Below are 72089 nucleotides of genomic sequence, written 5' to 3'. Positions count from 1 at the left end.
GGGTAATGTTTATCCATAACCGGGTATCGAAGTGATAAGCTTCTTCAGGAAGCTTATTTCCAATAGAGTACTTAAATAGATAAACATATTTACGGTGGAGTCCCATATGGATAAGCTTCTTCAGGAAGCTTATTTACAACGGAGTACTAAATGAACATCCATAATATAATATATTTATAACACTCCCCCTTGGATGTTCATTAAAAGATAATGTGCCTCATTAAAACCTTACTAGGAAAAACCACGTGGAAAAAAAATCCTAGTGAAGGAAAAATAGTACACATATTTAGTAGTACGCATTGCTGGCTGCCTCATTAAAAACCTTATAAGGAAAACCCTGTGGGAAAAACCTTAGTAAGGGAAAAAGAGTACAACGCGCATTTTACTCCCCCTGAAGAAAACCTTATTTCAAATATTTGAGTCTCCGCATTCCAATCTTGTATACCATATTCTCAAAAATTGATGTTGGTAAAGACAATCTGTTGGATTGTCACTTGAACTAATTTGATGCACATCAATGTCACAATTTTCCTGAAGATCATGTATGTAGAATAATTCTGGTGAAATGTTCTTCGTTCTATCTCCTTTTATAAATCCTCCCTTTAATAGTGCTATGCATGAAACATTGTCTCCGTATAATATTGTGGGTCTTTTATCACATTCCAACCCACATGTTTCTCGAATGAATCACTGATCTCAATCATATGCACTCCCTGCTTGCCGGTTTGAAATCGAGCTTTATGGGTATCGGATAAATAACCTGCATCTGCATTACCAATACGATCTGCACCACTTTTGTTAGCATTAGCAAGATAAATAAGTGCACCATCTACACCGAGATAGAGTATTTCAGGACCAAGGAGCTCCTCATCCTCTTCTAGAGGTTGGAACGGATCCTTATTCACTTCAAGTGATTGAATATTCATTGGTGTACTTAATGGGTACACTTTGTCCATGTAAAAGTATTTTTAAGACCCTCTTGGAGCTCTTCCGGAGTTCCAATAAGATTTATGTCACCAACATAAACAGCAAGTGTAACAAATTTTGATGACATTTTCTTTATAAAAATACATGGACAAATAACATAATTTATGTAACTTTCTTTCAGCAAATATTTACTGAGGCGATTATACCACACGCGCACAGATTGCTTTAAACCGTACAAAGATCTTTATAATTTGATCGAGTACATTTCTCAAGACTTTGAATTATATGCTTCGGGCATTTTCAATCCTTCAAGGATCTTCATATAGATTTAGCCAAATAAGTCATATAGGTTAAGACTTGTATCTAAATGGTATGACATCTTCAAATGTTTGGACTGCTAGTCCGATCCTCACAATCTTTTACAATATTGTGCACTATATTGTATTAAATATATCGTTGACGATCATTTTGTGTCAGTTCCGAAGCGACATAACTTGTGGAGATCTCATCACTTTCTTTATTTTCAGGTACCTGAATTTTTTCGGGAGTTTCATGAAATGTTATGTCGTGGGCTCTTCTAGAGCTTATTTCCTCCTCATTATGAGCATTTTGATCATTAGCTCCTACTATTTTTCAAGGATTGTTACCTTTGGAACTGATTGTTCTACCACGCTTCATGCGTACAGTAAATTTTATCCTTCAGGGACTTTAATTTTAATAGGAGCATTTGCAGTTGAAATATGATATTTAATTTTGGATCAGCAAATGCTTCTGGCATTCGACTTGAATTATCTTCTAAGTGAGGATCATGATAATTCGATTCATATAGCATACTTTTCAACTGTTTATTCCATCCCCAAAATGTTAGAAAAACTAACATATATCCCCAATCATCTTTGGGAAATATATCTTTGTGTATTATGGTAGAGAAATTAATCATATACCACGCAACAAAAGATAGTAAAAATATTTGGTTTCTGATCCTAAACCAATTGTGAAGGGAGGACTTATCATATATTGTTGATCTGATGCATACAAGTGCTGCTATATGCAATTTAGAAAATCTTAGACCAACACATGAAGCTTTGTTCTCATAAGCAATGGTTTAGCCATTAATAGGAGGTATTCAATGCTAAACCAGCTTGGATATAAACCAGCATTATCAAGATGAACTGTCTTGATTTCATAATCTGAAAATTATGCTCTTAATCGAGAAAAGCAATTCCAAATGCCAAACTGCAGGTTGACAATAATTACACATGTAACCATCTCATATATGCACCTATAAGTGGTTCACATGATAGGTGAACGGGCCCATATTCACCTTTTATATATTTCAGAATCAGGGGTCTTAGTCCCAACTTTAGCTGGTATAATCAATTCATTATGAGAACAAGCAACACATGAGAATTCCTGAAGAATCTTCTAGTTCTTTAGTATATGCTTATCTGAATTCTCAAATAGCTCATTTAAAAATGGCAAATGAAAACTTCAAGTTTATCATGTCATGTGTTATCTCTTAGTAAACTTCTGGTTTACTATGGCATAAACTTTTGCTTTAGTAAACTTCTGGTTTACTGTGATACATGATATAGTACAAATTAAAGAATAAGGCAGGTAACTTCTCACATACATATTATTTTACCCCCTATGATTGTGGAAACATGAAGATTATCAATCTTCCAATCATTTGTAGTCTCAATATGATAGCCATTTGTATTAGTAAACTTCAGGTTTACTACAACATATGTTTTGACCATAATCATATAATATGAATGACATATTTGTATATAAGCTCTTCGAGAGCCTTCATTTATTATCCACAATCTAATATTTATCTGGCACTACTGGTGTCATGTATTCTTTAGGCAAACATTTAGCTCTTCAGGAGTTGTTGATACATTTTGTACTATCAAATATTGCTCAGACACTGCTGGTGTCATGAGAGAAAATCACAATCAAATAAACAATGTAAAACAATTGTTTAAGCACACGAAAACTCCTCTTCATAATATTTTTCCACTTCAGGAGGCAATTTCAATTGTGTTACTTCTTCAGGAGCAAATTTAAAATACGAAATATTGAGTATATATTCTCTCAATTATATTAACTCTTCTGGAGGTGAATTGTAATGTATTCACATCAAGAGCGCGTTCATATTTACCCGACTTATTAGTATTGTCACATTCACTTCAGGGAATGGATTAATATTATCAAAAGTTCTCATCCTTCAGGAAATCGAACATAATTATCTGAATGCGCATTAATCACATCAAATTGTGATGCCTCAACTTCTTTTAAAATATTTACTACTTCAGGAGCAAATCGAGGCGTGCATTTAATATAGAGAATATTTATGTAGCTTATCTTCAATTGTAACCATAGAAAGCCTAAATTATCACTTCTGGTGATCATAGGCATATACCACTTCTGGTAGTTAACAAAATATAATTACAATGAGATATATGAAATATAACCACTTCTTGTGGTTGTATATTTCTTGCAAACTCTGCTAGAGTTTAAGTTGATCTAATAATGTTATCCATATTCTTCAAAATGACATAAACAAGATATATTATAGTAAACATCATTATCAAATCATAATTTTTCTTTATGTACAACAATTACATAACCATACTATCTATTACAAATAACAAAAATTAAAATATTTACATTTCTACAGATTCACCACCGATTACATGACTTGTTTCTCCTTCTGGGAGTGGAAGGTAATCAGTTACATCCAAATGCATGAAGTCTAAATTATCTTTAGAAATAAAATTTGCTTCAACATTTTTCTCTGTCTTCTTTAGGGAGGCTTGATAAAGCTCAACCAGGTGCTTTGGCGTACGACAGGTACGTGACCAGTGCCCTTTTTCTCCACATCTATAGCATGCATTTTCTGCATTTGGTGCTTGCACCGCTTCATGCTTTTGTTCCTTCCTTTTCCACTGCTGGTGGTGAGGAGTGTTCTTTGGTGCATTATTATTACCATAATTAGAGTTTCTTTCTCGACCACGACCATGACCACGACTGGGGCCACGACCTTTTCCACGTTTAGCCTGGTGGAAGTTCGTCTCATTCACTTCAGGGAATGGACAAGAACCAATAGGTCGGCTTTCATGATTTTTCATTAATAGCCCATTATGTTGCTCTGCTATAAGAAGATGTGAGATAAGTTCAGAATACTTTTTAAATCCCATCTCTCGATATTGCTGCTGCAGGAGCATATTCGAGGCATGAAAAGTGGTGAAAGTTTTCTCCAACATATCATGATCAGTAATATTATCACCACATAACTTCAATTGGGAAATAATTCTGAACATAGCAGAATTATACTCACTGATAGATTTAAAATCTTGTAGCCTTAGATGAGTCCAATCATATCGTGCCTGTGGAAGAACGACCATCTTCAGGTGGTCATATCTATCTTTCAAATTATTCCACAGTATGACTGGATCTTTAACAGTAAGATATTCCATTTTCAGGCCCTCATCAAGGTGATGGCGTAGGAATATCATTGCTTTGGCACGGTCTTGGTTTGATGCCTGATTTTTGTCTTTGATGGTGTCTGCCAGACCCATCGCATCAAGATGAATTTCAGCATCAAGCACCCAAGACATGTAGCTTTTGCCCGATATATCCAGGGCTACAAATTCAAGTTTAGAAAGATTTGACATTATTTAGGAAAAGAAAGTTCTTACCTCAGATACTTTCAAAATATTTGCTCGAGATGGCAGAGTCTCGTGCTGATAACGTGTTATAAAATAAAGACTATAAAGTAAAGACAAGTATAGAGAGAAACTGATATATTATTCGAATTCAAACTGATGTACATAATGAACTGAAATCTCTTCTATTTATAGAAGAAAGGAAGTTGCTGTGTAAGCTGCTACTATACCAGATATGGATAATCGTCTACTGAGAGCAATGTTTATCCATAACGGAGTATTGAAAGGATAAGCTTATTATATCCGGTATAGATAATCTTCTACCCGAGGTAATGTTTATCCATAACTGGGTACTGAAAGGATAAGCTTATTATATCCGGTATGGATAATCTTCTACCGGGGAGAATATTTATCCATAACTGGGTACTGAAAGGATAAGCTTATTATTCCCGATATGGATAATCTTCTACCGGGAGTAATGTTTATCCATAACTGGGTACTGAAAGGATAAGCTTATTATACCCGGTATGGATAATCTTCTACCGGGGGTAATGTTTATCCATAACCGGGTATCGAAGTGATAAGCTTCTTCAGGAAGCTTATTTCCAATAGAGTACTTAAATAGATAAACATATTTACGGTGGAGTCCCATATGGATAAGCTTCTTCAGGAAGCTTATTTACAACGGATTACTAAATGAACATCCATAATATAATATATTTATAACACTGAATAATTAGTTGAATATATTGTCCTGCTCTAACACTAAAACAATATGGGCAGGCGCTGCTTCTTAGATTTAACTGTCTAAATTCTAAAACTAACAAGGGATAGACAACCATCTAACCTATAACAATAATTGCCATGAGGAAAGTGGTCTATATAACTGTACAGATCTGCAATACATAGATCAGTGAAAATTTCAATCTCAAATTGGGTAACATAGCATGTAAAACACACACAACATAAAATTTCTTGATTTGAGCTTTACTTTCCAAGTTTTCTCCTCAACTTCGAATGTTGGGTTTGTTGTTGCCATAACCTCAGCTCCATGTTATCAAGCCCTCTCTTGTATCAACAATGCTTCAAGCTCTTCTCTTTGACGCTCCAAATCCTGGGGATTGCGATTATTAATATGATTTCAGGAATGGTTGTTTGTAACAAATTATATGTGATACAAAAATAAATTGCAACCACAATATAAGTATGAAGAAACATAATTTTATTGATAAAATGATGCGGTTACAATTTTGTTTGTTTCCTTGATTCTTCCTCCGAATTGTTCTCTGTGCTTCGAGGGCTGGATCAGCATATTCTCGAATATAGGATGATACGGACCTCTCTGGATTATTTAATTTCCATGAAAGTCGATCAATGTATGAATATTCTTCTTGAAGTACTTGATTATCAAGAAGAACATCTATTGATCACGACATTATTTTATGCCTTGATCCATTTGTGAATATCTCGAGATTTATGAGATTTTTTTTAGACGCCTCTTCAAGGGAATATGTATCCTTTTATATAGGTGTGTGTTAGGGTTTAGGGTAGAGTAACCTCCAAAAAACCCTGATAGACTCCTAAGATATCAAGAGTCTTATAGTATCTTGAATTTAGAATTTGTCTTGATCCTTTAAAATTTCGATGTCTACAATGGCGAAAAGGAAATAAACAATTGGGCCAATGTCACCGCTAGGGTAATAGGAATGGATCAAGCAAGGGAGGAGCTAGAGTACTAGGTATAGGTTCGGACAAACAAATTAGCTTTTGCTTAGATCCTGTATTTGTATAGGAAATCCATTAAATATGCATTAATATGTAATTGTGAACCAGTAACTAAGATGAGTTATGATTCGGTGGCAAGTTCAGAACACATAAACTTCAAAACCTGGCTCCGCCTCTGGTCAAGAAACATTATAGTTACTACTTGCTCTAGTGATATCACACAGTAGGCAATGTTTGAAAAATTGGCTGGCTGCAAGTATATACCATTTTTCTTTTACTACAGAAAATCGCTGAACCAAATCCACTTTCATCCAGTTGTAAGCTTAATCTATACATGGTTACAACAACAAGGTTCATGACTAATCTGGCTCTCTCCCTATCTTTTCTCTATTAATATTGTTTCTAAATGATAACTGTTATGTTGTACTAGAATCTGCATTACTAATTTGTTTTAACTAAAGTAGGTGATGCAGAGTGAGTGATCCTAGGGTTTTAAGGGCTGAATATTTTGGAAGGTCGGATTTAGACTCTTTGGAGAAAATTAAGACGAGTGATAGCAGCAAAAAAACAGAGAACCAGAGAAGACGAAAATAAGAACAAATTTAGAGAGCAAGACCCATGCCAGGCCTGGAGAAGGATCAGATATCTGACTCTCACTCTGGTGTTCGGCTCAAGGTACGCTTCCAAACTGACAAGAGGGTTAAATACATGACTTCATGGATTACCTGCAGATCCTTAATGGCTTGCTCCCTGGAGATTTCTTTCGCCTGGCGAGCACGTTTGATAAAGCCAAAGCACAATATTCCCTAGAAGTAACATAAGTCGAGAAAAAACATAAGTAAAAGTCTAATGGATAATATGCTACCCCAAAAGGACTCAACGAGATGGACTCTAATAGCAGGTATGCAGCCAGAACATGCTTAGATATGATATAATTGAAGTTAAAATCAATGCTACAGAATGAAGATGCTCAAACAACAGGCTGTAATCTTTAACAGCACAATATATGTCATGGAGGCAAAGTAAACACACTTAAGATTTACTTGGACATGCAAATAAATGATGCTTAAGACCACTAGATGAATATTAGTTAGCATAGCTTCTGATAGCCTAACAGGTGCTCACTGCTTGCATTCTTGAAAGGAATTCTCCTGTCCGAAGCTAAAGACAATCTCCTAATGATATTGACATTTATCCGCCTCTATGGGAGGTGAGTGGGAATCAAAGAAGCAAGGCTGGGCATCATACCCTTGAGGTATTGTGTCATATCAATTATCAACTACAAGCTACAGCAGTATGGACCCTAGCAGACAAGTCATTGCCATGTAGCAGCCTGATGGTTTTGTGAACTTACTGATATAATGTAAATGGCACCACAGGTAAGAAGCAAGTAGCTAGCTATGTTCCGGACAAGAATGAGATCATTCCTATGCCCATAATCTTCAGGGTAAGCTCTGGTCATCACTGCAACACTAGAACAAACCCAGAAAGAGGAGAATGTGAGATCCGCCCCAAAAAACAACTATTCTGTTAAGCCTGATTTCAACAATTTCAGCAGGCCTAAAGTCTTACTTACAAGATCTGTAGCATGCCCCTTCCAGCTGAAAACTCCAACACCTACACAAGGTCATTGAAAGTTCATATCAGTACTATCTGTGCTCTTATTTATTGTGAAAGGTATTGGGTCAAAATGTGCAAGCAACTAGAAAGCATATTATAATAACAAAGTCACTGTCTGTTCAATAAAATAAGAATGTCACTGCATACCACATAGAAAGCATATAATGGAGCACCACATAGATGTTATCTATGCAGGAGGAGCCAGGAATCTATCAGTCACCTCTTCCTGCACTGGCCAGTAGCCATTGACAAATGGAGCATGTTCTATTGTATTTTTGGGTTAAATTGGGTCATGCCACAGAATTTGAGAGACGCGTACTTGAGTTGGAGTCTGGGGCAAGTTGATAAGTCTGTCAAAAAGATATGGATTATGATCCCTGCAATTATTTTTTGGTGTCTATGGAATGAGATAAACAAAAGATGTTTTGATGGCATCTCAACTCCAAACCACTCTCTTAAAGCCAAATGCTTAACCAATCTTTTTAGCTGGACAAAGTTGTCCCCAGTAGTTAGTACTGAACACTTTTTGGAGTTTATTAGCTCTCTTGTCCTAGATTGAGACATTGTATAGGGGCTAGCAACTCACTTTTGTTACTTTTATATATCTGCTTCTTGAAAATAGCTCCTTGTACTCTTGCATCTTCTTGATGCCTTTTAATACAACAATTTATTTCATCAAAAAAGAAACCATATAATTATTAGAATTTTGCACCTAAGAATATATGGAACCTTTCCAAGTTCGTTAAAATAATCAAGTGATATCTGGTTTATTAAATTTAATGTAAGACTATAAAGATGCCATAATACAAGTGACTGAATGCTTAATTGTGATGGAATAAGGCAAAGAATGACTTTGAGCATTAAAAGGACAGAAATTGAAAGGGGGGAAGGAACATCTCTTTTGCTACAGCAAGACAAACAATTGCATCTAAAGTAACTGCTAATTGCTGGTCAACCAAGGATATTTTGGTCATGGTTAGTACATCCTAGTACTGCTTATTTTCATGCCATGTTTCTCCTAAATATTAATACTGTTCATATATCTATCTAAATAAACAACAGGATTGGATTTCCAACATTATACAGCCCAAAAGGCCAAAGTGCATTCATCTTTAAACTTCCCAATCTCTAAACAATGTGTGGGGTTTACAATTCTTAGCTATCCTTTCTTGTGCTAGATAAACTACAAGTCTCCAACTGACATTCTTGCTTAATAAATCCCAGTCAAATCATAAACTCAACTTACCCCAAGAAAGGATTATCAATCTATTCTTGTTATAATTACAGGTCATACTATCAATGTAATCTTTGAGATCTCATATTGTCCTCTTGATCATTTGACTTCATGGTTAGGTTGAATCAAGCGAAACAGATTCGTATTCCTAGTCCCAAATTTAATTTCCAGAAAGGAAGCTCAATGATGCGGCAAGGAAGAGATAGTCTTATAATCTTATGTTTGCAGTTTACCAATGGGCTAACTATGTGTCAGGATGGGAAACTGGGCCTCTGTATAACTACGAGTCGAACGAGAATTAGATTATGGAAAATAGGATGATGCTTATGACCAGTTCAAGATCAAATCAAGAAAAACTTAATCCGGAAAAAGTTAATCTTTCTGATTACTTACAAAATAGTCCTAACAATAGAACATAGTTAGCAGATTTCTCTCAACCTTTGGAGAAAGAGAGCAAACTGAAAGTACTTATGTTCATTGTATAAGTTTTTCTTTTTCCTTTTTCTCTTTTCCTATGCAGTGGTACCATTGCTTATAGCATGTGCCATCCTCATGGTTGGGTGGCTCCCTACTATTACTTTTTGATGATTTATTTTCACAATTATGTCATAACTCTTTTGGTCACTCAGTTGTCTGTATTATTAGAAATGCAACAATTGATTTTAGCAAAGCTGCTTTGCAACATAATTACAGCTTCCTGCAGCATGTAGGATCATTTCTTGAATCATTACAGCTTTGATTTTGTGAATAAACATGAACAAATGCAAACACATACTAATAGCGGCACTGAAGTTGGAACAGTTCGAATTTACAATGTCCGATACGCAAACATATGTTTAATTGGTCATAATGTCAGCAAAAATCATAAGAAAAAGTAAGACATCACACAAACCTTCCAGAACTTGATGAAAAATCCCCACTCGGTCTCAGCAACAACCACAATAATCGCAATCACCACCGCATAACAGCGGAAAATTCCATCAAATACCTAGTGCATTTTCCAAAATTATCGCATTTACATAAATATTCACACAATACACAGATAGATTAGCACAAATACATGGGAGGAGGGCTTACGTCATAGCCATTCTTAAATGATCTTACGGCAGAGTAAACATTAACAGCAATGCAGAGAATAGCGGCTAACGCAGTAACAAAGCTGAATAATCTACAAGTCACTAGGAATGGGTCTGGTCCGGGTCGGACTCTAGTAGGTGAAATTGAACGACCGTCGCTAACCCTCTGCGTCGGTGAGCTCACTGTTCCTTCACCATCTCTCTCCATTTTTTTTCCAATTTCTCCAACTTCAAACTGCAAGTGTGTGGCCGATGATTTCAGGTGGGTTTTGAATCTTCTGCTTTCGAGGTTCTTCACCTGCTCGTCAAGATATTCGTTGTGACTGACACGTGTCTGTCCTGCATAAATGGAAACTGAAGTGTGAGTTAGCCTTGAGCGAGTTGTTTATTTTTTTTGTTTTGAGAAAGAATTTGTAGTACTTGTTTTAATTGCTTTTTGAATATAGTCGTCGGCTGTATTTTTGTTTTTCATTAAACAAAACACAGCTTTCCAATATGCAAACAACAATTAGAATTGCTCTTTTGTTCAAATATTATTTCATTTTTAGTAATAATGTTCAATACGATACTTGTAGCACAAATTGCAAAACCACGAATATACTAAAAAGGAAAAACATGAAGGTTTGGATTCATTTTGTACATGTGGCTATTATAAAAGCAGTACAATGACCATTGCTGGATATAACTGAACCTCACAATTCATAAATTAGATAATAATTAATCAAGGTGTTAGGCGTCTATCCATTATCAAGAACCTTGGTAGGCGTCGATTTTTTTTCTTTTATGATTTTATTATTTCTTTAATTTCTTGTGTGTATGAATGTCTTAATTATGTTTTTAGCAAGTTAGCATTTCAACTTAAACTAAATAGAGAATATTTAATGGAATTCATGTGATACCCAAAGCCGTAATCTTTTTAAAATGGACTATGACCGAAAAAATCAGGTGTTATGCGGAAGCTAGTAAAGTAAATATTGAACGACGATAAATTAGACAATAAAAGAGAAATATACCAAAAGAGACACAAACATTTAACGTGGTTCGATCAACTGACATACATTCACGGCGGAGATAAGCAATCCACTATATAAAAGAGAGTACACAATATCGAGAGAACAAACCTCACGAAGAGGCAAAACAAGTGACACACTAACAATTGTCCCTTAAAGTTCTCCCCATAAACACGACTCTCAAACCCCATATGGCTACATTGTGGATGTTACTGAATGACAAGAAAGGATTCTCAATTTATAGAAGTCTAAACCTTTTTCTATCAGAAAAGGGACTAGCCAAATATGGAAGAATTATATTTTCCTTCTAGGAAAAGAAAAACTCAATTATGGTAAATATGTTGTCATTTTATTCATGAGATAGTAAAACCAATTATGGTAAGAAAAACAATTCTCCCCCTTGGCCTGAATTTTCTGACAAAATAAACTTGATCCACCTTCTTCACATAGCATTCAACAGGGTCACATCTCCAAATCTCCACCACAAAGTCTGTCTCAACGTGCATAGCACACCGGTCAAATTTCTCAGACAAAAATTACGATTATCGTCAAATATGTTGCGGCTAGAACTGAGCCCGCCAAGATGAACCTGTCTTGAACATCGCTTTGATACTATTTGTTAGGACCGAAAAAACCAGGTGTCATGCGGAAGCTAGTAAAGCAAACCTTGAATGACGATAAATCAGACAATAAAAGAGAAATATACCAAAAGAGACACAAACATATAACGTGGTTCGGTCAACTGACCTACATCCACGGCGGAGATGAGCAATCCACTATATAAAAGAGAGTACACAATATCGAGAGAATAAACCTCACGAAGAGGCAAACACAAGTGATACACTAACACTTGTCCCGTAATGTTCTCCACCTAAATACGACTCTCAAACCCCATATGGCTACATTATGGATGTTACTAAATGAGAAGGAAAGATTCTCAATTTATAGAAGTCCAAACCTTTTTCTACCAGAAAAAGGACTAACCAAATATGGAAGAATTATATTTTTCTTCTGGAAAGAAAAACCTAATTATAATAAATATGTTGTCCTTTCATTCATGAGATAGGAAAATCAATTATGGTAAGAAAATTTGGACAAACACCTAACAATTTATGTATTAAAATCTTATAGCTGTAAGTTGGCATGAGTCAAAAAATTCAGAAGGATCATTTTTTTTAACTGACTTCGAGATTTCAAAATAAATTGGATTATGTAACTTAATACAATTAATCAAAATCAACTACTTTCGTCAGGTGCAACTGAAAAAATGTCATTATCATTTTAAAATGAATCAAATATGTCATGTTTAGGCCCCATTACACTAAGCGTTCAAGTATTGAAGGAACTAGCATGTTATTTACAAGTACAAGTGTATACAACATCTTCAATGCGTACTATAAATATATAAGTAAAAGTTATTGAAATTAAACAAAATAATAAAGTTTGAATCCAAAATTTCACAAGATGCATTGAGTGCAATAGTAAAGACCTAAAGTTAAACCGATAAAATTTAAATTTTAAATCCCCTCTATCTGGGAGCAAAAATAACTAGTCAACTATAACACCTAATCACTCATAAATAACTAAAGCAAGTTTTTGGAAATAAAAACCACTGAACCTATTACATAAATGATAAATGACGTTTAACGTAGTACTACTATGGAAGGAACACTTTTGGAGTGACCAGTTTCTTCCACTCCTCATGAGTTATGGACTGGTCATAAACCAAACTTAAAGGATTTATGACTTTGGGGTTGTGCTGCATATGTAAAGGATTTTTTTAGCAAATTTTAGTAAATTAGGTCCAAAAGGCAAGAAATGTATCTTTATAAGATATTCAGAACACTCCAAAGGGTATGTGTTCATTGGTGAATTAGAGGATGAAAATGTTACTGAGATTGAATCGCGAGATGTCACATTTTTTGGAAAATGATTTTCCAAAGAAGAGCGAGGTAAAGAATGGAGGGCCTCATTATGAATGTTGAACTCAAACAGTCAGCAAGTGTCTTCTAACACAATTAATAATCAATTTGATCAAGATCTTATTTTTTATCTGAGTGGGAGTGGGAACTCTCAATCCCAAAATCCTTCTGACGAACCTGAATTTCAACTACGAAAGAGTGCCAGGAAAAATATATCAAAACGTACTTATGACATTGAAGATTATGTTTTCTTGGTATCTCCCACAGAAATGGATGAGCCAAAGTCTGTGACTGAGGCTTTACCGAGCCCTGAAAAAGATGAGTGGATGAAAGCAATGAAAGAATAATTAGAGTCCATGAAAACTAATAAAGTCTGGGATCTGGTTGACCTTCCACCTGGGCGTAGAGCCATTGGGAACAAATGGGTTCTCAAAGTTAAACGCAAAACGGATGGGTCAATAGAAAGATACAAGGTACGATTGGTGGCAAAAGACTTTACTCAAGAAGCTGGAATAGATTATGAGGAAACATTTTCACTAGTTGTGAAGTTTACCTCAATTCGCTTACTTTTGGCTATTGTTGCACATGTGGATTTGGAATTATATCAAATGGACGTGAAGGCAGCTTTTCTCAATGGAGAACTGAACAAATAAATCTACATGGAACAACCTGTAGGCTTCACCGTTAAAGGCCAAGAAAAGAAAGTCTGTAAATTGAAAAGATATATTTATGGTCTGAAGCAATCTTCAAGGCAATGGTATTTGAGATTTCACAAGGAGGTGATCTCATATGATTTCACCATGACCAATAAAGGCCATTGCATTTATGTGAAGAAGTCCATTGGGATATTTGTAATTCTTTCTCTTTATATGGACAATATTTTATTGGCCGGAAATAATTTGGAGTATTTAAAAACTATCAAGTCATGGCTTTCAAAGTCATTTGACATGAAAGATATGAGCGAGGCAGACTATATCCTTGGAGTTAATATCCAAAGAGACCGTTCCAAAAAGTTATTGAGCCTATCTCAAGAAACTTATATAAAGAAAATTTTGGAGCGTTTTCGCATGAATGGTTGCAAATCCATGGATACTCCTACAGCGAGAGGTGAAACTTTAAGCCTTGAAATGTGTCCCAAAACTGAAAATGAAAAGGAAGACATGTCTCGAGTTCCATATTCAAGTGTTGTCTGGAACTTGATGTACGCTATGATGTGTACTCGCGCAGACATTTATTATGCCGTAGGTCTGGTTAAAAAGTATCAATCAAATCATGGAAGAGATCATTGGAAAGCTGTGAAGAGAATTTTTCAGATAGCTGAAGGGAACTGCGGATTATTCGCTATGTTATAATGGAAATGATTTATACTTGAGAGGATATACAAATGTTGATTGGGCTGGTGATCGGAATGATAGAAAATCAACATCCTGGTATGCCCTCTTACTTAATGGTAGTGCTATATCATTGAAAAGTAAGAAACAAACATGTACAACCCTTTTAACGATGGAAGCTGAGTCCGTGGCTTGTGCGTCTACAGTACAAAAAGCTGTTTGATTGAAGAGATTCTTTGAGCATTTGAATATTACAAAGAACTCTCAGGGTCTCATGACTTTATATTGTGATAGTCAAGCAGCTATTGCATATACAAAAGATCCTAAGTATCATAGCAAGACCAAACATATTGACATTAAGTATAACTTTGTAAGAGACATGGTAGCAAGTGGAGAGATAAATTTACAGTACATTTCTACGCGAAGCATGATAGCTGATCCTTTTACAAAAGCGATATCTAGAGACCTATTTGAGAAACATGTTATGACTCTAGGTTTGTGAAGGATATGGACATATTTATGTATTGTAAAAAAACTTTAGTATTATAATATGCTCATCAATATTTGACTCTTGAATTTTGCTTATATCCCGTATGCATGTGATGAATGTTTTGTTAATAAAGTATGTCGAAAAAGTTGCGAGATTGGCTCTCTCACACGAGCAATCGCCTCTTACGTTAAGAATCGTAAAGAGATGAGACCTTATAGAACCTTGGATAATGCGGGGTTATATTTACTTGAAGAGGTCGTTCTTGACAGCTTACGAATTTCACTATTCGATTATGACTTGTTTTGTAAACCAGATACGAGTTTCTCTAAGAAGATGGTTTGAGGATTATTGAAGTGAGAAACTTGGGTTAGACACTTGAAGGTGTCTAGACCAAGATTTGTATGGTGTTGTATGATTAAAATAATAACACACAAGCGCCAATATAAGGTGAGAACACCGTAACATGTGTTTCATACCACGTGTGCTATCGACCAATGGGATAATGCAAGAATGAGTCCCTACTTCTTTATTGTGTAAGATCCCAAAGAAGTTACATTAACTTTTATTGGAATACCCTTTGACCTTTTACTGTTTCTTGAAGTTCCAATTAGTGTTGCTACTTTAGCGTGTTACTAATAGCCATGAGTGATTCTACAATGCAGTGCATGTTTAGGAAAGCAGTTGGTTTGGAATGGAAAGATTCGAGTAGAAAGGGAAGACAAATAAATATTTTTTTTGTAAATTAACTTGTATTCATAGGTCGGCCACTACACTTACCATGAGGGTATCAAACGTAATTATGAATATAAAGTTAAACATGAACTCGAGTTCACTTCTTTTGAGGATAAGGGATTAAATAACTAGCTACTGGAGTAGCAAGAGATGTCAGGGATATTGCGAGTAACAAGATCCTCATGTTAGTAGTAAATTTCTTCCGCCTATGATTGGATTTCTACATAGAGCTGTTAAACAACCTTAAAGGGATTAAGAATATTATGGCTCTTAATGCTCGCAGGTCGCACGAACTATTTACCGGTATGAATTATGTACGTTGCTTTCATGGTAGATACTAGTTTGGATCTAGTCAACCTGTGCAAAGTGGGAGATGTTGGATATAAGGTTTGGGTCGTGGGTCGCCCATGTGGACTGACCCGACCCGCTTTAAAAGAGATAAAACTTAAGGAGGTTACAAACGTAGGTTTTATTACTCCTAAAACCACCGCACGTTATTTTGAGAGACGTGAGAACGTGGAGTAGTGGTTTTCACCGGTAGTTTTTCCTATTCTTCTTTTATATATCTATTCTACCGGGGAACTATCAAAAAAAATGCGTGCGAAAAACTTTCTCTTCTTCTCCCAACAAAAATCACATACATAGAAAGGAAGACTTTTAGTTTGTGAATTAAGCTTTGTTTCCTGGTGATTCCAAGTTTGACTTGAGGCAATTGTTTCGGTGGTAAGTTCAACAATTCTTTCGTTGCGTTGACAGACACGCTAATATTGTTTTCACCTCGATATTATTTAACTTTCAAGATGGATTAGAGGGTGTTTGGATTGGTTTATTTTAAGTGCTTATTGACTTTTAAGCACTTTTTAGTTTGTGTGGTATTTGGCAATAATAAAAAGTGTTTAAAAGCACTTACTTTTAAGCATAAAAAGTATAAAAATAAGCCAAAAGTCAAAAGTTGGATATTACCAACTTATGGCTTTTAGCTAAAAGCTACTTTTTTATAAGTCAATCCACACACCCTCTTAGTCTAACAAATTATAAATTGACAGCATCTTTAAGTGCTTCTTGTGTTCTATTTAAATTCCAGTTACCACTAATCAATCTTAGAAATGCAGTTTCAAAACTTATAATGATACCAATAATGGAATTTATAACTTACAACTTTGTAATCAAATATAAGTGGAAATGGACCATTATTTTTTTGGTAATAACTATGAATTATTACCACTAACAAACGAAATAATTCTTTACAATTTGTTGGAGCAATCAATATTATAACTGCCTCCTAGGAAGGGTATTACAATCTTTGAATCTCCGAACAAACAACCATACACTAGTTACAAATCTTTTGTATCAAACTCTGATATTTTTTAGCTCTCTTTGTATGTATTCCCTATCTATTCTATCATTTCCCCAATATCTTTTTATATTTGTCCTATTATAAAATTTGTATTTATATCTATGTTTCTAAATATTTTTCAGTATTTTGCTTTCCAAGTATCGTATATGGTTGCTCCCACAATTGCGGCAGCTACCTCCTTCTTGAATTGCTTCCATCTCCTCCTCTTAATCCATCTTATGCTAGTTGATGGATCTGCATGTGCTAGTTGAATCCCCGCCCAATTTGCTATAACATTTCTTATCACTGTGATCTAACTACATATGGTAAACAAGTGGAGTTGTGTTTACCTAGTATCAGTTGTACATAGGCTACATTTGTCATCATCAATAGGCACTTGTAGTTTCTACAATCTTTCCTTAGTTAGCAACCTCTCTTGATATGCCAACCATAGAATTACTCTTTGTTTAGGCAGCATGATAGCACTCCACACCAGATTTGCAACACTCATTTTTGCAGGATTTCCTATAAGTTAAATAACTTCTCCTTACACAGTATTCACCTTTAGTGGTCAGGAAATACTTCCCATTCTGATACTAATGCCTCATCATATCTTTAAGGGAATTAATTTTTTTTCCAGTACCGGCTACAATTCTGTGGTGAAGTATGATTCCAGACATCTCCATTTGTCTTCGTATATACTTCATTTACCCATTACCCATACCACATCTCCTTTCTATGCCACTTGCCAAAACAATTTGCTCGCATATGCTATATTCCATTCCCTGCACCTTTTAATATTAAGCACCCCATATTTTTTAGGTAGCACACTTTGTCCCAAGCAACTAATGTCATTTTCCTTCTCTCCTCATTGACCCCGATAGGTAATCTCTGCATTTTCTATCAACCTCTTTCAGTACACTTTGAGGCAAGATGAAAATTGCACCCCATAAATTGTATATAGGTAATAATAATATTGCATTGATCACTTGTAATCTACCAGCATAAGAGAGGTTCTTTGCATAGATTTGCTTTATTCTTGTTGTTATCTTTTCCACCATTTGAAAACACTCTAGTTTATTCCATTTCTTAAATAAAAGGGGCAATCCCAAGTACCTGATAGGCAATGTCCCTTTTGAGAATCCTATATACTGCAAGATCCTAGTCTGTTCATCCTCTTCTATACCAGCTAGAAAGATGTCTGACTTCTCTATGTTTGCCCCCAAGCCTGTCACAACACTAAAGGGGTTTAGTGCTTCCATCACTCTGGTTATATATGCTATATTTCCTTTGCAAAAGACCACCAAGTAGTCTGCAAAAATCAGGTGTATCGGGTGATATCTGAAGTCCGGTAAATCACTCATTCTCTTCATCACTCTAGTGAGATATTCCATGACCAGTACAAACAAAAGTGGTGATAGAGGATCACCTTGCCTCGACCCTCTTCTCTCTTCAAATAAGCCAAATCCTTCCCTATTAACCTTAATTGTGAATTTTATAGGAGTTATACAAGTCATGATCAACTAAGTAAATGATCTAGGGAACCCAAATATATTCAAATCTTTTTCAATGAAATCCCAGCTCATCACATCATATGTTTTCCTCAAGTCAATCTTCATAAGACACCCGGGTGATGTTTTTCTGTTGTAGTGTCGTAAGAGGTCATGGCATATAAGCACATTGTGAATAAGTGATCTAATGTCACGACCCAAACTGGAGGGCCATGACTAGCACCCGGCCATACTTGCCGAGCACCAACGTATATTTTATCTAACCTTCTTTATTATCTTTTTGGGCCGACGAGATCAATATAAATAGTAAACATGGATCATGGACAACCAACAATGAAAGATGATAGTATGAACATACATAATATGGGATGACTAGACAATCAAGAGACTACATATAAGGTATGAGCTACTACGCTACCATGAAAGACTATACAACAAAAATCAACCGACAAGGCATACCAAACTATACATGAGTCGACACTTATCTATGAGCCTCTAAAGGAACATAAGTGCTGCAACATTGCCGGAATAGGTCCCTGACATACCCATAATATCTATACAAAAAAGCATACCAAGACCACGACAAGTCCGGAGAAGGGATCTCGTCAATAGCCGCTGAACTAGGCAGCCTACTATGGTGGGGGAGCTGCGTCTACCCGTCTATCAGGACTTGCAGCACGACATGCAACATCCACAAATAAAAAGGACGTCAGTATGAATAAAGTACTGAGTATGTAAGGCAGAAAAACATAAGTACGAACAGTAATATAAACAGGGATAAAGAATATACAACCTGTAACATCTGGGTACCTCTAAGGGCTACTAGCATGAAATGCATGATACATATATATATAAACTTTTAAAACATACGCCTCAGTAGACATCATTATCATCATGTCATACCCGACTGTAATAGGCTCGGTAAAAACGTACCCGACCATCATAAGGCTCGGTAGAATTGTACCCGGCCACGTGGAGCTCGGTAAAACCCAACTGATTAGTGGTTGCACAATAGGTGTCGTACCCGGCCAACTATAGCGCGACTCAGTAGAGTAACATAGATATATATATATATATATATATATATATATATATATATATATATATATATATATATATATATATATATAATGCATGCTCGACTCATGGAATCACGTTCTAAACCTTTCGGAGTGATGTAAGGTCGGTATCCTCCGTACACGTTTTAGGAATAACTCTTCATCATGAGTCTTGTCAGAATCGGGAAGTACCAACAACATTGATAACATAAGAATAAGAGAAGCAACATCAATATCAATCGTTCCATAAGAAGGGAAACAATGCAAGTACTGCTAGCTTCTAAGAGTAGAGTATCTTTAGATGTTCGTTCATTACATCATGTACAATTGGAGTCGTGCAAAAGAAGTAAAGGGATAGCCTCACATACCTTGTATATACTGCCCAACCTCAAACTATACAAATGTCACGACTCCTTAGTCTACAATAGGAGAAATGACACTATCGTTAACGTTTAAGTGTCATAATTATTATGTACCGACCACAACCTATTTTACGATGAAACAGATAGCACCTCCCCTATTTATATGACTTCCCACAAGTGAAAAAATCACCAAACAGCCCAAACAACACCAATGTTAATCATATTGATCCTCCCAAAACAGTCCACCAACCAATAACATTACTACCAAGCCTTTCGATATATATTTCACAAGTTCTAGCTTCAATGACTTAGCCGCAACTTGGATAATCTTAAATACATGTAGAGGAAAAGGTTCCCTACCTTTAGACAGAAAGAACAACTCCAATTTGACCTTAATTGTCCACGAAATATCCCTCCATTGCTGCCACAACAACAAGGAAGCGAAACTAGCAATCAATTAGGGGTTTTCGGTACTACAATCACTTTAGAAGGATTGAAATCACCTAGGGTTGATATTAAGAACTTGAGGGAGTATTTATAGAACATAAACCCCTTAAAACAACCTCTCACACGAGCTAAAACAACACAAAATGAGCAACAACAAGAAGAACAAGAAACTTACTAGCGCCACGGTATTCCTGACACTTGATTTGTGTTGTTTGCCCTTTGTTTGGGTCTTGAATCTTGAGAGAACCTTGAGAGGGTGTTTCTAGGGTTCTAAGGTCTGAATATACTGAAGAAAATGACTTAAAATGGGTTGGAGACATCATATATATATTCAAATGTCTTAAACCGCCTAAGTGGGCCCCATAGAGAGGTGTTTGGCGCGGTCTCGCGAAAAAGCAAATATCTCTCTACTCCAAGATCGTATCAATAAACGGTTTAATGCGTTGAAAACTAGACTCATAGATACTCAATTTGGTGGGTATATCACCCTGTAATTCCAAGTAAATTGGGAGAAAAGCTTAGTGACATTTGACCTAATATTTAAGTAAAATTATGAACCTAAGTTGCGACAACTTTTGTCGACTTTTGTTTCATAAATCGTTTGATTTCAAGACTTATGATACGGATATTATATGATACAAATACCTTAAAACATGACCTCTTGAGTGTATTAAGCACCTCTAGGTTTACTCGAAAATAAGGCTGACAACATCCTTGATTTGTTTAACTTCTAATACTTGTTAACCACCCTTGTATACCTCTGTATCATTTAAGACCAATAGGATTAACTTCTTATCAATTTAAAGATAATATCTTATTGGATTTGTGTTGATTAACTTACGACTTAAACTAACGTACGTGAATATGGGTTGTAACACCCTTCCCCCCTTAGGAACATTCGTCCTCGAATGTAAGAGTTTACGGGGAGTCCAAATCAGCATGGATTCCAACAGAAATTTATGGTCGATTTTCCCTATAAAATGGTCACTAGCCAAACTTACAAGCAATTAAGCCCAACGTATGGCCTCACAAGGGTATATAAAGCATAATGGATATGTACATTATCTGCCTATCACCATTTTGAGCAGTATTGGTGGGATAACATGAAGAAGTCTATTGCAGAATTTGTAGCCCAGTGTCCGAATTGTCAACAAGTAAAGATAAAACATCAAAAACCCGGTGGACTACTTCAGAATATAGAGATTCCAACCTTACTTCACTCCAAAAGGTTTAGAACGTGATTCCATGAGTCGAGCATGCATTATATATATGTACCTAGTTTACTCTACCGAGCCGCGCTATAGTCGACCGGGTACGACACCTATTGTGCAACCACTGATCAGTTGGGTTTTACCGAGCTCCACATGGTTGGGTATGATTCTACCGAGACTTATGATGGCTGGGTATATTTTTACCAAGCCTATTACGGTCGGGTACGACATGATGATGATGATGCCTAATGAGGCGTATGTTTTAAAAGTTTATGTATATATATGTATGTATCATGAATTTCATGTCAATAGCCCTCAGAGGTACCCAGATGTTACAGGTTGTATATTCTCTATCCTTGTTTACATTACTACTCGTACTTATGCTTTCCTACCTTACATACTCAGTACTTTATTCGTACTAACGTCCTTTTTATTTGTGGATGCTGTAGGTCCCGATAGACGGGTAGATGCAGCTCCCCCACCACAGTAGGCTGCCCAGTTCAGCGGTTATTGGCGAGATCCCTTCTCCGGACTTGTTGTGGTCTTGATATGCTTTTTTGTTATAGATATTATGGGTATGTCGGAGCCCTGTTCCGGCAATGTTGCAGCACTTATGTTCCTTTAAAGGCTCATAGACATGTGTTGACTCATGTATAGGTTGGTATGCCTTGTCGACTGATTTTTGTTGTATAGTCTTTTATGGTAGCGTGGTAGCTCGTACCTTATATGTAGTCTTTTGATTGTCTAGTCATCCCATGTTATGTATGTTCATGCCATCATCTTTCATTGTTGGTTGTCCATGATCCATGTCTACCATTTATATTTATCTCGTCGGTCCTAAAAGATAATAAAGAAGGTTAGATAAAATATACATTGGTGCTCGGCAAGTATGGTCGGGTGCTAGTCATGGCCCTCCAATTTGGGTCGAGACAACTAACCTCCACAAATGTTGTCTAATTCTTGTCCACAATCAGTGGAAGTATGTCCTCAAGTCTTGCACAGATCATTTTGGATATGCATTTGTAAAGGATATTGCAACAGTATATGGGTCTAAATTGGCTGGCATTCTGTGGTATCTCCACCATAGGTATCAGGGTGATTACTATCGAGTTGATACGTTTTAGCAGTTTTTCATTTTCAAAAAATTCCATTACAACTCTATTACCTCCTCTCCTACCACACTCCAAGCATCCTAGAATAATTCACTTCTATAGTCATCTGCCCCCTGACTCTTATTTCTATTAATACCAAATATTGCCTCTTTTACATCCTTTATTGTATATGGTCTTAGTAATTTTAACTGATCTTCTACAGATAAACACATATCCATTCTTTAGAAGTCTCCCAAATGCATTAGTTCTTTCCTTTTTTTCCCAGTAGGTCTTTGTAAAAGTCCACTAGTATCTGAGCAACAACCTCCTGGTCTGATTGCATCCTGTCATAGTTGTCCTTTAACTAGATAATAGCTTATTGCAGCTTCCTATATTTAATTATGGAGAAGAAATACCTTGTATTATCATCTCCTAATTTTATCCATGTGGCCTTACTCCTTTGTTGCAAGAAGAGCTCAGCCAAATATGAGGATCTTCTGAATTTCTGATATGCCTCTTTTTTTTCCTGTTGTAGTTGTTGGTTATATGGATCCCTCTGTAGTGTCTGTTGAACTTGCATCAGAGCTTGTCTATCCTCCTCCACTGCAATAAGTATGTTTCTGAAATATTGACCATTCATTTTACTCAAATCACTCTTCAGAATTTTTATTTTCCTCACTACCTTCATCTTTTGACATCCTTCTATGCTCAAGTTCTATCTAGCTTTCACCCTTTCCATAAGTAAAGGGTGACTATGCCACACATTACAATAATTGAATAATTTTCTTCTTTTCTTTGGGGAATTCAGCAAAAATAACTTCATTGGGCTATGATCACTAATCCCCTTAGTCAAGAAAGTAGTGTTGAAGTCAGGCATACCATCCAACCATTCTAAGTTCACAAATACCAATCAATTTTAGAGAAAATTTTGCTTCCATTATGTTTATCATTCCATGTATACTTGCTCCCCTGTTTAGGCACAATTCTCCACACATTTATGAAATTTCTTAACCTCATCCATACTAACTGGATTGCCCCCAATTTTAACATCTATGCACATTACATCATTAGAGACTCTCATTATGATCTATTGTTGACTAACATTTGCACCCACTGCTTCTAAATAGTTCCATAAAGGTCTTCTTTCCTCTTTGGTGTTGAAAGCATACACCACTGTTAACATCATTGTTTTTTTGTAATGATAGAAATACCACTTCACATGTAATTGCCTATACAATACCATTTACTATTCTTATCTGAAAGTAGTTTATCCTCCATACTAATCATATTCTTCCATTTCGATGGTAGTCTAAGTTAGTCATAGACCCCCATGCTCCAAACAATTTGTTAGCTACTTGCTCAATCTTGTTTCCTTTTATTTTGATCTCCATTAGACATGCCAAACCAATTCCTTCTTTACTACAAAAGAGCTTTACCTCATTTTGTTTGTTAGGGCCTTGAGGCCCCGAACATTCCAGTATAAAACTTTATCCATGTCTTGGAAGAGGTGACTCAGTACCTCCCCCTTTCCTAGGTGGGCTCCTAGGTAGCAATGTGCTAGGCTCTGGCTTATCCAATATCTAGAATGAGTTTTGTTGACTTCCTTTCCACTCGTGATGTTTTGTTGGATGTTTGACAATGTTCCAAGGTGTCGTCCATGTTATTTTTCATATGTTCTAGTGGTTCTTTACATTGCATCGAGTTCCTTCTGTACCCTCTGTCCTCTTCTGTGTATAGCCTTTTTTCTCTTCCTTATTTTCATCTGATGTCCTCTACTTAACTTTAGTTGCTGAGATTACATCTTTTTCTATCTAATCTTTTCCTTTTGTATGCTTTGGGGTAGCTAGCTGATCATTTTTTCTTTTCCTGCATTTCTCTTCTAAGTGTCCATTTTTGTGACAACGGACATACAAGATGGGTTTCCTGTGATGATCCAAAAGGTCATCACTTGTTTTAAAATGAAATTCTGCATTCCGAGGCCTTAAAAACCTCTTTTAGCATCACCTCGATTTGCATGCGCAATACGGGCACGTAGCCGCAAAGCTTATATGTGAAAATCTGTGAAAAATGATAAATTTTGACTATAAAATGAATTAATTTGACTTCGGTCAACGTTTTGGGTAAACGGACCTGAACTCGTGATTTGACGGTCCTGGACCCGTGATTTGACGGTCCCGAAGAGTCCGTAGAAAAATATGGGACTTGGGAGTATGTCCGGAATCAAATTCCGAGGTCCCAAGCCCGAAAAATGAATTTTTAAAGAAAATTATTTTCTGAAATTGCTTAAAGAATTTGGAAATGAATTTTGATTAGAACATGTTGGTATCGGGCCCGTATTTTGGTTCCGGCACCTGGTACAAGTCTTATATGTGATTTAAGATAATTCTGTAAAGTTTGGTAAGAAACGGAATCCAGTTGACGTGATTCGGGCCTTAAATGCAAATTTTGATGTTTAAAGAAGTTTTGGGAAAATTTCATTGATTTTGGGTTTAATTCATAGTTGTTGATGTTATTTTAGTGACTTGAATGCACGAGCGAGTTCGTATGATGTTTTTAGGATGGTGTGCATGTTTGGTTTGGAGTCCCAAGGGCTCGGGGTGAGTTTTGGATAGGCCGCGGGGGTGAAATTTTGGACTTAAGGAATTGTAGGCCTGCAGGCTTCGCATTTCCCAACCTCCCTTCGCAATTCCCAGTCGCATTTCCCAACCTCCCATCACAATTCCCAGTTCGCATTTCCCAACCTCCCTTCGTAATTCCCATATCTGCAACCTGCAACTTTTATACTTAGACGATTTTCAATCCATTTTTCACATCTTTTCAAAACACAAACTCCTTAGGGCGATTTTCCAAGAACAACTCTTCTTCTAAATCGATTGTAAGTTAAATTTTACTCATTTCCTTCAATCATTAACATCTTTTAACATGATTTCAACTTAAAATCAATAATTTTCATGGGAGAAATTGAATGTTTTGGGTAGAACCTAGGTTTTTCGAAAATTGGGGATTTGGACCTCGATTTGAGGTCCGATTTCAAAAAAAAAATTATATATTTGGGTTCGTGGGGGAATGGGTAATCGGGTTTTGGTTCGAACCTCGGGTTTTGACTATGTAGGCTCGGGGGCGATTTTTGACTTTTTGGGTAGAACTTCAGAAAACTCATTTTCATGCATTGGGATTGATTCATTTAGCGCTTATTGATGTAGTTAAGTAACTTGTGACTACATACGAGCGAATTGGTGGTGGAATAAAGGGGTAAAGCTATAGTTGAATTGTGAATTGTGTTCGTGGCATCGAGGTAAGTGTTTGGTCTAACCTTAGCTTGAGGGATTATGAGTTGTGTCTAATTTGCTACATGTTAATTGTGGAGTACGACGTATAGGCATGACAACGAGTATCTATACGTTGGTGTCAAGCATGCCCGTGAGTCTTGTATTATAATTGTTATGACTCCGTTGTGATTTATTGCGCTTCATATGTTATTATCACCATTGTTCCCTTGCCGGGATGTTTGTTTGATATTAATGATCCCTTACCGGGATGTTTCTTTTGATAGTATTGTTCCCTTGCCGGGATGTTTGTTTGATATTATTGTTCCCTTGCTGGGATGTTGTTGAAATATCATTGTTCCCTTGTCGCGAAGTTGTTATATTGCTCTTGTTCCCTTGCCGGAATTCCTTGTGATTATTATTGGCTTGTAACTGGGAGCGGGTGGTACGCCTACCACAAAATATAATGAAATGAGAGCAGGTGGTACGCCTACCACAATATATAATAAAATGGGAGCGGGTGGTACGCCTACCACAAGATATAATGAAATGGGAGCGGGTGGTACGCCTACCACAAGATATAATGAAATGGAAGCGGGCGGTACGCCTACCACAAGATATAATGAAATGGGAGCGGGTGACACACCTACCACGAGATAAATGAAGTGGGAGCGGGTGACACGCCTGCCACGAGATACATGAAATGGGAGCGGGTGACACGCCTGCCACGAGATACATGAAATGGGAGCGGGTGGCACGCCTGCCACGAGATACAGAAAATGGGATCGGGTTGCACGCCTGCAACAAGATATGAAAAGAAAGTGAAATCTGCCTTTGTTTTCCTTATTCTTGTTAGTGGTTGGATTTTGATTCCTTTATAATTCTCTTGATATTCTATTTTTACCTGTTATTCCCCGAAACATGTTTTCCCCCTCCCATCTTTACTTGTTTATTCCTGCTTTACTTTCCGATGTATATTATATAACTGCACAGGTTTATTTGGTGGTCTGGTCCTAGCCTCGTCACTACTTCGCCGAGGTTAGGCTAAACACTTACCAGCACATGGGGTCGGTTGTGCCGATACTACACCCTGCACTATGTGCAAATCCCGGAGCATCTTTTAGACCGTAGTTGGAGGCTAACTTCAGTCCACACAAAGATCCAAGTTAGACCTGCAGGCGTCCGGAGGCCCTGACGTCTCCTCTATTTTTTATTTCCTATTTCATCTTTTTGCTTCAGAAACAGTGTGTCTTTTATTCTCGGACCTTGTATTTTACAGTCTTAGACCGTCTGTGACACTGTGACACCAAGTTTTGGGTGATTAAGGCTTAAATAGTTATAATAGCTACAGATTCAAATATTTTATTATTTTTCTTCTGCTTAATTAAATATTCCGCTGTTTATACGTTATTGCTTATATCTGTTAAAAAGAATTAATTGGATAATGGAGTAATTAATTTAAAGGATTGGCTTGCCTAGCTCACATTAGTAGGCGCCATCACTACTCTCGATTGTAGGAAATTCGGATCGTGACATTTCCAATCATACTGCACCTTCTGCTCAATCAAGTTCCCTTTCTCATTTCTGAAAATTACTTTATCCGTTAAGTTTAAATCTACTTCCACTTCAATCAACAATTTTGTGAAATTCAACCCCTATTCTTTTTCTCTATATTATGGTCCACCATTATATGTTTACCTCTTTTCCAATAACACTCCCCATTTTACTTAGACCTTTAGGGCTCCAATATTTGAAGTCCAAACCTGGCAATTTCACCCAAATAGGGACTGTGTATAGTGCTTCCCCTGTGAACTCCATATTTGGCTCCCAAGCTTTTACAATCGATGGCTTGTTGTCAAAATAATATATTCCTCCTTGGATCACATCATTTTCTCCAATCTCAGTATCAAACCGAACCAGTACTATAGCATTCTTTAACATAGAGACCTTATTTATTCCATGTTTTCCCCAAATCCCCTTAATATAGCTATTTAATACAGAAAATGGTGGAATTCCATGTTATGGGATACGAATTCCAATTTGAAACCAGCATTCGACACTTTTGCTACATCAATGTTGTTCCAAATCGATGCCTTCGTCTGCAAATCTATCGATGCTTCCACCTCGTCTGTCCATGACAACTTACTTTGACTTCCCGATGCTTGTGAGTCCTTCCTCCACTGTGATTGCTCAATCGTATCCCCAAATTCCATAGTTTGCCCTAGCTTTGTTTCATTGGTTTTTTCCCGTACATCCTCTCGATTAACTGTAATTGGTGGTATGCCTTTCAATTTTTGCTGCCCAGCTCCACTTGCAGCAGATTCCTGAGCTTCGATTGCCTTCTGCGAAGGGATTCTCGTTCTCTTCCCCCATGGACGCGCATGTTACTTATCATGCGCCGAGAGAAGACGAGCCCTTTCTATTACTTCCCAATAATTTGCTTCAAGTATTAAATGGCCCATTATTCTCAAATACAAAATACGTGGAAAAAAAAATAATCTTTTCCTTTTTTGAGAGTGATAGGAACGAGGGAAGTGCTAAATGAGTTTATGTTTTAATTTATACATTAATTATGTAAATAATGTTTTTATTAAATGATTAAGTTGATTTATAATAATATATTGTAGTCATTTAAATTACATTAACATTAAGAAAAGTTATATAATAAATATATATAACGTAATCTCGAAATGTAAATCTTATACACCACTTAGTTATAGCGTGAAATTGGAACAATGTTATGAACTTGAATCCTAACATACAAATAGACTACAAAACCATTTCATGGTTAATCCGAGAAATCAAAATACGTACGGAGTAATTAAAAAGAAGAACCTTTACATGGAGAAATGAGAGAAAAAGAAAAGAAAAAACAGACAATTCAAGCGTGGACACGAATTTGACACATGTAAAAAGGTTCACTATTTAGACATCTAAAAACAGCCGCCATATATAATACACTGCTCTTTAACAACATAGGAAATAGTATTAAATAAAAAGATTTTAAAAATAATAAAAAATCAGAACAAATGGAATTGGCGGGGGGGGGGGGGGGGGTGGCAGTCGTGGTGTGTAGTCTTGCTAAGTTGCTATTGGCTTTGTCCAACGTCAGAAAATCGACATCCTTATCCCCGTGTTTTTTATTCCTCAGTGTTTTCCCGTCTTCTTCTTAAAATAGCAATCCTTTTTTGAGTACTCTTCTGGATTATCAGAAATTCAGAAACAACGTTGTTATTCTCATAATATCTTGCCTTTGTCATGGCGTCGATTGCTCCGCCGCCGACATTCGATGTAAACACTCACAAATTCAACTTCTCAAACCCTAAGTTCACCTCCCGATTGAAGCGTTCATCTTCATCATTCACTTCTCAGGCTTTTTCCACCGCTCATTCCGTCTCTAGGGTTTCCGGTTCAGCTTTCTGCTGCCGTTGCCGGAACGGCACCGGCGATGGCGAGACAGCTGAGCCGTCTCCATCAGCTTCTTCTCAGAACAGCTCTTCATCTTCTTCTTGGAGATGGGACTTGGCGTTTCAGGATGCTGTTAGGAATGCGATGAAGAAGTTCGATGATTACGTGAATTGGTCCAAAGGAGCCGAGCTTGCTGAGAGGAGTAGTGCGGAGAAGGAAGTCTGTGTTGATGGCGAAGAATGGGGTTGGGAGCGGTGGAAAAAGCATTTCACTGAGGTTGAGGAGGAGGAACGGTTGGTTTCTGTTTTAAAGGTACCATCTTTATTTAGTACTTGCATGCTACTCCGTTCCCCTATGAAAATTAACATTGATTACCTTAGGAATGAAATTGTTTTACCTTGGAAATCATTTTCTAGTGTTCCATTGAATCTAAAAGTAGGTGACATATGGTAATGATATTAGTATTGGTATAGTACCACTCTTTGTACTAGGTAACTTTTTCCCATCAACCTTACCCATTTGCTAAGTTGTGGTGGACAGAGTTATCCGATTCATGTGTTGGTCGGAGGTAGCAAGTATCCGGTGGAATACAAGTTGGTTTGAACACTACCGTCCTAAAAAATTAAAAAATAAAATAAAATAAAATAATATATAAGTAGGGGTGGCAAATGGGCGGGTTGAAATGGGTAATGTAAAAAACGGATAAATTATCCCGCCCGACCCATATTTTAATACGGATAAAAAACGGGTTAACCGGCATATAATATGGATATTCATATTATATATGGCTTATTGAATATGATCAATTTTGGGAGAATTCCTAGTCTCCCAAACTTGAGGAACCCCTGTGTGATGTTTTACTTATGTAAAAGTTAAATCCATTTGTTATCCATTTTCTAAGTGGATAATATGGTTCTTATCCGTATTTGATCCGATTTTAAAAAAGTTCATTATCTAACTCATTTTTTAACGGATAATATGGGTGGATAACTGTTTTCTTTTAACCATTTTGCCACCACTATATATAAGCAATGACTGTTGATATTAGGTCCCGTGTTTTGCCAGGAGTTTGGTTAGAGACATATTTTCCAGGTCCCAGGTGTTTGGTTAGATTTATAGAGCCCTTATTTTGCTTAAGAAACAAATTATCTTAGTATTGAAATGACATGAGTCCTAGTAAAGTGGAATGGATATAGAGGATTCATAAACCCAACCCAACTGAGCGTAAAATCTCTGGATTGGCTGATCGATTACTTGTGGGGAATAGTTGAAAGGGTCAAGGAAAGTCTTTTGTGAATCTAAAATGGTTCTCGAGGTGAATACCAACTCAAATTAAAGGGTCCTTATTATCAATCCTTGTGGGAGCTTACCCCTATGGCTTTAGCACGCCCTTCCTCTTCTAAGGATAAATACCCATACTATTGAACTATAGCTCCCCTCTACGAGATGAACTCAACAAAGAAGAGGGGAGGACTAGACTTGCTAGCTACTTCTATAAGACCGGGGATTTGTCTAAGTCTTCTTCCTAATAAGGATTTTTTTAACCTATTATGTGAAGACCTCGTTGGCGAATACCTGTTTTTTTTTTTTTTTTTTTGATGAAGTAAAGGATTTTCATTAAATGGCATCAAGAAGATGCATAGCAAAAAATTACGACAAAGCGGAAGTGACTGTTCATATAAAAAACTTACTGGACAACTAAGGCAGTCAAAATCGTGGAAAAGTTCAACACTAGTTACGTGAGCCTGATTGAACCAATTAAATAAGTTAATCAAACAAACAACTTTAAGATAATTGTTAGGAGTTGAGGTCCCATCGAAACATCTGCGATTCCTTTCATTCCAAATGCACCAAAAGATTAAAGGGTTCTTGGTAATTTACTGTACTTTTTTGTCAGTTTTTTTAGCTTGTAATATCTTGCCATATCATCTTGTTCTTGGCTTGTTTGGACGTGCAAGAGGCCTATATTAGATTACAAATATAAACATTTATGCTCAATCACAGTATACTTTTATTGCTACTATTTTAATGGAGCTGTTATTTCACCAGTCACAGTTGGCTCATGCTATTAGTAGGGAAGATTATGAAGATGCTGCTAAACTCAAGGTGGGCATTGCAGCTGCAGCTACTAAAGACATTGTTGGAAGAGTGATGTCCCGTCTAAATGTAAGTTTTGTAGTTTTGTACTGCTATTCTGATTGTATCGGTGATATCATCTTCCTTTGTGTTACTTATCAAAATATATATGCATACCTATATAATATCTGTGTGTGCATTCCTTTGCCTTTTAACTTGTTAAGTTAGAGGTATTAATTAACTTGATTCAGCCTTAAAATTGAGTTGATCACGTGACTGGATGATAGATGCTTTGGTGACTTAAAAGGAAGATCATCCATTGTGTCAAGCCTCCGATGATACGAACTGTGGTCTCTTTTTTTCAAACTTAACGTATCTATGTAACTTTCTTTATCTTGCAATGAAATTTATTACAGTACTATTTTTTTATGAAGTAAGGGTAAAATGGAATATATTACTTTATAAAAAAAATTGACTTTCTTTTTCTTGACCTTTGAACAATAAACATCACTTACTTGTAAATTCTAATGAAGCATGGCACTCAAGGTATAGCTAATGATAGACATTTGAGATTTAGGAATCTTCAGAGTTGAATTTCATTTAAACATAAAGAAAGGAAATAGGACTTCTTAATTTTTACTAATGATGAGAATGTAGAATTAATAATTGAAAGTTGAGTCACTCATTGTTCAGTACACAAATGTTAGACTCTGGTTTGAGTCTTCGGTTTTTATTGACAGCTCTTCTTATGTGCCTCCATGATCTTCTTGTTTATCTTACAAAATTTTATTCCACCGCTTTGTCAAAAAAATAAAAAATCCACTGTTTGTTGATGCTCACTTTCTGGAGTCAAATGCAGAAAGCTGTTGAAGAAGAGCAGTACAAGGATGCAATATTTATGCGTGATTATGCTGGTACAGGATTGGTGAGTTTAGTTGGAGGATTCTGAATTTATGGTATCTTGTACTTGCAATTGCTTCCTCTCAACAGTTTCTTGTGGGTATGGTAATATGTAGCTGTTTTGTTTTGTTTCTTCAATGTTTTATGTGCTCTACGCATTTGGATTATTCATTCATATAAACTTCCATCCCAACTGGATAGGACGAGGACATCTCTATATACTTCAATCTTTTCAACAAGCAGTCTCTTCAAAGTCTGAGACTATTTGCTACTCCAACTTTCCTTGAGCTATGGTGTTGACTTTGCTAGCAAAGTTTCTTGAGAGCATGTCATTAATTTCATATTTGTTGTGGTACATTGGTATTTCTAGTTTGTAACATGTTTTGTTATGTTTATGTAGGTTGGATGGTGGGCTGGAACTTCAGAAGACGTTAATGATCCATATGGCCGCATTATTCGTATAAGTGCTGAGCATGGAAGATATGTGGCGAAAAGTTACAGTCCGCGGTATATCTAGGTTTCTGCTGGGTTTTGTTTGAGTTCGATAAATTGAATTTTTACAGTTTTCTTTCTTAGAAAATATAGAAGAAAGGGGTCTGCGCACCAGTATCCACTTCATCTATAGAAGAAAGGGGTCTGCGCACCAGTATCCACTTCATCTCTCTGCTCTTTTTCCCATGAGATTAACAAAGGATATCATCTATAGAAAATGGGGAAGACCTGTGAAAATTTCTCATAGTTCATTTTTCCGACTTTGGGGGGTGGGGGGTGGGGTGGGGTGGGGGGTGGGGGGGTTAAGTAAATAAGAAGGTCTATATAAACTAAACGGGGTAAAGATGATCTAGAAGTACAAAAGAAAGAAAATAAAATAAATGAAACAAATAAAAAATGAAAGTAGGATCTCCTTCCATCAACTCTTTCTTACACCAGTGAAAGAGAGGCTCTAATGCAACTATTTTCACTGTTTGAAAAGCTTCTGATTCATCCTCAACACCTATCATTTCTCTTCCCAAATTGACCAAAATCACGACGTGAGATAGTTCTCTGACCCTTCCATTAAAACTTCTGTTTATCCTTATGCCTTGGCATAAGATAAGAATTGGATGGATTGATTCCATTACATATCGTTGTATTCCGGAAATCCTAACATGCACCGAATATTCTCCCCCACTGAACAACGTACTGAAAGATGATCTAGTGAATCTGTCGTCTCCCCTTTCTTCCAGATTGTATGTATAATCTCTGTGCCATCTAAAAAAAAAAAAGTATTATCTCTGCAGTTTATATACCAGTTGGTGCTGTTTTGATGTTGAAGTTAGATAAATTTCTAGCCTAAGTGTTGAGCCTTTCCGAACTGAGTCTTGCAAGGTGTGGTTGCCTTTTCTGATGTGCTTTATGTCCTAGTTAGTAACAAAAGCTAGTGTGGTGGTGTATTGCTATGTTATTGTTTTTACCTTATTAAGTAAAAGTGAACAAGAAACTTTGCCTTTGGAATATGTGGTTTACTGGGTTCATGTATTCTACTGACAGCCAGCTCGCTTCGGCTGTTGAAGGTGCCCCTCTTTTTGAAATATTTCTTACCGTGGATGATAAAGGCGAATACAGGCAACAGGTATCTTTCGAGCTCACATACTTTCTTTTGACTTGTTGACATCTTCCATAGAAATAAATGAATAGTCAATTTGTGATGAAATATTCGGAATAGTGAATGCTTGGTGAAACCCAAATTGTGCAAAATGGACACTAAGGATTCATATAGCTCGTCTCAACCGCTTTAACAGGATATTGAGGCGTGGTTCTTGTTTCATTTTTTGTTAACAGCATGTTGCAATTTGTGGATGAAACTTGATGCAAGAATAGTAACAGACATGAATGTCACCATAGAATATCATTGCTCAGACGTGATGATGTTGGTGTGGCCCATGGGAAGACAAGATTGTTCAGGTTATGAACCATTCCCTATATGTAGGGCTGCCTTTGCAAAGGTCATGGATGGTCTGGCAGCTCTATGAGTTTTTTTTCCCATTGAAGATGTTGCACTTGATAAAAAGAACTGAAAAAATTGTACACCTCCTTTCCTTATTAAAAAAAATAAAATTGTACATCCGTTCTGTTTTTTTGAACCAGAATCTCCTCCTCATCTCCTCGTCTAGGCACCTTTTTTAAGCATGCTAAAATATGAAGATATATCTAATTAAAGACGGTTTTGGTCCTCGCTTTATAATAGAAGTCCTTTTCCTTCCAATACTATTTAAAAATCTTCGTGATCCACGTGATTCCAGGCTGTTTACTTGAAGAGAAAACCAGTTCAGCAAGATTTACCTATTCCTTCTTCAAAGCTACCTGGTGCTATCAGTAACTTGGACACTCTTAGTCCCACTGAAAACAAAAGTGATATGTTTGATAAAATCTCAGATGCTGAGGAAGATGCTGAAGATAGGGATGATGAGTTTGGCTTTCAGAATGCACTGAGAGACATGATTCCAGGGGTACAGGTCAAGGTTTTAAAAGTGACAGCTCCAGGGAAGGTAGATAGAGATCTAATATCAAAGGTCATTGAGCAAATAATGGATGAGGAAGATGAAGATGAAGAAAAGGACTTTGATTTAGACAGCGTGGACGATGAAGATGAAATTAAGGTGGAAAAAAATGGAGAGCAGAATGTGATTGAATTGGATACAGACAATGGGGTTAGTGATGGCGAAGAGCAGAGCCAAATTGCGGTTAGGGTGGTTGTTGGTGGTCTTATGCAAAATACTTCAAGTGGTGTACAGCATAAAGACCTGCTTCGAGTACCGGCAAGGCTAGAGAAGAAGGGTCACCTGTCATTTACTTTCAGTATAGAGGAAGATGAGAACAAACGCAATTCCTCTGGCAGTGGACAATTTCCCCCAGATAAAAAGGCTAGGCTCCAAGGTCAACGTAGCTTGGATCATGTGATGCTTGATCTTGCAAAGTTCATCGGGAAGGGGAAGATACCTATGAAGGTCAGAACTCTTTTATATTGTCATTCAAATTGCTAAGTTTATAATCTTCTCTTAATAGTTTTCCTGATACATGCAGGTCCTTAAAGATATGGGGGAGTTGATCAGCCTCACTCTTACTCAGGCACGAAATCGTCAACCACTGTCGAAGTCAACTACCTTTAACCGCATTGAGATTTCAGCATCTACGGACCCACTAAATGGTGATCAATCTCCAATCTGTTTCTCTCCTTTAGTTCTCTTGCTGTTTAGATTGCTGATTTTCCGTTTTCTAGTTAACATATGCTTGTTTAACTAGTGCAGCATCATTGTTTTTCTACTCACTCTCATTCTTAAGTCGGTCAATCATTTACAATTTTTATCAGGATTATATATTGGTGCTCATGGTCTGTACACTTCGGAAGTCATCCACCTTAGGCGAAGATTTGGTCAGTGGAAAGAAGAAGGTAGCCCTAAGGAGTCTTCACGTTTAGAGTTTTACGAGTATGTTGAAGCTGTAAAATTAACTGGAGATTCTTATGTGCCAGCTGGTCAGGTAACTTCACTTGATTCTAAAAGTTGTTCATATAATCTATCCTACAGATTTGTTGGAGGTAGACTCGCACTTTTTTCTTTTAAAAATAAGTTAGGATGGCTGAGATCATTCATTCTGGCTGGAGTGTAGACATCTCTGTATCTGATTGGTAGAGACTAGGGAAAGAATGATAAGCTGGAAAGAAAAAAAAAAGCAGCCCTGATTTCTATGCCCAAGTCGAATAGGTATTTTGCTAATCCGTTGAGCAATGAGAGTGAAAATCTACAGTGTCTCGTATCCTGCATTTGTGCATTTTAGTACGTGTACTTGTAGAAACTTTTCTTGCCTTGCTTTTGAAAATGGAGAGGGGGAGAGTGCGATGGAGTGATGTGTGACCATTAATGCCTTTCTTTCTAATTTGCAGATAGCATTCCGCGCAAGAATTGGAAAAAAATATCAACTTCCACACAAAGGGATTATTCCAGAAGAATTTGGTGTGGTAGGTGGTTCTAGTGAGTTTAGATTGTGCACTATTTCTTGCCATTGTTTGTTTTCCCTATCTTTTTGGTTGCTTAACTTAGTATCCATAGCTCTGGATTTTATGATGTGGCGGTCTATTTCTCACATTTTAGGCCTATGTTATCTCTATTGCCAATGCAGATTGCTCGATACAGGGGACAAGGAAGGCTGGCGGAACCTGGTTTTCGAAAACCCAGATGGGTTGATGGTGAACTGGTTATCCTAGATGGAAAGGTTTACAGCTATCTATATAATGGCGCCCTTTTACAGTTATTTTGTTGTCACTTTATACTCTTTAACATTTTTCTTAACTTACTTATTCCTGTTGAATTATGCAGTACATTAAAGGAGGGCCTGTTGTGGGTTTTGTTTACTGGGACCCTGAATATCATTTCTTAGTGTTCTTCCATCGGCTTAGGCTGCAGGAGTGAACATCTCTGTACATACAGTTTGTGGCTGTTTATTCCTGGTTCAGTTCTTTGTAGGTATGCTCTTTGGCACTTCTATTTCCCAAATTGGCTCTTTTGTTACCGGAAGGAGAAAGGGTTGATGAATTACAAGGGTGTTTTTTGAGGGACCTGTATGATTAATCCTACCTCACTTTGATCTCTAATCTGATAAGGTGATTGCTTCTTTCTCTGTTCCTTTGCAGTCAACATGATATCTATTACCACGAAGCGTTGTCAGTTTGAGCTGAAGAGAAGATTCAAAAATTCGTTCATGGCCAGAATTAAGCATTTATTGTATGGAACTAACCAACAATTTTTGAGTTGATGACCCCAATATTTCCCTGATATACCAAATGTTCAGGCCTACCGGTGATTTCTTGGGCACTTAGCTTGTACATATGCTCTTTATGTTGTTATTCTTTTTTGCGCTCTTTATGTATTATCCCCCCCCTCCCCCCCGCGGGTGGGCGTTGTTGTACTGTTTTGTTGCTAGCACCTCCGGCTACTCAAATTTTATTCTATTTAGTAGAATGGCAAATGTCTTATTGTTCTCATTTCATGATCATGGCACTTAAATTATCTGTTGAGCTGCTGCTTCTCAGATTTCATGCATTTTGGGTAGGAATTGTTTTCGCAGTCTAAAGAATGTTCTTGCAACAGCTGGAGGTATGGTTTTGGAGCGTGTATCACAAAGACATGGACAAGTATGGTTCGTAAATACGCACAGGCAGATAATGACACCATTTGGTTACGAACATGTTCACTAGATACCACCAGATGCTAGCACTAGTCTGAGATATGAACAATGAAATCAACAAATTTTTGGCAATGTAGTACGGTTAAAGCTACATACAATATATCAAAGCCTTCACTATTTCATTAAAGCAATGCAATGGACACAACACGCACAGCAATTAACATGCATCCATGATTATACTCCAGTACCAGTAAAACTTGGGTGTTGATCTAGTGTATAGAGCACATCCAAACTTATTATTTTCATGTGTATATACATGCAGATCATATTGTAGCATTATTGTAATCATAGAGACTGCTGAAGCACACAAACCATCAGCATCTGCTGCATATTTCCTGAAAATACAGAACCCTTTCAATATTACAGATGACCAAAGAAAAGATTGCAATATATCATGGTTTCTTCAAGCTGTTGAAGGAGACTTCTCTAGCTATTTTAGCACCCCTTTCCTTCGCCATATAAAGTCCTACATGATGCATCAGCTCCTGCACGCCCAACACAATAAATTAAGACACTAAGTTAATCAAGATCATAACAGAAAATTCTTGACCAGGAGGTCACGGGTTCGAGCCGTGAAAATAGCCTTTTGTAGAAATGCAGGGTAAGGCTGCGTACAATACACCTTTGTGGTCCGGCCCTTTCCCGGACCCAGTGCATAGCGGGAGCTTAGTGCACCCGTCTGCCCCCTTTTTTTTTTTTTTTTTTTTCATAACAGCAAATTCTTGACTTGTTATAAGTCACCTGAGGATGTGGTGAAATATCTTTGGTGTTTCTTGCCATGGAGGCAGGAAAATCAAAAGTGGCACATCCCTGAGAGTAAACTACTACTTCCTCCAAAGGGTCGAGGAAGCCGCGGTTCCTAGCTGATAATGTAGAGCAAACGAAATCCAGCACACAAATGTCTGTACATGCCCCTACAACCAACAACTTAATTCAAATAAACAGTCAGTCAATATTCTTCAACCATATAAACATGAATATGTTAATGACTATCCAGTAGGAAGAAGTTTTATAGAAGCAAAGAGGGAGCATACAGTTTGAATTTTGTTGTTTTTCACCCAATCAACAAATACATTAGAGCCATCCTCCTGAAACGAACCAATATAGCCATCGTAGCAGTCTTTACGCCTGATTGTTACGTTTTGTTCCTTCTCCAACCATCTTAGTGCTGCAGAGGTAGGTAAATCGTCCAACAATCAGTACAAATTACTTGAAATAATGTAATATCGTAAGATGAATATTGCTGCAACTTCATACATTGTATCTATAACTTTTTGTATAGTTTCTAAATCTCAGAATATTATTCCACTTTAACTTATATACAGTGAGTCACTGATGATGGTGTGATTTTCCTAGTTACTAATTCTTACTTTTTTATGGTGGTTACCTTATAGTTATCTTTTATATATCTGATACGGTAAATATTACTCCATCCGTTTCAAAAAGCTTGTCTTAGTTTGACTTGGCACAAACTTTAATAAAGAAGAGAAGACTTTTGAGATATGTAGTCTTAAATAAACCATAGCATTTGTGTGGTTATAAAACTTTTGAAACTTGTGGTCTGAAACCTGTTATATTACTTGTGTGGTTATAAATGCTTCCTACTAAGGAAATAATATTGAAAGATGTCAATTTTTTTTGAAACAGACTAATAAAGAAATAGTGTCAATCTTTTTGAAACAGAGGAGTAGTACTTTACATTGTCGGCTATATTGCTCGGACTCTCCGAAAATGTCTCTGGTGCGTGTCGAATCCATCAATTGTGGTGTATATTCGGAGGATCCGACACGAGTACGACAACATTTTGGAGAGTCCGTGCAACATAAACTGTCTGTTATAGAAACTGAACTTGAACTAAGCTATAGTCGTTAGCTAGTAAGCAGATATAATACCAGGAACCAAATTGGATTCATCAGTGCCAGTGATACAGTGAGGAGGATAAGGGTGTTCAAGTTTGTCAGGGTGGTGTGAATCAAGAAAGGCAAGAATAGGCCATTTCTTGTCACAGAACAATCTAGCCAGCCTTGTTGATTCATCAATCATTTCAGAGATCTGCCTGTTTGGCTCTCTTGGTGCCTATAATAATAATTAACAAGAAAATTCAATTAAATCAATTGGGCAAGCAGCTATAGCTAAAACAAATTAAAGAAACATGGAGCTCTAAAATAATGAATAAATATATGAACCAGATTTCCAGCCCCAACGGTGCAAAAGCCATTGATGATGTCCACAAGAACAAGACCGGCCTTAACATCTTCAGTGATAATCACTGATTCCTCCTCTATGGCAATTTCATTCTTCAAAATGTCTATTGTTTTTAGTACCATCTTTATTCTTTCCAACTTAAAGATTTTCTTACCGTGGGAAAGGGTTATAGATAGATATTTGTTAGAATACTAATTGATTATCTAGGATTAGTCCAATTACGTTGTCCCACCACTATATGCTGATATTTATCCAAAGTAGGCTGACTTTTCCACTATAAGCCAACTTAATTTTGCTAGGATGCGTGCTGCATTTTGCATTTATGGGGATATTTTAAAATGACATATTTTGAACTTAAAACTTTTAGTGACGTATGTCTAAATTATTTAGACATGGATAAGTATATGGTTCGTAAACAAACACAGGCAGATAATGACACCATTTGATTACGAACATGTTCACTAAATACCACCAGATGCTTGTACTAGTCTGAGATATGAACAATAAAATCAACAAATAATTTTACTAGTCTGAGATATGTACTAGTCTGAGATGAACTCCACCCTTAACCAAGAGTTCTAAGCTGAAGTGATTTTATGATATGCCTCATACAATTAACATTAGTTGTGTGAGATCTTTTTTTATCTCACATATTTATGGACCCATATCTTGCACATTTGAGTCCACAAAAATCTGGGACCACAAAGTTGTAAGACAAAAAGGAGGTCTGCACAAAATAAAAAATTTCAAGGAGAAGGGTCTTCAAAAGGTCTATTGTTTTTAGGGATTTTTTCATTTCTATACACAATTTGAAACCTTATTACGAAAAATATCCAAGTTTTGTATTTACCCGACCTAAACACGTTTTAGCTACAAAATATATACAATTCACCTTAAAAGACTGTCAATCCATTATTAGTACTTTCTCTCAAGGGATTTAGTTATTTTCTTTTTTCTCTCCTCTCTCCCTCTACTCTCCAAATCGAATGTTACATTTGTATCTGAAGCTAATAATAAGACATGCTGTTGATTCCCCAATATATTAGCTACATACTAGACTAGTTCCACCTCATAAAAAAAAGAATTGGTCTGGTCAGCAAATTAAGAAAATGATCATATACGCAAAAGGGGAGTACAAAGTAATAATGACGGATTTTAAAAAGAATAGGGATTTCTGTTGAATTTATATTGGAAAAAGGCATAACTGAAGGGAACAATGGTGTTAACCACCTTTCCCTTTCCTGGTCATGGATGTTACTCGGCCCAGCAATGTACACACCAAACTCATCAGGTATATCCGCCCTATCAATCTCGCAATTTAACGCTATTACAGAGACGCATCCTCAAATTACCACGATCGAAACTTTGCGAAGGAAGCAAATCATCATCGTCGTCACAAGAAGAAGTGAAAACAATGGCGGCTTTTTCTTCATCTTCTCATCTTAAAAAGGTTTGAAATAGTTAATAAATTACGCTTCATACATTTACAACAACTTTTGATACAAAATTTGATATATGTGCAACAACATACAGAATAAAAATAAATTTCATACAACTAATTATACAATATATAACTTATCTAACAACTTTCATCCATCTTTCTTACCCAGTTAAATACAACTACAACATCATACAACTTAAATACAATTTTCATACAAATTTTATATAATATGTCCTTTGTATATTCTGTATATATTTTGTATGTGGTGTGTGCTTCTTCCTCTTTAAAATTCCAATCAAAATTTACTCTCTTAATGCAATTTTAATACGTATAACAACTTTATGTAAAAAAAGATAGTATTGATAACTTAAATACAAACTTTATACAACGATTCATACATTGTACAACTATTTTTTAATTTTTATACAACATTCAAATAATAATAAATATATAACTACAACAGAATACAATTTACATACAATTATACTACAACTATCACGACCCAAAATCCCTCCGAAGGAGTCGTGATGACACCTAGTCTCTAAAACTAGGTAAGCCTAACATTAACAGAAATAACGATAATATTCACTAACTTCGAATTAGATATCTCGAACAATTTATAATTCCCGAAATCGGTAGTACAAGTCATAAACCTTTCTAGGAGTAGTTATACATATTGAATACATCACTATTCCAGAACAAAAGGAAACAATGGAAATAAATAAAACAAATGGTGACTCTGAGGCCTGCAAACGCAGCAGCAGGTCTACTTGAGTCTCCACAACGACAATCCACACATCTACTAACGATCAAATACTTGGATCTATACAAAAAAATATACAAAAGTATAGTATGAGCACGCCACAGCGGTGCCCAGTAAGTATCAAGACTAACCTCGGTGGAGTAGTGACGAGGAACAATCAAAACACCTACTGGTTTAATAAATTGAACATGATATGATAATAAACTAACAGGATAAAGATAACAAAGTAATGCCAATAACAGGGAGAAATCAAATTACAACAATAGAGATGATAAGAGGAAAACACGGATGTTAACAAAAATACAGGTAATTACACACCAACACAGTTGGGATACAGACAAGTAAAATGTGACCAAATAAGAGAAAGCGATATTAACTCAACCAATCACATCATTTCTAATACACAAATTCCAACCATCCCGATACTCGTAACCTCATATCAAATTCACAACTTCCAAACCTTTAACACACATGGCACCTGGTGCCCACATATTTTCACATCACTTTGCACAACAGAATTCACGTGTTACTCGGTACATAATATCCGTAACAAACGCAAATTTAAAATATTCAAGAAGTTCCATTTATGTACATAAAGAAGATTTACAGTTTCTAGACCCAATAGGAAATCAGTGCGAAAAGATGAAGCTATTTTTTGAAATTATTTGAGTGAAGAAAATACTCCTTTTAAACAATAATAAAGAAAAACACAACATCGAATAAGCTATTGCCTTTAATATAGGATTTATTAAGTTGAAACTTAATAGCAATTTCTTTTTAAGTAAAATACAACCTCAGACGGGTTAATGAAATTTAGTTGAGAAACCAATTGAAATAAAATATAAAAATTATTAGAATTTGTAATACTGAATATGTACGACGAGTTCTAATTTAAAAGTCATACAAGGTAACATAATATTAATTCCTTTATTTTAAATCACTATATTACTAACCACTCAGCAGGGCAGGAGGAAATGACTCAACGTAGTAAATTTTACTTTGAAAATTAGTTCACCAGAATAATAGTATTAGGAAAAGAACTCAGGAAATAACGGAAAGTCAATAAGTCCATGACAATAACTCGATCCTCAAAGCTCAGTGAAAACTAGAAATACAAATTATCAAAATCTTGTACGAAGAAACTAAAGTCAATGCAGTAAGATACCAAAATACAAGATATGTTGCAACGCGCAACCCGATCCTACCATATAATATCAATTCACCCTTATTCCTCCTCAATATATCACTTTTATTCCTCCTGTTGTGGCGTGCAACCCGATCCCACTGTACAATATCAATATCATAATAATAAACATAATATTGCGGCGCGCAACCCGATCCCACCATATAATATCAATTCACCCTTATTCCTCCTCAATTGTTGATACCCAATTTTTCCCTATATATTTTCAAAATGACATATATGTGCATATATAAGCACCCCAAAGGGTTGTGGCATTTTTAATGATTTTTAAACCAATGTATGGCCTATTTTTACACCATTAAATCCCATAATTATTCCCCAAAGCTTTCCATTTTGGAGTATAATTTATTTCATTCTCATATTTATATCAAAATATAGCTAACATGATTTTTGCATATTTTTACAAATTCGTTTGGTATTTTTAAAACTAAATTGCATATAATTGCAATACTAGCCTCTTTAAGATTTTATAGCATTTTATAATTATAAAAATTAATCCCATTATTTTTAAATTAATATTTATATAATAGTTATTTACTCAGTACTTTTAATTTGCTTTTAAAATTGTTACTACTATTTTTTGTTAATCAAATAGGGAAAATTGGCAATTTAATGTGAGCCCAATTTTTATTTCGATTATAGCCAGTTTTGCACCCCAATTTGACCCCAAAATCAAGCCCAATCATCCCAACCCAATTACCCAATTAACCCGACCCAACGCCCAATTAACCGAACCGGCCTGTGTTCCTTTTAATCTGAGCCGTTGATCATTTTGATCAACGGCCCAGATTCCCCCTTACCTTAATTAATTCCAACGACCCCCTAACCCTCTCTCATTTTTTTCAATCTGCCGCCTTTGGATACTTTCCTCTCTCAAACACTCTCTCGAAGGGTCCTGAAACCCTAGCCTCTCTCACCCGTCTTCGACCATAACCTCACCGGAATCCATGGCTTCCCAGGCCATGGATGACCTGTACTCACCTTCTTTCACCACTAAACCATGGGTGTTCGAGATTTCGAGGTCTGACCTCGATGGTGTCCGTTCAGATCCTCTACAGATCCAAGGTTCTATGGCCTCTCCGGCCTTGCTCCGGCGTGTCCAAACGTTAGGAGCCTATTTTTGACTCATCCGACTCAAGACCGGACATTCTTCCAAGTCTTCTCATTTCTAGGGTTTCTCTGAAACCCTAAAGCTATTCGAGGTTCCTTCTTCTTTTATTTGCCTAGATCTGTGGTAAATCTGTGCTATATTCGACGTTTTAAGCTTTTCCCCAAATTTTCCTTTAGGGTTTCTGAAAAAGTTTTAAAAAATGACTTCTGTCTCTTCTTTTTCTTTTCTTTGTGTGAATCTGGCTATGCCATGTTCTTATGTTCTCTCTTCCAACTCGCATGTTCTTTTTCTCTTGTGTTCTATATTTGTCGTGTTATGTATGTTCTTCTGTTTTGTGCTTTTTTCTTTCTTCTACTGGTTTCTATAGCATGCTTTACATGTCTATCTTGTATGTTCCTTTACTGTATTTTTACTGAGCTTTTGCTCCTTGCTTATCTTTACTGGACTTTGTTTGAACCCTAAGTATGTTTCATCTACTGTTTTCCTAGGCTTATACCGCCTCTTCTCTTCTAAACTTATTTGAGCGACAAGCTTTACTTAAACATGTTCCCTGTGTTTCAAATCAGTTTCTACATTCTATTCGCCTTGAGCCTGCTATTTTATTTGCTCATAAGTCTCTGAAGGAGACTACTGAGCATGTTCTAGTTGATGTCTTCTCATCTATGCATCTGATCTGAGTCAAAAACCCTAGTATTTGGGGGTTTTGGCAGGCTTGATTTCATGCTTGGACTAGGGTTCTATTCAGAACCCTTGGCTCTTTCAGACTCATTCTGAGTCTATGAACTAAACCCTCTTTGTTATGACTCTGAATTTTCCTATACTAGTCTCTCTCTTTTCACATGTCTGTATGCTTTATATAGGATAAACTCTTCTTTCAAAAGGTCTTTTGCCAACTTGTGATTGATTCCGAATTCCTTTTTATAAGGATTGATTGAGTGTTACTGATTTTCTTTAAATTAAGTTTCTCTTCACCTTTTCTTGGTTGGATCCATTAATGCCAAGGCTCAAACCTTGATTTTTACTGGCTGTTGATTGATTGCCTTTCCTTATTTGCCCAAACCGTGTACTACTAGACTCTTTCCTTAAATAAGTTTCTGGTATTTATCCTTATTGTACTGCCTTAGAAAAAATTTTAAAATCAAATCCTTTCCTTATTTATGTTGCCCGTTTGAATTAAATCCCTTAACCAAAGGGAAACAACTTGTGATTGATTGCAAAACTATTCTCTTACCTTTTTTACTCACCTTCTGCACTATAAAAGGGAAAGGCTTTTCACATGCTTTCACAGACTTTTCTGCACAAAAAACACAGGCTTTTACACATTCGAATACTGAGTTCTTTCACAAAAAATTCTACTCTCTTCTTCTACTTTGTGCTTTCTGAAACAATTTCGAGCTCTCTCTCTAAAACTCTCAAGTGTTCTGCTGAACTTAAGGCTGCTCCTGTCGTGTTTACTTGCCATAATTGCTCTATTGTTCTGCCTGTTCTTACTTTGCAACTGGTACGTTATTCTTAGTTGAATAATGCTTCTTCATTATGTGTTTTACATTCTAGTTCTGTTATGCTTTCCTTTACTGTGTTTCTGCAAATTTGTTATTACTTTTCTTATGTGAATGAGTTGGGTTCAGGGCATAGCAACACTCTAATATTGATGTCTATGATTCTGAACTGGGTTCTTTGAATCCCTATCTCAATCAATTCTCACTCCCCTTTTCCCTTTTATATGCTTGAGCCTTGGACTTAGGCCTGATAGTGTCCTAATCACTATCCAGACCATGGTCTGACCTTCAAGGGTCTGCTTCTAACTTGTTTAACCCATACAAGTGGTCAGGGGTGTGCCAGCCTGCACTTGTGGCTAAGCATGACCACCATCTGTTATGGCTCCCCAATTTCCTTTTCACTTTGCACTTACTCTTAGCTATAAGTTCTGCCCCCCTCTTGTAAGCCATGCTTTGGGACCCTTGAGCTCCCACTAAACTTGGATGCCTGAGGGCTGACTCTTCCACACTGCACTATTCTTTTAATGGTATCCTGGGTGTAAGCAACGCCGGGAATCCTTGAGATTCCTTGGAACTTTGAAACACTTTGGATAAAGAGAAGACTTTGGAAATCTGGATTCGGAATTAGTTAATCACATGTTATTAGACATTAAGATTGAATTAGGCTGCTCGGATCTAGCTGTTGGTCTTTGATATATTTTTATCTTTTCTTGTTCTGTAATAATTTCTTGTACAAAAGAACTCGGGGAGCATAGTAAAAGGGTGTGGGAGGGGTTTTACTTTCTTGCATAAAAAAGGGTAAAAATCATGCCTTAGGACTTTAATTTTTCTCACTAGATACCATGCATATAGGTTTAACGTTCAATTCAGTCACCTAGATACCATGTCTATAGGTTTAACGCTTAATCATCTTGCAAATCATTAGAAATCCTGCCTATAGGACTTAGTGTGTTTATGTAATCAATTACATATAGAAATCATGCCTATAGGATATGCATATTCGTTAGGCAAAAACTCTAGGATTAATTAAACAAGTTCTGGACAATCAATAATGTAGATACCATGCCTATAGAATTTGCGTCAAAACCGTTTGCCCGTTTTAAAAATAGTAACAGCTGGCTAATTAGTTTTTAGATGCTTAATTCAGTAACGTTTTCTGAAACTATAGCCTTTTGATAATTCTCTCTTAAAATCAGTGTACATTTGTCCTAAAAATTGAATTCTTCAAATCTGCATATCTTTTTGAAATGGCTTCTATGATGTTCCGCCTAAATGTTTTTTTACTTAATTCGTGAATTCGCTGTTTAAGTTAATTATGTAGTTCACTCTTTTCTTTAGATAAGTTCTGACTCTTCTGAAAATTTTACAACCATTTCTGTGTTTTATAACTGGACAGTCTTCTGATCCTTTTTGAAACTCATTTCTAAACTGAGTCTGCAGTCTGTACTTTCTTTCAAAAACCTTTCTGCATTAGTTATTTTCTAAAATCAATGTCTTCCTAAAAACAACTCGCATCAAATGTCTTAATCTCTGACAATTGTATCCGAGTTGCCTAATGCAGACTTTCTGTCTAAATGTATGTGTTGAACCAGTCTGCTCGCCACTTAATTTTTAACTTAAGACCAAATCAGTATATGCTAAGACATGCTAAACTAAGTGTTGTCTGATTTAAGGGGTTTATTTGAGCCTTATTTGCTTGTTTACTCATCCCTTTATTTGATATTTTTTTTGATTGTCGAGTTAGAATTTTATCCTTTGAAACCCCATAAAGGCCCCATCCCTTTCTTCCCTCTTAGGATTAGAAGTCCTAATACCCCGGGACTAATAGGTTGGGACGGGTACTAGCATGCAATAAGTAAACGAGACTAATTGCGTTTAAATACCTTAACGGGGTGGGAAGGGTAGAATATGGATATGATGACCGGTGCGCTAACATCACGTGCGACCCCTCTTCTGAGGAGTGACTACTGGATATTGCATTGATGTGATCCAAATTATCGATAAACCTAGGACCCCCTTCCCCTTTGCTTGTTAATTTTTTTTAAGTTTTCTTTTAAGACTAATTTTCTGAACTCTCTACTTCCTCAACTCTTAAACTTGTTTGCAAAGCTATGTAAAACCCTTTATTTTGTTTTCTTACTTGTCTTCTTAAAGTCACAATTGTAGCATGACTAGGAACCACACAAGTGGATCTTGAGGGGTGCCTAACACCTTCCCATCGGGATAATTTCTAGCCCTTACCCTAATCTCTGGTTTCTTCGGTTCAACTCTTCTAAAAGTTTCCTAATGCACTATAATCATTAGGTGACGACTCTTCAAACTCCAAAACCCAATTCTTGAAAGGGAATAGAGTTGTCCTTCCCAAATGTCGTATACCCGATTTCGACCCCAAATGCGGGGAAGAAAAAGGGGGCGTCGACAGCATGGCGACTCTGCTGGGGATTTCTTTAGGCTTTTACTATTGCATGTTACTTGTGACTTTATTATCTCATTAATCGCTTTATTTATTGTCCTTTATTTTTTTCACTACGAAAACTGACTTGGCTTTTCATGTCTTTTTCTTTTTCTTTAAACTGCTTCCCTTTACTACTCTATTTCAATATTGTTGTAATTACTGCAATTATTGTAATCATTTATCTTATGAATGTGGAAATACATGTCACCTTGTTTCATTCTTGTAAACTGCATCTTCAATATCATACTTCACTCGTGCCGAACAAATACCATAGAAACACTTATAATGAGTGGTTGCGCTCTTCCAATATTATCACCCTTTAAATTCGGCAAAGATTTATTTGCGGTAAAACCAGTCGATCAGCGGTGCAGTCGACGATTCCGTGCCTTTCCCTCTTGAGTTGTCCGCTCAAGGGTACCTGTCTAATATCCCAATAGGAACCTTACTCTGTTTAAATTATGCATGTATCATGGTCAAACCTAGCCGAGTTAGTTATGTTGTCCACATAATGACTCATTAAGATAACCTTGTCCAAAGTCCACTGAGTTTCCTTGAAGCCCAAATGGATACCACCATATTCTGTGCATTTATTTAGAGAACTAAATGCTTGCTATGCTAATTATTGGTTTAAATAGTCGAGTCTGGTGGGGTAAGGGTCTAACACTCTGTTTTGCAGAAAATGAGGCACGAAGTTCCCAGATTTGGCATGGTAACCAACATTCATCCAAGGCTGCTAAATTGGTGGGAAGACCTCCACTCTAGTGATCAGACACTCGTTCACAAATACTTAGGGAATCTGCCCTCTCTTCTAGAAATCCAGCCTGACAACAAAATCGTAGAGGCTGCAACTCTGTTCTGGGATAGTGACAGGTCCGTGTTCCGCTTCGGGGACCTTGAAATGACTCCTTTGCTGGAAGAAATAGTAGGTTTAGCTGGTATTCCTTGGGAGACTCCGGGTCTGCTTATGCCAGAAAATCGCAGGGGTAGGGGTTTCCTTAAGATGATGGGACTGAAGAAGAATCCAGACTTGACATGTTTGAAAAACTCACACATCCCATTTGACTATCTGTACGAGAGATATGGACATAGCAAGTCATACCGCACTTATTCAGACGAATTTGCCCTCACCTAACTGGGGCATATTCACAGGAGGGTCTTCGTATTCATGTTTTTCTTCCTGGGGATGATAGTGTTCCCTATGAAGAAGGCTAGGATCCACACCAGACTGACCATGGTAACTAAGACTCTGATGGAAGGGATTGGCGAGCAGCCTTTCAGCATAGTGCCCATGATTATTGCGGAGATATATCGAGCCCTGGACAACTGTCAGCAAAGGGCCAGTCATTTTGAGGGATGCAATTTACTACTTCAACTCTGGCTCATGGAGCACCTCCAGAAGGGAGAATACCGGCAGGAGATCCTGCACAGAGACTGGGATGATCACATTGCCTTCCACCAGCCAAGGCGTATGAACTATATGCCTAACATGTTCGCTCAGCCAGAGGACGCTGGAGGATGGGTAGAGCAATTTGAGAATCTGAAGGAGGACCAGGTATAATGGATGGTTGAGTAGTTCCCTACGGAAGAGTTCATTGTTCGATCCCGAGATGCGCCATTCCTCATACTCATTGGTCTAAGGGGAACTTATCCCTACGTTCCCCTCCGGGCCATGAGGCAGGCTGGAAGAAAGCAGATCATACCAAGGGTCGACAAAATGAGTCACTTTAGGGTTGATTTCTAGGACGATGATAGCCCTCACAAACGCCAAGCTCAGCACCTGTGGCATTGCAAGATCATTTTGGGGAAAGAATCTATTGAGCCAGACAGGTATCATACTAGTTGTCTGCCACACTATTAGGGTTGGTTGGAAGATAATCACAATGGTATGGGTCAGCCCGGGTTCATTCACGAACATAGAATCATCGACGAGAAAGCTGAAGCACAGGTTAAGTACAATCAACTGCGCAAGAGAATTCGAGAGTGTGAAAATAAGCACCGGGAAATACAGGAAGCCTACCAGAAGCTGATCGACGAATGGAAGAATATGGCTATCAACGCCAACAAGCGGTTAGGGTATCTGGAGTGGGGTCTAGTAGAATTGGAAGGAAAGTTCTTGAAGATGATCGAAGACTGCCAAAATGCCGAGGGAAATACGGGTGGGCATTTGGCCCGAGCCTACTTACTGCTAGGATTACGCAAGCTGGTGCAGCTGTACGAGGGAGGCAAGAATACCGAATCTGGGGAAGGTCCTTCTGGGACCAAGTAGTAGGACTTTTATTTTCTGCTATGTAATAAGGCCACTGGCCATTGGTGATATTTTTATTATTCAGTTGTTTTAGGACTCGTCTTGTTTTTATCAATAAAATGAGGCATTTAGCATTATAAGTTCTTAATTTGTCGCTAGGCCTACCTCGGGCACAACGAGGCACCCAAATTAGGAAACGACTTATATTCCTACACGACGTGTTTAAATATCGCAATATTTTCTTTCTCAGAATCCGCACTAACTTTTTACCCTTTTGTTTTTCTTTTATTTTTATTCCCCTCCCCAAAGGTTAGTTCGTGCATTCTGGCACCATCATCATATAGTACGAGATCCAAGGGCCCTCCACCCCCTCCTCCTCCAAGTCCTATCAGAAACAGGAACAAAAGCAAAATGGGAGATGCAAATGCTAGAAAGGAAATTGAGGAGACTTCTCAGAATACTCCAATTACCAAGGGAACTGCTGCTCATCTTGAGCAGACATTGCTGAAATTTCGGGAGGAATTGGACCAAGTCCGGAACTTGGCAAGCCTATCAATCACTCTTGCCGCTCCTGATGTTAACGCCCAGAACCCCGCACCTCCACAGAACACCCCACAACCACTAGTACAACCCGCTCACACCCAAGCCTACAACACATGAAATAACACTCAACTGCTTATTCCTGAACCGTAAAACACCACAAACAACCACCTCCACAACACTTTTGTCTTTGTGGACACTATACCCCACTACACCCAGCCAATCTCAGGTGCATCTGACTCAGACGATAAAGGCTCCCTTATTAGGAATTTGGCCGCTGAACTCAAGAAGTTAACTAGCCGGGTCTAGGATGTCGAAGGTAGCAAAGGCGTTGAGGGGTTGAACTACGAAGATCTTTGTGTTCAGCCAAATGTTAAACTCCCGGAGGGGTACAAACCTCCCAAGTTCGAGATGTTTGACGGTATAGGTGATCCCAGGGTCCATATAAGAATGTATTGTGATAAGCTGGTAGGAGTTGGAAGGGACGAGAAGATCCGCATGAAGCTGTTCATGAGGAGTCTAAAAGGCTATGCCTTATCTTGGTACATCATCCAGGATTCAAAGAAATGGACAAGTTGGGTGAGCATGACATCCGATTTTATGGACCGATTCAGGTTCAACACAGAGAACGCACTAGATGTGTTCTACATTCAGAATCTGAAAAAAAAAAACACAGAAACCTTTCGCGAGTATGCTACTCGTTGGAGGTCAGAAGCTGCTAAGGTCAGGCCAGCCTTAGAGGAAGAGCAAATGAACATGTTTTTTGTCCAGGCTCAGGATCCACAATACTATGAAAGGCTGATGCTGATAGAGGGTCAGAAATTCTCCGACATCATCAAGTTGGGAGAGAGGATCGAAGAAGGTATCAATAATGGTATGGTCACTAATCTCGAAGCATTACAGGCCACCAACAAGGCCTTATAGTCTGGTGGCACGGCAAGAAAAAGGACGTGAATTCCGTAATGGCTGCGCAAAGAACCAAATCCCCTATGAAATACCAAACATATCCCTCAACTCCACTCATATATCAACCTTCCCCAAATTACCAAGCACCCTCACCCACATACCAAATTCCACCACCCGCCTACCAATCACCTCCACCACCCATATATCAACCCACTTCACCAAGATATTCCCAGCCCGCACCTGTGTACCAAGCATATAACTCCCAACCTTCTCATTACCCATCACCACCTACTCGCCAAAACTTCCCTCAACCCAGACCAAATTTTGACCACAGACCTCCCAGACAATATACCGCCATTGCTGAACCAATTGACCAACTATATAAAAGACTCAAAGTAGCCGGTTATGTTACCCCTATCCCAGCCATAACTCCAGAAAATCCCTCCCAATGGGTCAACTCAAACAAAACCTGCGCATACTATTCCGGAATGAAAGGCCATACCATCGACGATTGTCGCTCATTGAAAGACAAGATTCAGACCTTGATTGACAATAAGGTCATTATAGCAAAGAAGACCGTTCCCAATGTCCGGAACAACCCTCTGCCTGACCATAGGGGTGGAGACATCCATATGATCGAGATTGAGGATGATTGGGACCCCAAAAGGTCAATCGGGCTGATTGTTGAAGGAGATGAGCCTAAGAAGCCGACGGTCACCCTCAACCCCATTATTGTTCAGATCCAGCCTTCTGAGGGAGATGAGGTAATTGTGTCTGTACCACTCGAGTTCGAAGCTCCTCCTGCAAAGGCGCCGAGGCCAATTGAGGTTGAGTTTGGGATCCCAAAAGCACCTGCGCCGTTTGAAGTTGTTGTGTTATCCCCGAGGATGCCTATTCCAGTTTCCATGATAGAAGTAACGTCATTCAATTCATACGCCATACCTTGGGATTACACAGCGGAAGCTAGGAGAAAAGGGAAGACACATACTGGAGAAGCGATCGCCGCACAGGGTATGATCAGAACCGGTAGGATATACACTCCGGAACATTTAGCTGAGTCCATCAAGCAAGCCTCTGGGCGGTCTGTCGAAAATGGACTCGATGACCTTTGGAGAAAGATACAGGCCAAAGAATACTCGGTCGTTGAGCAACTGAACAAAACACCAGCGCGGATTTCCATCTTGGATCTTTTGCAAAGCTCTGAGGCACATAAAAATGCCTTGATGAAAATATTGAATGAAGCTTATGTTCCCAGCAACATAACGGGAGGCAAAATGGCGAATATGGTAGGACAAGTGCTGGAAAGCCACAAGATCACCTTCCACGAGGATGAGTTACCACCAGAAGGACTGAGTCAAAACAAGGCGTTGCACATCACCGTGCAGTGCGAGGATTACTTCATCACTAGGGTCTTGATCGATGGAGGATCCAGCCTCAACATCTGTCTGTTGATAACTCTCAGAACATTGGGAAAGAGCCTGCACGAGATCAAAGATAGGGCCATCAATGTCAAAGCCTTCGATGGGTCCCAAAGATCTACTATCGGAGAGGTCAGCCTATGCTTGCAAATGGGGCCAACCTGGTTCGATGTGGACTTTCAAGTTATAGACGTCCCGACATCTTACAATTTATTGCTGGGACGACCCTGGATCCACGCCGCTGGGGCTGTGGCATCAACCTTGCACCAAGCTGTAAAATTTGAATGGAATCATCAAGAAGTGATCATTCATGGCGACGGTAGCAACCCTATATACAGTCGCCAAACCATCCCGATGATCGGAGACAGGAGAATAATAGGCAGAGAAACATACCACCACATCGAGCGAGTCAACGCTGTAGATATGGATAGATGGTGGGATAACAAGATTGAAAGTATCCTGAATTAGTGTGGGTACGAACCTGGAAAGGGACTCGGCAAAAACCTCCAGGGAATCCCCAAACCCATCAAACTAAAGAAACATGGTACTACATTTGGTTTGGGGTATGAGTACACTTGGTAGGAGTTCAATCACTGGTCGCCACCAGGGCGCGGCCCTTACTATCCACTGGAGCATCTGATACCTCGCCTAGAGCAGATTTTCCAGCCAGCAGATACTATATATGGGACAGAGGAAGATGAAGCATTGGCAGCCATGAAGAATCTATTTCTGGAAGACGATGATATGGACTGTTGTGTCATTTTCAAGGAGGAAGGCCCTTCTATATAAGCTGTGAACCGAGGAGAACGCCTCAACAATTGATCAATCAGAACCACCAGGGCCCGGAAAGCTTCGGGGTAGCAAGGCTAAACAAAAGCACCATGCATCACATTCTTACTTTTACTAACTGATTTTATTTCTGCATTGTCTTTAATTTTGAAAAAAGAGCTCTATCTTCCAAAACAATTATGAATTCAATCAAAGCATTTCAGTTTATTATATATCTCGCTCTTATTATTTCTTCTCTATCATTCACTTTACTTTATACATCATTACTATTACTTTCCTTGACGACAAACCAATGATTGTGACTTGTAACGAGACAACACAATAAATGGATATGGATTTAGAAGAGGATGATATACAAGAAGAGGTCGTCAGAGAGGTTGAGAATTTCTAGAATAGGCCTAAGTCTAACTTGGACGAAACTGAGGTCATTAATTTGGGAGATACATAGAATGTCAAAGAAACGCGCATCAGTGTTCACCTGTCACTATCAGAAAAGAAAGAGTACACGGAGTTCCTAAAGGAATATAAAGACATATTTGCCTGGTCATATGATGATATGACTGGTCTCAGTACATCCATTGTAGCTCACAAACTGTCAACAGATCTAACATGTCCGCCGGTAAAGCAGAAGCTCAGGAAATTCAAACCCGACATGAGTTTGAAATCAAAGAAGAGGTTACCAAGCAAGTCAAAGCCAAGGTTCTTAGGGTAGTAGAGTATCCAACATGGTTATCCAACATCGTGCCAGTGCCAAAAAAGGATGGAAAGGTTAGAGTCTGTGTAGACTACCGGGATCTTAACCGGGACAGCCCCAAAGACGACTTCCCATTACCAAACATACACATTCTTATTGACAACTGCGCCAAGCATGAGTTGCAGTATTTTGTTGATTGTTTCACTGGGTATCATCAAATATGGATGGATGAGGAAGATGTAGAGAAAACGGCTTTCATCACGCCATGGGGAATGTACTGTTAAAAAATGATGCCATTCGGTTTGAAGAACGCTGGTGCCACCTATATGAGAGCCATGACTACCATCTTTCATGACATGATACACAAGGAGATCGAGGTATATATGGATAACGTCATCATCAAATCCAAGAAAGCCGAGGATCACATGGAAGACCTAAGAAAGTTCTTCAACAGATTGAGGAGGTACAATCTGAAACTGAACCCCGCCAAGAGTGCATTCGGGGTTCCTGCTGGAAAATTATTAGGATTCATCGTAAGTCGTAGAGGAATAGACCTAGATCCATCAAAGGTCAAAGATATCCAAGAGTTGCCACCGCCAAAGAACAAGAAGGACGTGATGAGTTTCCTGGGGAGGCTTAACTATATCAGCCGGTTCATAGCTCAGTCCACGGTCATTTGTGAACCTATCTTCAAAATGTTGAAAAAGGACGCTGCTACCAAATGGACCGATGACTGTCAGAAAGCTTTTGATAGAATTAAGGAATACCTATCAACGCTACCGGTCTTGGTTCCGCCTAAACCAGAAAAACCCCTATTGCTTTACCTTACGGTATTGGATGGAGCATTCGGGTGTGTTCTGGGACAACATGATGAAACATGGAGAAAGGAGCAAGCCATCTACTATCTCAGTAAGAAGTTCACACCATACGAGGCCCGGTATTCCCTTTTGGAACACACTTGTTGTGCTCTGACTTGGGTTGCGCAGAAGTTAAGGCATAACTTCTGTGCTTACACTACTTATCTCATATCCAGAATGGACCCTCTAAAGTATATCTTCCAGAAGCCCATGCCCACTGGCAAGCTCGCCAAGTGGCAGATCCTACTAAGTGAATTTGACATTGTTTATGTGACCCAGAAAGCAATCAAAGGGCAAACCTTGGCGGATCATCTCGCCGAGAATCCCGTGGACGGAGAATACGAGCCTCTAAAAACGTATTTCCCCGATGAAGAGGTATCTTTCATAGGAGAAGATATTGTAGAGTCCTATGATGGTTGGAGGTTGTTTTTCGACGGAGCATCAAATTTCAAAGGAGTTGGCATAGGAGCAGTCCTAGTATCAGAAACCGGCCAGCATTATCCGGTATTCGCCAAGCTCAGGTTCCCCTGCACCAACAATATGGCCGAGTATGAAGCCTGTATCCTGGGGCTCAAAAATGGCCATTGACATGAATGTTCAGGAGTTGCTAGTGATCGGGGATTCAGACTTGCTCATACATCAGGTTCGAGAAGAGTGGGCAACCAGGAACTCTAAAATACTCCCCTACTTGCATCACATACAGGAGTTAAGGAGAAGGTTCACAAAGATAGAATTTCAGCACGTCCCCAGAGTCCAGAATGAGTTTGCTGATGCATTAGGTCCTTTATCGTCCATGATCCAGCATCCAGATACAAATTTTATTGATCCCATCCCAATAAAGATTCATGACCAGGAAGCTTATTGCACCCACGTTGAGGAAGAAGCGGATGGAAAACCATGGTTCCATGACATCAAGGAGTACTTGACAAAAGGGGGTGTCGATATCAATATATCATCCTTATTCCTCCTGTTGTGGCGTGCAATCCGATCCCATTGTACAAAATTAATTCACCCTTATTCCTCCTCATTATATCACCCATATTCCTCCTGTTGCAGCGTGCAACCCGATCCCACCGTACATAATTTAAATCAACAACAAAAAATCAACAACTCAATTACAATAATTTCTACCACCAAGAGTATGAGTACACGACAACAAGAGAATCACGTAAAAAAAATCAAAGGAATACAACAACCTTTACAAACAACAAGACATATAAGGCATGTGATAACTACACAAGCAATCACCACAATTTGGACATGTAGCATATATGTACGGAGTCATAGAGGAACTCACAATTAAGAAATAACAAAATAATAAGGAGTAAAATCGCTTCAATTAAGACAAATAGGGGCAGAATAACAAGTAAGAGGTAAAGAAGTGCTAACAACATCATATAGAGCATGTAGGGGTGAAACTAGCAAATAGGAAAGCCAATCGTATCAGAACAACTTCCTACTTAGTAAACATAAGGACCTAAGAACCATAAAAGATAAAATTTTCATAAATAAGACCGAACACGTACTCGTCACCTCGCTTGCACGAACTACAATTAGCATAGAGGACCCAAATCCTAAGGGGAAGTGCCTCACACAAGGTTATGCAAGATACTTACCTCAAAGAAAACAGATCGGTACTCTAAAATGAACTTTTCAGGTGGAATGACCTCTGAACGACTCAAATCTAACCAAAATAACTTTAAAACACAAATAGAACACATAAGAAACTATTCCGGATCATAAAGCCTCAATCTTTATCAAATTCTAAAAATCGGTCCAAAAGTCGACTTCCGGGCCCGCACCTCGGATCCCGACAAGTTTTATAAAATCCAAACACCTATTCCAATATGAGTTCAACCATACAAAAATTATTAAATTCCGATACTACTTCATCCCTCAAATCATAATTTTTCATTTCAAAATTTTCTTCCAAAACCCAACATTTTCCTCAACCCAAAACACCATTTAAATGATAAAAATAAAGATAAAATCATGGAATATAATCAATTCTAGGTGAAGAACACTTACCAATCGTTTTACTTGAAAAACCCATGAAGAATCTCCCAAAATTGAGCTCTAGAACTCCGAAAATGGTAAAAATGACAGACCCTCGGAATAAAATACTATTTATTCTGCCTAGATGCTAAAGCATCGCGAACGCAGAAGGATACTCGCGTTCGCGAAGAAGGAAAGATGAAGGCTGCCCAGATGTGCTTTGCGAACGCGAAGAATAAGAGTCTAATGGCCCAACGTCTGCTCTTCGCGAACGCATGAATTAGTACGCGAACGTGATGAGTGGAATGGCATAACTGCGTGAACGCGAACGCGAAGAGGGAAATGACAAACCTTCACGAATATGAGATGTTGAACGCGAAAAAAAGATTTCGAGGTGGTCAGCAGAAGCACTTCGCGAACACGAGGGACTCTTTGCTATCGCGAAGAAGGATATACCAGAAGACATCAAACATCAGTTCAAAAATAAGGGAAAATGACCCGTAGCCCACCCGGAACACACTTGAGGCCCTTAGGACCCCGTCTAACCACCCAAACAAATCCTATAACTGAACACGGACTCGCTCGAGGTCTCAAATCACATCAAACAACGCCGAAACGATGAATCATACCATGAATCAAACTTATGAACTTTTCCATCTTCCAACTTCTAAAACTCGTGCCGAAACCTATCAAACCAACACGGAATGACGCCAAATTTTGCAGACAAGTCCCAAATGACATAACAGAGATTTTCCAACTCTCAGAATCACATTTCGACCCCAATATTACAAAAGTCAACTATGGGTCAAACTTCTCAATTTTCCAAAACTTCAACTTTTCAATTTTCGCCAAAATGCTTTAAATTGCACTACGGACCTCCAAATCCAAATTCGGACGTACGCCTAAGTCCAAAATTACCATACGAAGTTACTGACATCATCCAAAACTCATTTCGGAGCCGCTTACTTAAAAGTCAAATTCTGGTCAATTCTCACCGCTAAAGCTTCCAAAACTAGATTCCTTCTTCCAATTCGACTCCGAATCATTCGAAAACTGAATTCAACCATGCACGCAATTCGATACATATAATATGAAAGCTGCCTATGACCTCAAACTGCCAAACTGGACGCAATTTCTCAAAACGACCAGTTGGGTCGTTACAACAATTTTACTACAATTTCGTAAGTATATGGTATGTCATGTGTTCTTCTTCTTCTTCTTCTTCTTCTTCTTCTTCTTCTTCTTCTTCTTCTTCTTCTTCTTCTTCTTCTTCTTCTTCTTCTTCGAGTTTCAATGTGAAATTCAGACAAAATCAAGTCTAATATTCACCAAACACCCTCAAAATTGAGATATAAACTCCAAACAATATTTTCAATTGTTTGCAACAGCACCCAATCCAAACAAATAATGGTTTTTGAAAACCCAAATTCCAATTCAAAGCTTCAAAGCTTTTATATGGCTGTCAATGGTGGAGAGTCAAACACATTCAAAATTTATTGATTGACAATTTCAATTTGAACACCAATTGTGCAACATGAAAGGAAATTGCTAGTTAAAACTCTATAGTAAAATGGTTAAAATCTATTGATGAATTCCATTACAAATATATACAACATGTAATATATTCCATTACAAATATATACAACATGAAAATAGAGAACATCAGAGGAAGAAAAATTGGGGAAAGAACAAAGAATGAGAGATTGAAAGAGAGAGAGAGAGAGAGAGAGAGAGAGAGAGCAGGGGAGAGAGAGAATAAGGATGAAAATATAAAGGGATACTCATTCAATTCTTAAAATGTATATAATTGGTAAATTGTACATGCCTATGTAATTAAATTGAAACTTGAGTAGCGAGGATAATAAAGTTTCAAATAGTGTATAGGAAGGTAAAAATCCCTTTAGTGCCATTTTTTGTATCTTGCCAACCTACTGCTTAGCTTTTTAATATAATCGTATCCTTATTAGCAAAAAAAGAAGCTCAAATAGTTATTCACGGTAGCGGGTAAAGGTGATGGTTTAGTTCTATTACAATATTTATCAGAATACTGACTGATGATGATTAATTCAATTACGATGTCCCACCACTATGCTAAGAAATTTATGAATTAAGTAGACTGACTATTACACTGAAAGCCAACTTTAATTTGAAAAGTTACGTTCTGCTTTTGCGTTTTTACGTCTAAATTGTATATAGTATTATAATGAAATTATACACAATTCTGTTTGACCAAAAATATAGACCTTGATTCGACCCATTAGATTTAAATAAAGAAGAGAGTGAATCATAGATAGTAATAATATCCTAAAGACAAGGTTATCGGTTTTATGAAGAATAACATGTATATTTGACCGAATGGTAATGAAGGCGAGTAATTATAAAAGTATTCAATGATCCAAAAAGATGGTATATAGTATTAAATAGTAATAAATAACAATGAATGTCAATTAAGTAAACAAAAACGTGTGAGTCACCCAAAAAGAGGTGAGGTATGTGGATATTCTTTTTGACAATGAAGAATGATTGATGAGCCTTTAAACACTCAGGTTGTTTTTGGATCCAGTGGAAAAGCTAGATAAGAATCTTAGTAAAAAGGTTTTTTATATGCTTGTAATAGGGCTAGCTTCTCTCCATAAAGTCAATGTGGCTTTTACAAATGAATATCTCATGTCCCCTATTATTGTGTCCCTTTCTATTTATAGGAAACATGTTCCTAGAAACTCTAATAGTATAGGTGCAGAGAATATCCACCAGAATATTCTCTTTTGTGTCCTATCTTAAAACTAGCAATTATAACTTTGTCTAAGATGCTCGACCTCGACCCTCATCTACAATGAATTGACGACCTTGATCTTTGCTGACTCTTCGACCGCACCCCTCATCGCTTCGAGGCTACTTCGACCTGGGGCAGATCTTTGTTAAAACCGTACTTATAGAACGTGGCGGCCGATGAAGGTTATCATGGTGCAGACATGGCTTGCCGTTATCAAAGATATTTTTTGGCCCATACAATTAGTCCCTCTGCTTATCAAGGTCATTCTCGCAGGCGAGGTCGATGAGTGGATATTGCCATTTGTGGTCGAGCTTACCGAGCTGGCTATACAAGTCGTGGTCGTTGTAATGATTAGGCAATATGACTTTCTGACAATCGTATATTTTGATTTTTTTTTAATTTTCTAGGAAGTGTATTGGAGCTATCTGGTCCAAGAAAAAGAGTGATGTCATGACATCATGCGTCATGATGACACCATTTCCTGACATGTTGCATCGATTCACGTGTGACCTTGATTGATTATGTTGTTTCGATCTTCGTGCTAATAATGGCCCCTGTAGTTTTGATTCTGGTGCCCCCAATCCTTATAAATAGGGGGTGGTTTGTTGATTTTGAAACTTTTCCACACTTCTTCTACTTCATAAGCTGAGATTCTTCTTCTTCTTCTTCGCAGAACCCTTTCACCTCTTAGTTGTTTTCTTTGCCTCTCTATCTCTTTCCACAACAATGTCGGACCTCCCATCAGATATCCACATGGAATATCATTCTATACCACTAGATGTTATTTTCCTTAAGGGGAAGACTACGGGGCTGTTATTGAGAAGGAAACCCTTCATATTGTAGAAAAGATCGTACCTCGATACCCCGACGCTAAACCCAACTTTCATATGGCACCGAAAGTTGTGATAGAGAGGTTTAAATCTATGATAATGGTTGAGCGATTAACCGAATTCAAGGATGGGCTTGGCCTACCTAGTCACGTGGATTTGGTCCCTGCGGGCGACGATGAGGTGCAGGTTCATTGTCCTGGCTTCTGTGCCCTTTACGCATATCCATTCATATTCGGCTATTCGTTATCTTTGCCACCATTGATGGAAGAGTTATGCTGCTACTACTACATATGTCTGGCACAACTCGGCCTTTATATGTTTAAGGTGGTCATGATGTTGACGAAATTCATTGAATAGGGCGATGTCGATATAACAGTGCGCCACCGGATCCATCTCTTTTCCTCTCAATTCTATCGAGGGACGAATCTGAATCTTTGCCACCACGGGGGGAAATTTTTGATGGTGAGGATGGATGGCAAGGATAGTCGGTATTTCTAGCTTGACTATTTCTTTGTCAGGACCGATGACGTAGTGTTTGTTGCTGCCGATCGCCGTTTGGATCGGACAGATCCTTCCTCATACAGTGGGGATACATTATTGGTCAAGTTTTTCTCAGAGATTCAGGCCATCTCTCCTCTCAGCAGGTAACCTATTTCCTACCGTTGATGCCATGGTTCCTTTGACTATGTCCATTCCCTTTGATGATTTCTTCCTTTCTCATTTTTCTTTAGGTTCAGTCAGATGGTCCATGAAGAGGTTGAGGGCCCGCACGCCTTCGTTCTAGAAGAGGAGGTCCACTAAGCTATTAGTCTCTACCCCTGCCTTGGCTATGGCCGATTCTTCGTTCTTCCCAATTCCACTCTTTGCCTCTTCTGCCACTGTTTCTACTCCGACCATTGAGATTTCTTCCCCTCCTCTATATTCACTCATTGACTAGGACGATGAGCATCTGCTCTGCGACGGGAATCTTTAACCTCGAAAGAGGAGGTCTGTGGATGTGGGTGACAGAGTCCCTCTAGCCATTGAAGCGGCTAAATGGGCTTCTCGTTGCATGAGATATCGACGATTTTTGTGAGTGATGATGTTGAACCGAGTCTTGAGTCTCCAAGTCTAGTAAAAGCTGATGTAGGCATGTATCTACATTTTAGGGGGATGGAGACTAAGGGGATGGCTGCTGGAGGCCGTGTCCTTTTACGGCGAGAGGAGGCTTCAACCTCTGGGACAGCCACAACCACTTCTTTGCCTCTGTCGATAGGGGCAAAAGTATTGCTAAAGAGGGTGATGAGTCTGGTTTTGATGTTGACATGGACGACTTGAGAATGATCGACGACGAGTTTACCCAGTTCGAGGTGAGGTTAGAAGGGGGTTTGAGGACTATCATGATCCCTATGGATCGTGACTTGTTAATGGACACTAAGGAGGTAGTCCCTACCCTTGGTCCTCTCTGTTCCGATATTGAGTGTAAGACGCTTAAGAAGATAGCTGATAGCGCCCTGTCGAGGAGAATTGTTAGCCTTGCTCTCAGGGTAAGTATTTATTATATGAACTTTTTTAACTTTTTAGAGCATTCTAAGTTCTAACCTTTTCTTTTTTCTTTTTGGTTTGCAGACGGTGATTCTGGAGATTGAGAGTTCCCGGAGGGAGAAAAGGCTCAAAGAGATCTTCGTGAAACTAAAAAATAAATAAACTGAGATCGTGGCTAGTATCGGGATCTCCGAAGTCGTCTTAGCAAGGGTGGTGAAGTGCAGGCCCTGAGAGAAGATTTGAAGAAGAGGGACGAGGAGTTGGTGCAGGCCATAGAGAAGTGCAGCATCCTCGAGGTGACGTTGAGAAGAAGGGAGGAAGAGCTTAAGGTTAGCAAGGGCGTAGAGGCCCAATGCATTGATCTTTGAGCCCAAGTTTTATAATTGCAAGGGCAACTTGAAGAGTGCTAGTTTTAGTTGGAAGCCCTTAGCGGCAAGATTGCCGAGAAACAAGAGGAACTTGAGAAGGTAGAGTCCTCTCGTTTGGACGCTCGGAGGAAGGCGGAGATGTTCGAGTTGGTGAATACGACTCTTCAGGACAAGTAAGAAAATGATCATTCGATAGCGAGAGCTAAGGAGGACCAGCTCGAGGAGAGGATCGGGGAGTTGGAAAAGGACAACTCCATTCTTCATGACTGAGTGACCGCTCTAAAGGCCGAGAAAGCTCAACTACTTGCACGACTGCCCTCTTCCAATGCTTTTGATTTCCCTAGTGTACCTCGGGAGTTATACGAAGAGTAGATCCATGCTGAGACTCAGTATGTTTAGGGACTCGCACGCAGCTGGCTCCGTTTCTGAGGCTGCCCGGGTTAAGGCTCATAAAGGTGGGGTTATTTGTGGATATGATCCCGCCACGTCTCGACTTGATGTGAGGATGGGGAAGAGGGTGCAGACAGGCTTGAGGAGGACGCTTGGTATGATATCATTTACCCTTAAGGCGAAGGTAGCGAGGATGTCGGGGACCAAGGTGATGAGGGTGCGGAGGGTCGTGATGGCGAGGGCCAATAGTCTTTCTTTTAGACTTTTTTGTGTATTTTGCTGACATTTTTAAGAGCCTTTGTAAGAAACTTTTGTCTATAATTATCAAAGTTGGTTTTTGCTTTTATTTTTGCCTTTCTTATTTGTCATGATTTATTTCTGTACTTTGCACGTTTTGCTCCTTCATACTTTTGTTGTCTTCATGATTTGGGTTGAATAGCTATGGGCTATATCACCCCGTTGTCCGTATAGATTGAGTATGTCTGAGGATCGATCGATTAGGTTTGGACTTGGTTGGACTTAGCTTTTTGTTTGGTTTAGTTTAACCTTCTATTGAAACGTGGCCAAGAGCCGATATGTGTCACTTAAACTTGGTCGAATTTTAAACTTTCATTAAATGTAAGTGTGGTCAATGGCCAATAGATGTTGTTCAAGTTGGGTCGAACTTGATCTTTCGTTAAATGTAGGTATAGCCAAAGGCCGATAGGTATTATTCATGCTGGGTCACACTTTAAACTTTGTTAATGTGTGGCCGAGGGCCGATAGTTGTCGTTCGCGTTGGTCGAACTTAAAATTTGTTAGTGTGCAGCCGAGGGCCGCTAGTTTCATTCACACTGAGTCGAACTTAACGTTTGTTAATGTGTGGCAGAGGGTCGATAGGTGTTGTTCGCACTAGGTCGAGTTTAAACTTTGTTAATGTGCGAGGGCCAATAAGTGTTGTTTGAGCGGGTCAAACTTAGCCATAAGTTTCTTATTACTTTGACGTTGTTGCTTTGATTACATGATTGGGGAAAGTTACAAATTTTCAGCATTGGCTGGTGTTCTAGTCCAAGTCCCAGTATATCTAGTCCCTTCATTGTTCGACTTGGAGAGTATTGAGGAGTCGGGCAATGACTTGCATACTTCGGCTCAAAGTGTCCCTTTTGCCGCCTCGTTAAAAGCCTCTTTGAGAAAACCTTATAGGACAAAACTCAAGTGAGAGAAAAAAGAGTACGACTTGGGGGCGCCTCTTCCTTTTAATAGTTGAAGTATTTGAGGTGGTTGATGTTCCAATTGTTTGGTAATTGATTTCCTTCCATCGTCTCTAATTGGAATGAACCCTTGTTTGCTTTAGCTATTATACGGGCCGTCCCAGTTTGTTCCTAATTTACCTTCCTATGGATCTTTGCTTATTTGAGTTTTGGCTTTGAGTACGTAATCCCAGACTTTGAGCGGTCGGACCTTTGCTCCCTTGTTGTAGTAACGTTCTGCTTGCTACTTTTGGGCGACCATTCTTATGTATGCCATATCTCTTCGTTCGTCGATCTCATCGAGTTCCTACCTTTTACTCTCGTTGTTACTAGTATCGCTTTTGCGAGAGTACCTTAGGTTGGGTTCTCCATCTTCTACTGGTATGACTGCTTCTGCCCTATAGACCAGAGAGTAGGGTGTCTCTCCTGTGCTCGTCTTCGGGGTGGTTCTATACGCCCATAATACTTCTGGGAGTATCTCCGGCCATAGTCCCTTGACGTTTTCGAGCTTTTTCTTCATAATGTTTAATATGGACTTGTTGGAGGATTTTGCTTTCCTGTTGCCCCCCTGGGTGATACGGGGTTGAGAGTATCCTCTTAATATGCCATTTTCTCGAAGAATTAAGCGGTTTCTTTCCCATAAACTGGGGTCCATTGTCGCAGTTGATCTCCTTGGGTAAGACGAATCTCAAATGATATTTCTCCATAAAAAGGTGATTATCTCTTGCTTACGTATTTGGGCGAATGCTCATGATTCAACCCATTTAGATAAATAGCTAGTTAAAATCAAAAGAAATCATACATTACCTCGCCTTGCTAGGAGGGGGCCCACCATGTCCATTCCCTACTACTTGATGAACGGCCATAGAGAGGTGACTGAGTGGAGATATTCGCCTGCTTGGTGAATTATTGGTGCATATTTCTGACATTGTTCGCATTTCTTCAAGAATTCTGAGGCATCTTTTTTCATGGTAGGCGAATAGTATCCTGCCCATATGAGACACCTAACGAGTGCGTGATTGCCAGAGTGAGCACTGCAATTTCCTTCATGGACATCTTCAAGGACACGCTGGGTTTTGTTTGGGCCCAAACATTTCGCCAGAGGACCTTTGTATGTCCTCTAGTATAGGTCGCTATGGAGGAGATTGTATCTGGCTACTTGAATTCTTAGTTTTTGGCTTCCTTTTTGTCGTTTGGGAGTGCGTCGTCCTGCAAGTAGGAGATAATACTATTGCGCCAATCCCAAGTTAATCTTACAGATCTAACTCGATTTGGTCTAGATTTAAGAGGTGGACTACACGTTTTCCCTAGTCGTGATGCTTTTGGTGGCTGCGGCCAATTTGGGGAGGTCGTCCGCTTCAACATTCTGCGCACGTGGGATCTGGTTAAGTTGGCATTTGTCAAACTTGGGTAGCAGCTTACAAATCTCGGTGTGATATTTTTGCAACCTTTGTTCTTTGATTTGAAAAGTCATAACATGGTTGACTACGAGCTGGGAATCACAATGGTATTTTAATCGCTTCGCCCCATACTTGAGTGCTAGCCTCAATCCTGCAATTACTGCCTCATACTCAACCTCGTTACTAGTCATATTTGGGCATCTTATGGACTGGCAAATTTCTTCGTCAGTAGGGACCTCGAGTACGAGTCCCAATCAGGATCCGAGAATGTTGGATGCATCTTTGGTATATAGGACCCAGAGGTCTTGTGTTTGAAAAGAAGCTTAGACGACTTCCTTCTCGACCTCAGGCATTATCTTTGCCCTAAAGTCTGCGATGAAGTAGGCGAGCACTTGTGACTTTATCGCTGTTCGTGGCTCATATATGATATCGTGCTCGCTTAGCTTGATGGCCCACTTGACCAGCCTCCCTGATAGTTCATGTAAAATGCCTTTTAGGGGAAATGTGGTAACGACCAAGATAGGGTGGCACTGGAAATAGGGTCTAAGCTTTTGTGAAGCTATGACAAGCTCCAGGGCCAGTTTCTCGAGATGCAGGTACCCCGTTTCGACGTCGATGAGTGTTTTACTAATGTAATAAATGGTAGATTGTGTACCTTTGCTTTCTCGGATCAGGACTGCACTTACTGCCACTTCAGAGATGGCTAGGTAGATGATGAGATGTTCCCCGGGTTTTGACACGTCCTAAAATCCAATTAGTCAAGATGGCACCTAACCCAACTCGTTAGGTAAGCCAATTAACAACTAACCAAATTAAAGAGATTTCTCAAGAAAACAAGTGGTAATACAATTGCTTTTATACAAGAATTTCTCAAGGACTGGTAGTACAAATCATGAGCTTCTAAGATTAGAATTTACAAAGATGGTATGAAATAAATACATCATCTGTTCGAAATATACATAAACAAAATTTTATAATATAGGCTACCATGAATAAGAGGCAACTATAACCGAAACGCAAATACATCTTCAAATCCATCTCCCATCAAACACAGAAACATCAGCAGCCAACATCTGCACGCAAGGTGCAGAAGTGTAGTATGAGTAAAACCGACCCCATGTACTCAATAAGTAACAAACCTAACCTTAGGTTGAGAGTAGTGGCAAGCTGGAATAAAGGTTGTCCAACACCAGTAGCCAACAACAATTCATAACAACATAATGAAAGTAGTAAACGAAGTAACTCTGAGATAAAATGCTCAGATCGTTCTCAGTTCCAAAAAAATAGGCCTGCTTTTTAAGTATATCAGTGAAAACCAGAATCTTTTACCGAAATCACTGAAAAATATGAGTAAGTTTGAAAATCAAAATTTTCCCAAAAAGCTTTCAACAGGTAAATGTTTCATTTTCAAATGGCATGAGGAAAATACATCTCTATGCCTATATGTCAATATGTATAAGAAGTCATGAATGACGTGATACCGTACATCATGAGGAAAACTGCATCTCTATGCATGTATGTCAAGGGTGCATATCAAATGCGATGCGACTCAGTGATAAAAACCATATGCACACTCTCAGAGAATCAATTCACTCAGTCCTCCTAGTCACTCAGTCCCCATAGCCGCTCAGTCCTTACAACCACTCAATCATCACAGTCACTCAATCTTCCCAATCACTCGGCACTCGCACTCAGTAGGAACCTGCACTCACTAGGGGTGTGTACAGACTCCGGAGGGTGTCCTTCAGCCCAAGCGCTATAACAAGCCAATCATGGCATAAATCAATAAAACATGATGCGACATGTTGCCCGATCCCATAAACACCCTCACTGCCATGCCCTTGGCCTCACTCAATCATCAATCTCTCCAGTATCTCACACTCTCAATGTCTTGAAAAATCAGACCAAAATTAATGATGTGATGTATCAATAAATGGTAATAGAGACTGAGATATGATATGCATATGAATGCATATGACTGAGTATGTAATGCAATGAAAGAAGATAGCTCAACAGCAAAAATGACCTCAACGGGTCCCAACAGGATAAACATGTTGCCCAAACATGGTTTCTAACATGGATCACAGCTCAATAGCTCTAGTACATTGAGATTTCATGGTTACAGATAAGATCAGGTAACTACACAGTACCACATGAATAATCACAATTCACACAGTGCATGCCTACACGCCCATCAGCTAGTATGTGCGTCACCTCAATACCAAGCACATAATACGTAATTCGGGGTTTCATACCCTCAACACCAAGTGTGAAGTATTACTTACCTCGAACAAGTCAAATCCAATACCGAACAAGTCAAACGATGCTCCAAAACTGCCATCACGCGCGTACGAACCTCCGAACGGATTGAAACTAGCCAAAAGCAACTCAAAAACATCCAATAATGCCTAAGAAACCAATTCCAATTGATAAAGGTCAAATCTTTACTCAAAAACCCCAAATCAACCAAAAATCCAAACCCGGACTCGTGTCTCGGAACCCGGCGGAACTTATAAAATTCGACAACTCATAAAATTACGAGTCTAACAATACTAGTTTCACTCAAAACCGACTCCAAATCGATGTTCAAAACTCAAAAATTCACTTTATGAAATTTTAGACAAAACCCCCCAAATTTCACTTTTGAAATCATCAACTACTTGCCAAAAACAAAGACAGATTCATAAAATATAATAATAAATGAGTAGAGAACACTTACCCCAATCCTTGTGGTGAAAATGTCACGACCCAAATTCCATATATAAGGTCGTGATGGCGCCCAACACCGTTGTTAGGCAAGCCAACACTAATCAAATAGAATTTTTCATTTGAATAGCTAGTATGTGATAACTTTCCATTATTGATTAAGAAATTCAGAGGTTGAAAATTTAAGCATATTAAAGTGGAAGTACTACATGCGAATTTAAATCATGAAAACAAGCCAAAACATCATAAATCTACCAATGTGTGTGCCAAGACATGGTGTCACAAGTGTATGGGCAATCTCGTAGAATATACAAAACCATACTATCCTACTGTCAGGAAAAGAAATATATAGGAACATAAAAACAAAAGAGAGACTCCAGCTATTGCAGATCAGCTTGAAAGGGCAGGTCACCGGAAAGTCTCGAGCTGAGGAGTTCACTCTATGCGCCGGACTGATGGCCAGATGCACCTGCCTCAAAGACTGTACAATCAAGTACAGAAGTGTAGCATGAGTACATAGAAATATGTATCCAGTAAGTATCTTGCCTAACCTCACAGAAGTAGTGACGAGGGGTCGAATCCGGCACTTACTAAGTCCAGGAAATATAACAATGTGATGTTCAATATATTTAATTCACAAGGTATGTAGATAACAACAAGCTCAAACAATAATAATTATTAAAAATCCTTTAATCCAATTAATAAACTAGGAACTTGTCTCATCTAAAATAAGTGACCATTCAAGCAACAAATCATACGAATTATAAGGGTTCCGTTCTATTATCACACACAAATACCATCGAGGACGTTCAGACCGATCCAACATAAAAGTAAACTGTGCACCGCCGAGGGTCGAACGGCCCGAACCATATATATACACACACACACACACACACACACACATTTATTATCCTACCGAGGCGAACGGCCCGCTCCCATGGGAGTAGTGGAAATAATCACCCCGCTCGCGGAATATACTTGCGACGCGGTTAAGTATAAATATAACTTAATGTTTTCCTCAATTCTTATCAAAATAAATATTTACTTGAAATCCTTGAAATCATAACATCCTCAACTTAATCCCATTTAATGCAAATCAACAATTATAATCATATAACGGTACACACAAAGCATGATGTAAGCCTAGAACTACCCGGACTTAACAGGAATAGTAGCTACATACGAACTCTCGTTATTTTGTGTGTACGTAGTCCCCACAATTAATCATATATATATATATATATATATATATATATATATATATATATATATATATACATATATATTAATTAAGTTCATATATAGGGAAATTTCCCCCTTAAAAGATTAGAAAAAAGACTTACCTCGTTTCGAGTCTACTTCTAACTCAAGAACGCGTTCAAACTCTCAAACCGGAGCCGCACAATCCGAAACTCCAAAAGCTTGGTGAAAATCCCCTCTCAACAGCTCTAAAATCGCCCAACCAATGAGTGGAAATGAGCCAAAAATGGCTAACTCCTGTCGCGCCCCATTTTTTTCCTCTGCGGAGAGAGAAGTCCGGGTTCCGACGTTCATGGGGGGTAAAAACTCATTTCCTTTAGGGATTATGGTTTTGAAGAGTCTCCACCTAACATATTGTGGTGAGTTAGGGCACTTAGAGTAATTAACTCTTAGACTAGTTTGCATTACCAAAAATTTAGGGTAAGGTCTCAAAATAACCTTGAGGGGAAGGTGTTAGGCACCCCTCTCGGTCCACAACGGTGGGTCCCGGCCAAACTTATACTTGTGAATTAGTCCTTTTAACAAATAAATAGTTTAAACACATACTTGCAAATAAAGGCATGTTTTGGGCATTGTATGACTCAAGTAATGAAACAATAGGGAAAAGACTTGAACAAGTTGCACATATAGAGAAAAGTAAAGTTTAAACCTTAGGAATTTGGAAAGAGGAGTCCTAGTTTGGTTAGCCTACAGGATCACCCCACACAATGCCCGGTAATCACTCCTCAATAAGGGGCTACATGTGATATTAGTGCGTAGTCATCATATCCTTACTACCCAATTCCCTTCCCTTGGTCATAGCCTAAAGCGCTCTAGCAACCTTGAAAATGTCATATGCGTGCACTACCCGTCCCTTCCTCGTGGCCCTGGAGGTATTTTAGGACCTCTACTTTTCGATAGTTCTAGAACCTCCTAAGTTATTTAAAGGAAAAATGTCTAAGCGCCAAAACAGTTAGGACTATACATAAAGAAGGAACATGTAACGGCTCATATTTGTTTTACCTCCACAAGCAGAACAAATAAATGCACGTCTTAGAAAATTGTTTCAGGTATTTAACAAAACTTAGAACATGATATCTAGGTGAGCAGGAAGTATACACCATGAATTAGGACCAAGTGTCAAAGACCTATTAGCTTGCCTACTAATTTTAGACCTGTTAAATCTGCACAGTCTCAAATAACAAAGCACGATTTTGTAGTTGCAGAATTTAAATCGCCCTAGAGGCTTGCCTAAATGCATAACGGTGACGTCCTAAAAGCATGGTATCTATATTGATTAGGAATGCAGTAAAACAGTGAGCAATTTTTAAAACGGACTACTTGAGATCCTATAGACATGCTTTCTAGCGGCATTAATTCAAGGCAGTGTTTGAAGACTCATTTAAAGAAACGAACAATTAATTAGACCAATTCAAACATGAATTAAACTGATTTGTTTAACTAAACTGATTTTAAGTTCTATAGGCATGATTTCTATTGGAGCTAATTTTAATCCCTATAGGCATGGTATCTAGTTATTAAAGTTGACTCTTGAACTCTATAGGCATGATATCTAATTATAAGGCTGATTTTAACCCTATAGGCATGATTTCTATTATTAAAGTCATTTAGATCCTATAGGCATGATTTCTATTGTGGAAGTAAAGAAAACGTAGCAAATACATTTGAATTAACACAACCTTATAGGCATGGTATCTACCTGATTTACCCAACATATATATAACTACCCACCCTTTTTCATTAATCACCCCAATGTTGTTTACAATAATTATTACAGACCAATGAATAAAAATACATAAATAAACAGGAGTTAATCTATAAGGATCCTGCAGTAGGCCCAAATGACTTCCCAAGCCCCCA

The 72089-nt window shown here is 38.2% G+C and overlaps 4 protein-coding genes across 5 annotated transcripts; 2 read left to right on the top strand and 2 right to left on the bottom strand.

Annotated features, from left to right (window-relative positions):
* Positions 1 to 5287: 5287 nt before the first annotated feature.
* LOC104230236 (uncharacterized) lies at positions 5288 to 10801 on the bottom strand. 2 transcript variants are annotated; one of them, XM_009782992.2, is made up of 7 exons: positions 10674 to 10801; positions 10255 to 10607; positions 10070 to 10165; positions 7900 to 7940; positions 7678 to 7795; positions 7049 to 7129; positions 5288 to 5712 (listed from the first exon to the last, which is right to left on the bottom strand). In XM_009782992.2, exons 1-7 carry the CDS (start codon positions 10723 to 10725, stop codon positions 5656 to 5658), a joined length of 798 nt encoding a protein of 265 aa, XP_009781294.1. In that variant the 5' UTR covers positions 10726 to 10801; the 3' UTR covers positions 5288 to 5655. The 2 variants fall into 2 exon arrangements, with proteins under 2 accessions (XP_009781294.1, XP_009781295.1); XM_009782993.2 differs by having other exon boundaries at positions 10255 to 10592; positions 10674 to 10800.
* An 18326-nt stretch (positions 10802 to 29127) lies between these two features.
* LOC104217987 (protein EXECUTER 1, chloroplastic) lies at positions 29128 to 37424 on the top strand. Its single transcript, XM_009768364.2, has 12 exons — positions 29128 to 29740; positions 31478 to 31594; positions 32364 to 32429; positions 32805 to 32911; positions 33935 to 34016; positions 34687 to 35391; positions 35468 to 35591; positions 35754 to 35923; positions 36327 to 36401; positions 36563 to 36655; positions 36760 to 36906; positions 37074 to 37424. The coding sequence occupies exons 1-11, from the start codon at positions 29279 to 29281 to the stop codon at positions 36850 to 36852; spliced, it is 2094 nt and encodes a 697-aa protein (XP_009766666.1). The 5' UTR covers positions 29128 to 29278; the 3' UTR covers positions 36853 to 36906; positions 37074 to 37424.
* A 388-nt stretch (positions 37425 to 37812) lies between these two features.
* LOC104217986 (nicotinamidase 1-like) lies at positions 37813 to 40048 on the bottom strand. The gene is made up of 5 exons (XM_009768362.2): positions 39814 to 40048; positions 39520 to 39703; positions 38662 to 38795; positions 38369 to 38554; positions 37813 to 38112 (listed from the first exon to the last, which is right to left on the bottom strand). Exons 1-5 carry the CDS (start codon positions 39952 to 39954, stop codon positions 38020 to 38022), a joined length of 738 nt encoding a protein of 245 aa, XP_009766664.1. The 5' UTR covers positions 39955 to 40048; the 3' UTR covers positions 37813 to 38019.
* Positions 40049 to 56331: 16283 nt separating this feature from the next.
* On the top strand, positions 56332 to 61041 carry LOC138876981 (uncharacterized). The gene is made up of 2 exons (XM_070156300.1): positions 56332 to 56672; positions 60930 to 61041. The coding sequence occupies exons 1-2, from the start codon at positions 56332 to 56334 to the stop codon at positions 61039 to 61041; spliced, it is 453 nt and encodes a 150-aa protein (XP_070012401.1).
* Positions 61042 to 72089: the final 11048 nt, after the last annotated feature.

Source organism: Nicotiana sylvestris, chromosome 1 (assembly GCF_000393655.2).
Source record: "Nicotiana sylvestris chromosome 1, ASM39365v2, whole genome shotgun sequence".
Lineage (NCBI taxonomy): Eukaryota > Viridiplantae > Streptophyta > Magnoliopsida > Solanales > Solanaceae > Nicotiana > Nicotiana sylvestris.
The sequence above is the reverse complement of the archived record's forward strand: the minus strand, read 5'-3'. Positions and strand labels throughout refer to the sequence as shown.

Bases quoted from the DNA above. Each gene is read 5' to 3' on its own strand.
- LOC104217987 (XM_009768364.2), top strand. From the start codon at position 29,279: ATGGCGTCGATTGCTCCGCCGCCGACATTCGATGTAAACACTCACAAA. The intron at 32,430-32,804 runs GTGAGTTTAGTT...ATGTTTATGTAG, and splicing joins ATTATGCTGGTACAGGATTG to GTTGGATGGTGGGCTGGAAC. The intron at 36,402-36,562 runs GTAGGTGGTTCT...TTGCCAATGCAG, and splicing joins TTCCAGAAGAATTTGGTGTG to ATTGCTCGATACAGGGGACA.
- LOC104230236 (XM_009782992.2), bottom strand. From the start codon at position 10,725: ATGAAAAACAAAAATACAGCCGACGACTATATTCAAAAAGCAATTAAA. The intron at 7,796-7,899 runs GTAAGTAAGACT...GGTTTGTTCTAG, and splicing joins AGGGGCATGCTACAGATCTT to TGTTGCAGTGATGACCAGAG. The intron at 5,713-7,048 runs GTAATCCATGAA...CGCAATCCCCAG, and splicing joins AAGCCATTAAGGATCTGCAG to GATTTGGAGCGTCAAAGAGA.
- LOC138876981 (XM_070156300.1), top strand. From the start codon at position 56,332: ATGGCCATTGACATGAATGTTCAGGAGTTGCTAGTGATCGGGGATTCA. The intron at 56,673-60,929 runs GTACTTGACAAA...TTAATTTTCTAG, and splicing joins TGGTTCCATGACATCAAGGA to GAAGTGTATTGGAGCTATCT.
- LOC104217986 (XM_009768362.2), bottom strand. From the start codon at position 39,954: ATGGTACTAAAAACAATAGACATTTTGAAGAATGAAATTGCCATAGAG. The intron at 38,796-39,519 runs GTATTATATCTG...CTACCTCTGCAG, and splicing joins TGAATCCAATTTGGTTCCTG to CACTAAGATGGTTGGAGAAG. The intron at 38,113-38,368 runs GTGACTTATAAC...TTGGGCGTGCAG, and splicing joins ATATTTCACCACATCCTCAG to GAGCTGATGCATCATGTAGG.